At 45.7% G+C, this 61,445-nt stretch overlaps 3 protein-coding genes across 8 annotated transcripts; 1 reads left to right on the plus strand and 2 right to left on the minus strand.

Annotated features, from left to right (window-relative positions):
* Positions 1-6,595: 6,595 nt before the first annotated feature.
* Positions 6,596-11,106, minus strand: LOC118223926 (aquaporin-8-like). 2 transcript variants are annotated; one of them, XM_035411010.1, is made up of 6 exons: positions 11,062-11,106; positions 10,435-10,736; positions 8,450-8,576; positions 7,611-7,825; positions 7,099-7,233; positions 6,596-6,856 (listed from the first exon to the last, which is right to left on the minus strand). In XM_035411010.1, the coding sequence occupies exons 2-6, from the start codon at positions 10,683-10,685 to the stop codon at positions 6,799-6,801; spliced, it is 786 nt and encodes a 261-aa protein (XP_035266901.1). In that variant the 5' UTR covers positions 10,686-10,736; positions 11,062-11,106; the 3' UTR covers positions 6,596-6,798. The 2 variants fall into 2 exon arrangements, with proteins under 2 accessions (XP_035266901.1, XP_035266902.1); XM_035411011.1 differs by having other exon boundaries at positions 11,058-11,106.
* Positions 11,107-18,206: 7,100 nt separating this feature from the next.
* Positions 18,207-24,891, minus strand: cnga4 (cyclic nucleotide gated channel subunit alpha 4). The gene is made up of 6 exons (XM_035408302.1): positions 24,445-24,891; positions 24,147-24,248; positions 23,766-23,872; positions 21,375-22,204; positions 20,420-20,585; positions 18,207-19,754 (listed from the first exon to the last, which is right to left on the minus strand). Exons 1-6 carry the CDS (start codon positions 24,567-24,569, stop codon positions 19,321-19,323), a joined length of 1,764 nt encoding a protein of 587 aa, XP_035264193.1. The 5' UTR covers positions 24,570-24,891; the 3' UTR covers positions 18,207-19,320.
* A 602-nt stretch (positions 24,892-25,493) lies between these two features.
* Positions 25,494-59,912, plus strand: LOC118223717 (FTS and Hook-interacting protein homolog). 5 transcript variants are annotated; one of them, XM_035410636.1, is made up of 12 exons: positions 25,495-25,837; positions 41,618-42,140; positions 42,625-43,302; positions 45,429-45,674; positions 45,812-45,979; positions 47,326-47,405; positions 48,674-48,843; positions 49,125-49,397; positions 49,590-50,432; positions 50,581-50,759; positions 52,292-52,454; positions 54,671-59,912. In XM_035410636.1, the coding sequence occupies exons 2-12, from the start codon at positions 42,012-42,014 to the stop codon at positions 54,979-54,981; spliced, it is 3,240 nt and encodes a 1,079-aa protein (XP_035266527.1). In that variant the 5' UTR covers positions 25,495-25,837; positions 41,618-42,011; the 3' UTR covers positions 54,982-59,912. The 5 variants fall into 5 exon arrangements, with proteins under 5 accessions (XP_035266523.1, XP_035266524.1, XP_035266527.1 ...); XM_035410632.1 differs by having other exon boundaries at positions 25,494-25,837; positions 49,125-50,432; XM_035410633.1 differs by having other exon boundaries at positions 25,494-25,656; positions 49,125-50,432.
* The last annotated feature ends 1,533 nt before the right edge of the window (positions 59,913-61,445 follow it).

A 61,445-nucleotide genomic window follows, 5' to 3' on the forward strand; every position in this document is an offset into this window, starting at 1 on the left:
ACTCAGTATTGTCTATTGTAGTGCTGATCATTGTTTCATACAAAGTGATACTGAAAGCTAGATGCTACAAATCCTGTATGGATGTTTGGTCACTTCTGTTGTGTTGATGAAATTTTTGTGTATTACCAATGGATCATAATCATCATTAAATAAATTAAAGAAATCCACAAACCACTTTACTCCTTGAATATCACCTTCAGACTGAGATTGACATTTTTTGAAAAATGCTTGTGGGTGTTTCGGATCCCTTTCATTTGAAACAGTGGAAACTGCCACAGTTCACCTCCAGGTGGCGCTTCACCTTGAAGCAGGACAAAGACTCCAAACATTCTGCTAAAGCAACCAAGGAGTTTTTCAGGTCCGAAAAATGGATTGATCTTGACTGGCCAAGTCAATCACCTAAGCTAAACCCAACTGGACATGTGATTCACTTCCTGAAGACAAGACTGAAGGGAAACAGACCCTAAAACAAAGAGAAACTGAAGATGGCTGCAGTATACGCCTGGCAGAGCATCACCAGTGAGGATGCCCAGCATCTCGTCAAGGGTCATCAAATGAATGCATCAAATGACAGCTTTATTTAATATTATGTTAATTTGTCCAATTACATTTGGCCCCCTAAATTGGGAGAACTGTGTTTAAAAATGGCAGTAATTCCTACATAGATCACCTGACATGGATGCAAATATACCCTCAAACTAAAGCTGGCAGTCTGCACTTTAACCAAGTATTCATTGTTTTTTTTTTCAATTCAAATTTGCTTGAGTACAGAGCCAAAACAACAAAAATTGTGTCACTATCCAAATACTTAGTGCACTGTAGTTGCAAAAATACAAACAACCATTACCAATGACATAACAGGAAAAACAATTGTTTGAGTTCATGCTCACATTGCAACTCAATTCGCCATACTGCATGCCCCAGCATTTTCCTCTGAACCATGTCTTTTCAAAAACTACAAAATCAGAAAAATGGGTGCTTTTTTGTCAAGAATAATTATCTCCCCTTGTCTCCTTAGCTGGGGACATGTTCCTTAAGTCAAACAGGGTAAACACCCTTTTCAGGAGTCTGGTTTGCATGCAGGGAGATTATAGAATGATGATGCTGGATATCACCTGTCACGCACAGGAATTGAAAGTACATCATTTTGGAACAGACCTGGGTCAAATACATATTTGTTTTGGATTCAAATACTTTTCAATACTTTACTGATCTTGTCTGTTGTATTGGGACCAATTAAATGCTCTCAAAAAGTGCAAACCCTGCTTTCTGGTCATATTGGCAGACAAAATTACACCAGGCAAGATCAACACAGCTCAGAAAAGTATTTGAGTCCAAAACAAATACGTATTTGACCCAGGTCTGTTTTGGAATTAAACCATCGTAATTGACAGTTAAGAAGGCCTTTTTTAGATCGAAAAGAAAGGTGCTCCTTCAAGACTCGATTTAAGGACATATGATGAGAACAGACCATTCAGGCTGTCCAGGCTCGTCATTTACCTACAGGCTATGAGTATCCAGCACTGCATCAAGCCTGTACTTCCACACCGTGAGGGTTTCTGTTTCTACTGCATGGCCCATGGCCCGGTGACCTCTCCCACACATTGACAACATACTGGTGAATGTTAATTGTAAATTTCCACTTTTATTTGAATTTATTCAATTAACTGCCTTTCAACTGCCATTTTAAGGGGACCGGAAACCTGGTGGTAATGCAGTTCTTCCTTTACAAGGGTAGGCCTATCTTTGGGTTAAAAGAGACAAATTGTTTGTCATTACAAGTTGAGTCATGCAACACTAGAATTGCTTATTGACAAAGAATGGCATTGAGCCTGCCCCCTGTAATTTATTTTCCATAACAAATTAAGTAGGCTATTTCACTGTACAAAATGAAATATTTACTCACTTCCAATACTTATTATTATTTTCGTAAAAATCATTCATTGTTGATGGTCCAATTATATGAATTGAGAAAATATTGACAAAGTCCATTTGCTGGTTATTCAACCAGTCACATCTGTGGTCCAATGGTTTATTTATTATTTATTTTTTAAATTTTATACTTAAATATTATACTTTTTTCTTGGGAGGGACAATGATTAACACCCCAGTCCAGCATTTGCTCAATGTATTGTAAGATGTTAACTTTCACATTTATTTTCTTGTCCATCCAAACCGCCTCTGGCCGGCCCTTTGCAGTAATAGTCTTTGACGTGTCCAATCATATGTTGCTGCTAATGTAATATTATGTTACTGTCAGAATTATGTGCATAATTTTAGGCTTTTAACGTTGTAATGTGACGTATCTTTAAACATCATATCAAGTATTAGAAATAACACAGAGAAAGCCGTTTCTTGTTCACATGCAACTGTCTAAAACGCAGTGTATCGTTAGCGCCACTTCGTGGTGAAATTAAACCGCAACAAAATTTAAAGAATTGGAGGATGCATATTTTGGTCTGCGTCTGAGGGTGTTTAGTAAAATAAAACAACGGATTGCGTAAGAGAAAGGAAGGTTTAAATATATTTAATTCATTACGTTGTCAATCATATTGCCAGATTAACGTGCAGTTGAAGGTTTTTTCCACTTTTTGTCAAAATTACATAAGGGTGGTTTTCTGTGGTTTCCTTGTTACATTCTGAAATCACAGGAGTGTGAAGTCTGTTTATATCGTTATTTTTTCAGAATGTATTTCTTGGGATCTGATACTTTGCCACTATAATTAATTTCGCCACGCTTGCAACAGAAAGGATATTGCATTTGGACCGTACACTGTGCTGGCCCCGTTTGCTTACAGATGAGACAGATATTTGAATATGTTAGCCTTCACTCATGCCCAATCCAGTACCTCATCTATCGACAATCACTTTCATGCCCTCGCTGTGGGTCTGCCGTTCGCCTTGTTTATTTCATTTGGCGTAATGAAACTGTACAAGTGCATCCAGGTCTCGCTAATAAAGTAATCGTGCTTTTGTGAAATTCTTCTCTAATGTGCGCGTGACGAGCTCCTTCTTCTTCTTCTTCATACGGTTCCTTCAGGCTTTTCCCGATCAAAACAAATGCACCTGCACTTTTTGAAATAGTCTTTCCCTCGAGAGCAGTAAAAATTGACTCCCTGGCTTCCTCCACGAGGCAATTATGTGCCATCTGTTCTCGTCTTGGTGTTCCAACTCATTTTGTTTCTGCTATTGTTTCTATAATATTATACGGCGTAAATTGATGTTATTGGCTATATCGAATGATGAGTGACGGCAGAGGAATTAATCGAATCTAGTGGCAGAACCGGGCCGTTCCCACTGTGAAATGGATCCAAACGGCAACACTATTTAGGAGTTTAGCTCTGATGTAAATAAACATCATTGCCCATTTGTAATAATGTTCTTCAGCAATATCTGTGTTTTTGCAGTCATTTTAATTAGAAACAGATGAAAAGGTCCGATGTCATTGCCAGCTCATTAAAGATCAACAAAATAAGCAAAGACCCCCACATACCTAAGTGTCCAGACATGCACTGATCAGAACCTACACCCACACACGTGCATGCGCACACACAAGCGCAGGCATGCACAAACAAGCACAGTGCAAATCGGCACTGTACTAATGAATGATTTGAGCCTTTCAGATTTATAGTTTCAAAAAAGTTTCATGATGAAGTCCTCTTTGTCTTTCGTGTAGTCAAAAAGGACAGAGCAGATGGCCTCATTCTGTGATACAAACCTGATACTGATAGGATCTAAAGAAACGCTGTTGCCTGTTTGTGATGACATTGGGTAAATATATTACATACAGGCTTGTGTGGCGGTGAAATATGCAACATCCCCTTTGCACAGATCACATTATTGGTTTTTACAGTAGCTATTGGTGTCATTACTCTCTGTCAGGTGGAACAGGGTAGCTGCACATTTATCTAATTTTGGGTCTGTTCGAGGCGGCCGGACAGTTGGATGGCGAAGCGAACAGCAGCGGCGGTAAACAGGATGTGTCTTACGGATGTGTGTCATTTACAACGAGGCCACACTACATTTGGAATGATCTGTCAAAATGTAGTGTGTGTGTTTGGGAGGGGGGCAGATATAGGTTATCTGTGTGATCTAAAGTTCCCAATGAATACTTTTAACAGGATACAAAAATTATGCACAGAGGGGAGAAAGTAAGAGAGAAGGAATGGGTGGAAGATAGAGGTTTGAATTTGAACTTGGGAGACACTGTCAAATTATTTATTAAGTAATGTTATTACTGTTTATTATTAGGAATAGGCCGACTGGATGTGTTTAAGATGGAAATATATTGTTTACTATACCACAGCTTAACTAACAGCGCTGTAAAGGTTATTATTGCTGTAGTCAAGATTGACTTAGGCAGTGTTTATTTCTGTACTCTTTTTCATTGATTTTTCTTGACATACATTGCTAGGAATATGTCCCTACTGTATATCAGCCTATATATATATATATATATATATATATATAGAGAGAGAGAGAGAGAGAGAGAGAGTGAATGAGTGAGTGAGTGAGAGAGAATTTCCATCGTTGTTTCTATCACCGATTTTCACTGGCCCCCCGCACACTGGCAACTAAATGATCCTATTGGGTAAAGGGAGAATTGAGAAGTCAATTGATATTAGAAATGGGGGGGAAGGGGACAGCACTGTGATAACAAGGAATTAAAATTCCTGTATTAGGAATTAAAATACATTCTGAAGAGGAAAGTCATACTGTGCATACTGTGACCCATAAGCCAGTCTTATAAAGGTACTATTGAAGAAGCTTGTTGATTTTATTGTATTGACTGATTAAAAAGGTTATGACAGCAGCAAACAGTGTTTGTTGGCAGGTAAAGGCTTGTCCTTTATAATATGGATCACAAACTGCACATACATATTATGTTACTATAATTTACACAGTACACACAATTCCAGTTTTGCATAAAGGTTCAGCTGGAGCTGCAGTTCTGCCTTGAACAGGGTTTATAACCAAGGATAACAAAGTAATGTAAAAAAAATGTGATTGTCGAATATTAGTAATGGAAGACCTGTGTTTGTGAATGGCATGCAAATACCTGGATGCTGTGGCAGGTGATGACTTGTGTACATCACACATGAGCATGCAAGCATATGTACACCACAAAGAAACATGCAGATGATAAAGATCAACACTTAGCTATCTGCTCCATTGTGCCGGTCATTTAAATAACTCAGTCCCACTAACAAACAATAGAGGTTTGTCCCCATGATATATTTGTGAATTAATAGATGTATTTGAACTTCACAAATAATTTTCCATATACGTCTTGCAGTGTGTAACAAACCATTTATTAAGTGTTAATTGCAGTCTGAATTGGTACTTCTGTCTCAAATTCATGTAGGACTATTAAAATAAAATTATTAAAACACAGTAATTAATAATGATAACCAAAAACAATTATATGTTCCAGAAACAAATGCTAACAAACAGCCATCATATGTACATGTATCCCTTTAGACAGGTCCCCAGAAATAATCCAAGTTGTGATCCTCTCACATAGTTATTTACAATTTTTAATCAGATACCAAAATATATCCATACATTTATTCATACCAATATCCAGCTCTCTTTGTATCTCAGCATACCTCTGTAAATACGAAAAATAGCATTAATATTATACAATATCTATTTGTGAAAATGAAATCCCACAGTGAAATTTAGATTGAGGCTGATACAGGCAGGTGAGTTTTATCTGAAGAGGTTGAAAGCAAGGTTTTTTAGGCAGGTTCTGCCTCTGTGTTGTTGGTCTGGCACTGAGTTGATTGAATTAATATCATACCATTGGTTCCTCCCCCCAAACATTTTTCTCTCTAGCCTTCTTACATAATGGTTTACATGTTCCTCAGTTTGTTCACAGACAATTGTCCACAAAAAAAAACAAAAAACAAAAAAAAAAACGCACATAGCAGCTGGAACAGATATGGTGGCAAAGCCAGTGTCATCCCTTCAATAGCCTGGCATGCAAGCAAACACTGTTTACATATTTTGTATGATTTTCTAAATCTACTCAATATGATGAATAATATGGTGCAATTTAATTGTTAAATAACATACACAATTCATCCATTATTAAATGCAAATGAACATTTCTATTGCTTAGTGCTACGAGATGATGTGCCATCCACTGTATGTCAGGGCTCACAAAAAGTATTCGGACCCAAGCATAGAAATCAATGCGGAGGCAGACTAATAAGCCTACTGAAGTCTTTAAACAGCAAAGAAACACAAAACAGAAATAAGGCTAAAGGAGGTAGAATACCAGTAGAATACCAGTAAAACATGAACTGAAGAAAACCAGGAACTTAAATACACAGTGAGACACATGCAGACAATCACTGGAAACGAGCAGACCAGCGAAATGTGAAGAATCAATTATCCAATAACAACAAATGATTAACAGACACGAGACACCAAACACAGAGAAATGAAAGGAACAAGGTAAGAACTAAAACACGGCATTTAGTGGTCAGGAGCCCGAGCCGTGACACTGTAAGGCCCTGTGTGTTTCCTTTAGAGTAGAGCCCAGTCAGACTGGCCCTTCGTCAGACTGCGTACTGCAGCAATACTTTCAAACTGCCTGGGTCTGCCACAGCTCACACAGTCATGCTTGCTGGCAGATAAAACATCTCAGCAGTGCACATGTGATGTCTCCCTCACATCTCGGTGGTGTGACTTGGCTTGTGTGTGTGTGTGCGCGTGTGCATGTGCGTGTGTGTTTGTGTGTGTGTATGTGGCAGTGGGAATGAAAAAAAAGAAGTTGAAAAGTTGAAGATTTCATGCAAAAGTTTCCGTCTTCATGACAAGTCGTATCCCTGGGTCACCGAGAAGAAGCCTTTGAAGAAGATAAAAGAGAGGTTGACGATGAGGAAAACACTGTCATTCTCTATTGTGTGTTTTTCTAATACACACAACTAATAACATATAAATAATATTTAATTATAATACTCATAATTGTAATATTGCATTATTATATATATATTAAAAATAAAAGAAACAGTATGATAAATGAAAACAACATCATTCATTTCTTGATAACATGACACTATGATGTTGATTTTATTAGTATAATAGTACCTGAGGACCACTCCTACGATCACTGCAGCAATGAGAGGCCCAACCCAGTACACCCAGTGATAGGGCCAGTAGTTAGCCACCACCGCCGGGCCCAAGGCTCTGGCTGGGTTCAGACAGGCACCCGACACCCCACCCCTGACACCAACGAGAAAAGACTGAAGTCAGAGACACAAATACGCTGCAGTCCTGGTACTACTACTGATTTAGCCTCCGGTTTTCTCATGAATATTACATTACACTATACGGACAAAGGCTGTCTCAACACATTTTAAACATCTGTTTCTTCTTGGTGGATGTGTATGGATGTATGTGGGCAAAATGCTCGAAATGGGATTATGCAGCATGAGTTTGTTTAATCTTTCATTAAAATGTTGATATATCTGATTATGCCACTCGTCGTAACCCCACGATTTACTATTTAACACTGTTTGATGTAGCTTCATAAGCACATTTCTGAAAGGATCAAGAATGTGCGATACAGACAGACAAACTCATAGAACATGCGTAGTTACCCTCCCAGAATGGCGACGGTGAGCGTGAGCCCGATGCAGAAGGGGGCGAGGGGCGTCTTGCTCTGCTTGTTGATGGCGCTCATGCACACGGTGAGCACCAGGTAGAACGTCATGACGATCTCGGCCACCAGGGCGCCGGCCACCTGCTCGTCGGTCTTGATGGAGGTGAAGGCTCCGCCCGACGCGTTGATGAAGCGTGCGTCCGATGACACCGCCTGCATGTGGACAGAGTGAGAGAATGTCATTTTTGTTATGGAGAAGAAGAACGCCTTTTAGTCTGAGGTTTTTTTTAAAACCATTGCTCGTTTCTCCAAACTTGCATACTGCACCGTTAAGATTAATGTAAAACTTGCAGAAATAGCCATTCTAAGTGCTTGGGGCTTAACGGTTGATCCTTCATAAAAACTTTGTATCACACATTTATTCCTACAGCTGGTAGTGAATAAACTTTCCCTATCTGCTGTTATGAACATGCCTGTCTCTTCATCAAAACAGGGCTTTTTGCACTGTTCATGTCTGGGATTCGCACATACTGTAAGTGTAATGGGAAACAGAGGAGAGAAAGAGAGGGTGGGAGAGACAGGGTCTGTAAGAGAGTGAGAGAGCCAAAATGGATTTGAGAAGTACAATCAGCCGTGACTGTCTGTGAAGCACATTATGGAAAGAGGCACAGGATGAAGATCTCAGATGAAGACCTATGCAGATGGAACGTTCGCATCTCGCATGGAAAAATAAACACCGCTGTTCGTTTTTTGGAGCAATAAGCGAGTGTGTGTCTTTTATTTTTCTATTCTTGAGAGTCACAGCTGCGATCTGGATGAGAACACGGGTCCACTCACCCGTGCTAAGCCAGCCCCGACCAGCCCTCCGCAGAACTGCGCCGCCCAAAAGGGAATAAGCAGGAAGACATTCAGACCTCCACACAAGGCTGCTCCCAGCGACACCGCAGGGTTCATGTGTCCACCACTAGACCAAACAGAACCAATATAGCAAACAAGGTGAGGCTGAGATAGAACCAATACAACAAGGACGGCCAGGCGCCCGGTATTTAAGTCACCTGCGTGAATGTGAAAGAGCGTTTCATCAGCTGATTCGGCAAAATTCATTTTGGCCACTGAATCATCTGTGCTGCTTACATAGGTATTTACAGCAAAAAAACAAAAAAACAAAATAACAAAAACAAAAACAAAACAAACGGTGACAGCGGTGATGGAAATTATGGCATGAGCTCTTGTCCTTCATTTAATTGTTCTTTGTGTGTCACAGCACTTCCCAAGCTGAATGCTATCACACCTTCTACTTAACCTTGAGTCCTGAATTTAAGCATGTGTGATGTTTTATATCCATGTACATCATCACTAGAAGTCTCGGTAACACTTATGTTTAATTAGAACAAAATATGTAGCTATATTGGTCCACAGCATTGTTTATTGTATATTATTACTGTTTTATGGACATAATGCTCAGTGTCAGTTATCTGATGCCACAAACAAAATGTATTTAATGAAGTCAGTGAAGTACAAATTGTAATGTGAAATGGGTTTTCGTCAAACTACTAAAGTTAAATTTCAAATTTTAAAGTTTTGGCTTACATACTTCCTCAAACATTTGTAGGCTATTTCAGTGTTTTCCTGAATTTGATCCAGGACCACACCATCTGTATATATATTCTTCTCAACTTAACTCTTCATTCAGAAGATGTTTTGTTAAATAAAGATAAATACATAATTCATCGTTCATGTCTGTATCTTTATCAAGCTTGGGCAATCTGTCTCCGCTGAGAGTGGCCTAATCAACAATTAATAGGCAGTTCAGAAAAGCTTTCTGTCCAACTAATAGAATAATTACCTGCTTAACTGAGCGATCCGTGTAGGCTACTTTTGGCCAATCTTTTTCTGTTTCATGAACAGAAATAAGAAAACAAGAAATGAATGGTTATTTGATATTCGTTTTAAAAACAGATATTGCAAAATTTGAATCAAATGGTTATTCATGTTGGTGACCAATTTTAAACATAAAATTACAGAAACTGAAATTTTAAGTTCATGGTGTCATGTTCTTATTTCCATTTTCTCACGGGAGAAAGGAGCATCCCAGGGGTCAAATTGATGTGGAAATCTGTGGGCATGGATTAGTGGCCTAAACGGTACCAGAGATGGTTAGTTCATCATCTCTGACTGTGCCCATGTCAGCTGTAGCAGTTAGGACAAATGTTTACAGTCCATTGCTGTAGTTGCAATGCACAGACACTGACGTTGCATGCAAATAATGAATTAAATATTTTTTAGGAATGAAAGTACACCATTACATAATTATAAAAGTGCACTGTAACGTAATTCCTGTCACTGAAAAAGAAAACGAGTGGCCAAAAAGTACACGGATCCTGAGCACACAGCTTTGGCCAGGTGGTAACCAACCCTGTTCCTGGAGATCAACCATCCCTGTTGGTTTTCACTCTAACCCTAACTAAGCCACACCATCATTCAACAGTTAGAGATCTCATTGAGCTGCTAATTAGCAGAGTCAAGTGCGCAAACATAGACTATTGATAAAAATCTACGGGAAGGCAGACCTCCAGTAACGGGGTTGCATACCACGGGCTTAGACACGGTGTTGCACCTAGGCCTGAGAAACACTGGCGTAACTCACTGTAGCGACCACAGAAATCCCACTTCAAACAAGAGCTGAGCCAAGATAACTATTAAATTGGTGAGATTTTTTTTGTTGGTTTTCACACGTAAAGCTCTGAACTCACAACGGTCCGTTAACATGAAAGGGCACTACTGTTAGTTACTGTCAAGAACTGCTGCGCCATATACAGTACCTCACTCCTGCCGTAATGGCCACAGAAATAGCAAGCGCAAATCCATGCGCGACGGCCGGTTGAAGCCTGCCAGTTCCCGGAGAGTTTTCGATCAGCGAAGCGCAGCCGGTGAATACGAAGAGGCCAGTCCCGAAAAACTCGGCCACGCACGGCAGCACGTACGTGTCGTACCCGCTACGACCACCGCTGCTTTTCTTCCTCTCTCCCTTTTCACAATCCCCCTTACCGGGCCCGGCTGGCAGGGCAGACATGGTGGCATCAGGAGAGATGGAGAAATGTTAGGTAGCAACTTCTTTTGGCGACTGTGGGGAAATGGAAAACAAACATTGTGTACTAATCAGCACACGGAAAAATAGACTTCAGCACAACATTTCAGTTTTTTTTCTTCAATCTTAATAATGTATGTAGGAAACGAAATATCATATTCGTAAATATTAATTGAACTAATCCTAATATCAGGTTTGCTCTGTGAGAATTTACGAATAATAATGACAATCACATTCAAATGGTGTTTGATTATATATAAGAGTTCTCTTCTAAATATTTATGGTCGTCCAGTGTGATAATACATAGTTGGCTTGACCATGAAAACATTTTGTAATAGAAATATACATCTGACTCACTCACAACTATATCCCAGTAACTTCTCGTCCTTTCTTGAAAAACAGGGAGATCACGGATGCATCTGTCTTGGAAGAAGGCAGCTTTTATAGGGCTTGCCTAACATATAGCCACTTCCTAACAGCGTTAGTGTTACGCATATTCAAAAATTAATGTTCTGGAAGATATTATCCTTGACCACTGATCCTTGATATAGTGCCACAGGCATGCTTGGGTCACCTTGTGGTCAGACTCAGTAACCTCCTTGAACATGAAGTGGTTTGGATGGAGCTGGACTTGCTTTTTGGATTTTTCCAAACGTCTCCCCCCTAAAGCAAGATTTTTGTATAGTCTACGCAAAGTAAGCTAAAGTTTTGGTCATTTGACGTCAAACCACATATTTGCATTTAGAGGGATTAACTTTGTGACTGGTAAACAAGCTCAGATTACAAATGCAATGCTATTACAAGCATTTTCTATTATATCAATGGTTTGTGTTTTTTTGTTTCTAGGCCATTATAAAATAAAATCATGGTGTTTTTCAGTAAAATAGAAAATGCTTGTTAATGGCATTGCGTTTGCATTTTGAGCTTTGATATTCCAAGCTGTGAGAAGCCTTTTAAAATGTACATTTAATAAGCACACTTTAAACGTGTTGAAAACAAATAACGTTGTGTTATTTTGTCCCTGATTATACACCAGGCAATATGTTTTAACGTGTTTTGAAAGTGAACAGATAAGGCTTCTATTTCAGGAATAAATGTTGTTTTAGTTATAAAAATCAAGAAAAAACTGATAAACTGATTTTAGCTACTTTTTTAACCTGTTCTTGACTATGGAGGCATACTTTACCTGCATGCTTCCTCCTGTACTTTACATGCCTTGTACACAGTTTACCATAGTGCTTTGCGGTTGATTTCAGGTGTTCATTTCAGGTGCTATATCATTAACCCGTCATTGTCTGCTATATAAATCGTCTGGGTTGACTTCATTACATCTGAGTAGATTGATCCACTGGTACTGTATATATTCATTTATAAAACAAATAAATTTCCTTCATACCTCAGCTGTCTGCTTATTAAAAATACACATAGTTATCACCTCCACTCTACTGATGTGATACTCTTCAAAGTCTCTCATCCCTTTACTGAATGTGACAAGTTGGGTTTCAGATGTTTTGCACATTACAGTTGGAGCAACCTTCAAAAAAAATCAAAAACTTGACCAATTACTTTCAACTGCTGACTTTAAGCATGGAATTCATATAATTTGTGACTGAAATACTCTCCTGCGTTTAAACTCTGCATTGCTTTTTAATTACTGTTGTCTCATTCCCCAATTGATGTTTGTAACTCGATGGTTGACTGTCTTGTGTAACTTTGTGTTTGGTCCCCCTCACAAAAGAGATTTCAATCTCAACGGTGGTTTTCCTCAGAGGCGTCACTATGGGGGTGCGGGGGGTGCAGACCGCATGGGGTGGCGGTTTTTTGTGCAGTGCTTTGTGAAAAAGCTTATTTCTCTGATGCAGTTCACTGCCAGTTTATTTAATTAGTAGTATTAATGTGACGAGAAGCGCTTTATCGTTTGAATGCATAACACGCAAATCCTTGTGCACATACCTGCCAGCTCAAGTCAACTCAACTTTCCTGACCTCTGTTTCCTGCACCTTATTGCCTGTGAGCCTCCACTGGGCCACCACCAGATGTAACCTGTAAGCTTTCTTTGACTCTGGTTCTTTGGGAAATTTTAGACTACTCACTGGCCCTTAGGTGGAAAGTGCTACTGATTTAACTTGCCTCAACCCCTGTCTGTAGTAGGTCTCTGAGACCCCTAGGCTTGGGCCAGGTAAAGTGGCTCCCCTCTCCCCTCCTGCTCAGGATTTGCGATTCCCATACAGAGACAATTCACTTACACCTGGTGGACTCGCCTGAGGTTCCCCTGCTCAGACATCCATGGGTTTCCTTGCAACTGAGGGTTTCCCTCAGTTCTACAAGTTCTGGAGTGCTTTATGCTCTTGTAGGTGCCTCCACCACACTGTTCTCTGGGTTCCATCCTCAGTCCAGTGTGCATCAGCTAGGACGTGGAGACCATCCTGAGGTGTCACGTCAGTGCAACCCATCATTGTGGAGTAAGCTAGCCGCCTTGGCCAAATATACTAATTATACCCTTCAGTGCTCATCCACAAGGCTTTTGCAGTTTGGGTTCCCCCCTATTTCCTGAGCTGGAGGAAGAAGTTGGGGTGTCCTCTGCCTGAACCTTCATCCGCCACTGTCACCAGACTTGGAGACATGTCTGAGTGGCTCTCCAGCGGGGCTTTAGCCAGACACCAGCACCAGGCCAACCATCAGCGTCACCCTGTTACACTCTACTGTCCGGTGCAGAAGGTACGGCTGTCGGCCTGTGATCTTCCCCTCAAGGTGGAGTCCTGGAAGTTGGCCTACAGGTTCGTCGATCCCTTCAAAATCCTGCAGCATATCAATCCGGTCTGGTCACCTACAAACCCCCCCCGCCGCGGTCCATGCGGGTCCACCCTGCTTTCCACGTGTCCTGCCTCAAGCCGGTGGTGTCCAGCCACTTAGCTGACCCATACAACAGCCCCCACCTGCTCAGATTACTTGGTCCACCGCATCCTCATCATTGTGAGACGGACCATTTAGTACCTGGTCAAATGGGAAGGTTACGGGCCAGATGAACGGTCCTGGGTTCCTGCCCGGGATATCCTGGACCCCCACCTCATCTGCAACTTTCACCAACAGTGTCCCAGTTGAGGACCAGTCCTTGGAGGGGGGTTCCTGTCACTTCTCCAGCCACTAGTTGCCGCCTGCTTCCCAGTTTTAGTTTACCTGTTTTTGTGTATTCCATGTTTAGTGTCTCCTGCCTGTTAATTTTCTTGGTAATAGGATTATTGGTTTTCCCCAGTCTGCACTTGTCTGCTTGTTTTCAATGATTGTCTGCATGTGTCTCATGGTGTATGTAAGTTCCTGGTTTTCAGCCTTGCGAAGGCAAAAGACAGTAACTTCCGAAGTGTAAAACTGAGAAAAATAGCTTTACAATTTTCTTCTTGTCCAGCCAAATGAGTTGTAGGCAGGTCTATGGAGAGGGGCCAGTTTGTTGGCTTTCCATAAGCTTAATTTTCTACATATTTATTTTTACGTCTGAGTTGACCTTTGACCCTTATTTGAAAGTTATTGTATTTTGCCATTGCATGGTACACAAAAAATATTAGGTCATACCAAAGCAAAAAGCAGTAACTGCCCTTTTATATTTTACTTAAGTCACTGATCACAATTCAAAGCGATATAATGATAATTATGATTTTAAAAATCCATATTCTGATAATGATATAAGATGAAACTGCACATTTTTATTATTCTATGGTATTCTTGTGATATTCCTAGTATCTTTTTAAATCAAATTATTTCTGTTGTTTTTTGATATCACTGTGCATTATCAACCTTCATAAGAACCTAGTGATGTTTATATTCTAACAAAATAAAACGGTAATTATTTTTCTATCCCCTAACTTGTAAAGGTTTCTCGCTCTAATGATATAATGCCAATACAAGGAAATATACTATAACACAAAAACACCAGCAAATGTTTTCTTGTAAAATCACATGATTGCTTTGAGTTTTTTTTTTTTTTTTACTTTATTTATTAGCTAGAGATGGTTTTGAGTCAGACTGTGCTTCACCATTAACAGTAGATACCAATGCAACATACAGTAACTTTGAAGTGCAACAAAACAGTAACTTAACGTGAAAGCACTGTGAAACAAAGGCTGAGTAGGCTAGTTTATGCACTTGAGCACGGTGTTTTGCTTTGGCTTCCCTAAGGCTTTTTGTAGTAACTGTAAATTGAACCTCCATTTTATCCAGAAAACTACAGTGGAGACATATCATACCACATCATAAAGGATGTCTTTAATGTTGCAAAAAATGCTAAGAAACCAAAAATGAAATTACTGCTTTTTGCCCTTGTATGGAATTTTAGTGCATGGTCTTCGTATTCTTTCATGTTAGTCCTAGGTGCTAGTCCCCTGTGTCTGTATTACTGGTATATTACCTCCTGTTGCTGTCTTTTTTTGATGACTTCAGTAAAGACTTAAAAAAAAAAAAATTATTTTTTATTTTTTAACTTGCCTCTGCGTTGATCTCCTGGGTCCTAATTCTTTTTGTGAGCCCCGACGATCTATACTCAAATTTTAAATTTATTTTAACAGAAATATAATGGTGCATGCTGAGTAAAATGCTCAGTGTTTAGACTACTAGATAGTTTAGATAGTTTTATGGTCCAAAATGGGGTCAAAAATACTTATCAGTGATTTTTTATTATGAAAAAAACAAAGAAAAAACAGAACATCTTAATGTGCGGACTGTCGTTAAACATATTTCACCGTTATGAACATATGAAGTGGTACTCAGACCACTGCACACTTAGCTGACAAATGTCATTTCTGTGACCCATTACTTTTTTAGAGGTCACCTTTTTACAAAGGTGTTCAAATGTGGAATTAGAATATTTAAAGAAATAAAAACAACTGCATGTCCACAGTACATGTATTACACTGCATAATATTAAGTGTTAAATTTGACTGGTATTAATGTTAATGCAAAGTTATTATTTACCGGGTGTTTAGTTTGTCATTTTTACCCACCTTAACCTCTCCCACAACTCTGGGGACTGCTGCTTGAATTAACTATTTTTCAAAAATCTTTTCCTGCTAAAAGTCCCTACATTCCATGTAACATGGTGTTAACCGTTGCTTGTTATTCTCCCTGCCAGAGTTGTGAAATTAAATAGCTAAATTTGCATTTACCCATCAAACCGGATGTACAAGATCACAATGTACAAGCCAAGAAAAACAAAAGCCGGCTATGTATGTGTTTTCACACATCAACGTCATAGTCCCACTGTGGAACAGTGTTATGGCAGTTAGTTCCAGGCAAGTGGAGATTGGAAGTTCATGTGCTCCATGCTCCCCCTCCTCTCACAGGTTACTGTGTGACTAGAGCTACTGATCAGCAGTGGGGAGTGGGGACCACGGTTTTCATGAATTTTTTAAAGCTTCCTCAATAGGCTAAACCAAGAATTTTTGCAGAATGGATGGATCAAACAAACACCACAGTGAAATCTCTGGTGTTAAATCTGGTTGTCAGTAGATTGGAGACTCTGAATATGTGTTGTCTCATTTTAACTTTATAGATTTAAATTTAACACTTTTCATTGTATGGTGGCATTTCTTAAAGTATGCATAAATTTAATTCATGATTGAATTACATTGAAGCATATTATTGTTTTGTGTGTGTGTGTATCACAATGTTCAAAATAAAGGTATCTAAACTGAGACTACACACAAAGAATACTGCCAGGCCAGTTCTTATGCCAATTGCCTGTCATTTGGTTGAATTCATTTTGCAAAAGAATTTTACAAAAAAGGTTCTTACTCTTAATTATCTCTCAGGGCCAACATGAAGTGCATCAGGGCCAGTGAAATAACAGTTCTCGTTTCCACTGTCTTCATAGAACGAGAACCAGGGTGGCTAGTGTAGTGTTTCCATGGGAACAAAACAAACCAGACTATTCCAGGACAGCACAGTGAAGAAGATTCTGTTAGCTGTTGGGTGGCGTGGTCAGACTTATGTTGAATTGACCTGTTCAGTTCTGCTGCACGTTCCTTGTGGTGTTCAGCACGTAAGGGCATCCAGCACAGGTGTAGATGTGCCTCTAGCCTGGAGGAGCATTATCTACCATCAAAGCACATTTTGTGTTGGGTGCGCAGGGGAGTTCAGGTTTGCAATATTGCTTAGGCCATGCTTTCCACATCGATATTTAACATAGATAAGTGTGTTACCGCTTCGTTTTTGTTTCAACACAGTGGTCATTGGTGCAGTAACACTGACATTAAGGACAGGAAGTACTTCATATAACATTACGATAATGGTCATTAATGGTTCCTTTTTGCATGCCTAACCCTGGTTGCGGGAGGCATTCATTAACAAAGTTTGGCTCCACTGAGCAATCACTAACTTTATTGCTCTTTTATTTCCCAGGAAACATAACTGTTTGCAAAAAAATTACTGGGGTAATAAGTGGTTTGCAAACAACAATGAGGCCTTGATCCTTAAGGGTTGATCTCATAGAACATAGCTGTAGACTAAAGCGATACCATTTGTATATCAGTTTTCCAAAGAAATGTGCACCGTTTTTAGGTTTAAATGAATCCAAATGATATATTTTTGTATTATTATATATTACAAGCATACACGTATGACCTTTAAATGCTAAAATTTCCAACATCTTTCCTGATACGTTGTAGACTTGTCAGCACATTTCTAATGATAATATCGGTAATGAAAATAGACTTGTATAATAAATCGCTATAATATTACCAATATTTTTTACCATGCATTTTAGGAGGTTTTTCACTTAAGTTGGAATGGCCAGTTGCGCCTTTGCTGTGTCATTGTTGTAATAATTGTAGTGCATTTTGCGAAGATCCAGTGACTATTTCTCCCTTACCAGACCACAGGAATACAGAGTTTGACAGGGCAGTTAGTGTAGATGAGAATTCAGGCATATCACTCACTGAATTTAACTGGACCTGTGTGACTAAATACAACTGGTAACCTTCAAGCACCTTCCATTCTGTAAGAAGGCGCTAAATGTAGGGGTAGACCAACAGGAACAAACCTGAGCACTGAAAGGACCTTTTTCCTTCTTTCATTCTTAAAAGGTAAATTCTGTAATAGGCAGCCGAGCATTCTTACATATATCAGTTTTTTTTCCACTCTCACCTGCGGTGAAATGAGCATTTTTAGTTGTTCATTTTTGTTTCCATTTGAAGTAAACTGGCATAAACCCACATTGTGGTTGATTTCTCATCAACAATCTAGGTCACCACTACAACAAGACTAGCTCAGCATGTTCACTCTAATTAAACCTTATTGTTTATTACAACTAGACAACTGATATCTAACTGAGGATGTTTTTTGTAATATTAATCACGACACAGTTTGTTCTGTGTTTTAATCTGACGTGTCACGGAAGATAACATCCCTGTCAAACACTGTACACCATGCGCAAACCCGTGATGTTGGAGTAAAAGCTTACTCAACCCCCAATCCCCTGCTTGTCTTTACACCTTTTACATAAAGAGGCACACAAATATGAAACTGTGTTCGTTGTTTACTTCCACCCATAACCAATATGATTTACAATTTGCAAAAATATTACAGAGAGTATTCTTGTCAGTGTGAAAATGTAGCCACCATAATCTCAGAAGCAATCAACCTGCTAGATTGGAACAGTCATTAAGTTGATGCAAACCACAAAGTTCAGCTGGAATATCTTTTGTTTTTCCAAATGTATTAACTTCAGTCAAGTGTCCAGATCATCCAAATAGTGTCCTGTGTACATAACCAGCCATCTGTTATGGCCTTCATTACACTGGCCTGATTACATTCGGCCTGCATAACTCATATTAATGACATCATCATTAATGGACACATCATAAATATCTGACAAGCAAAACACATTTTAGCCCGTGAAATTATTTCACAGCTTATGTTCGTATCTGCTGCCATCTAATGGTAAACTATGAGAATAGACAGTGAAGTTCATCCTCACGAGATTTACTGCTTGTCAAAATGTAATCTAAATGTAATCAACATTAACCACTTGACCTCTTATTTTTGTACTTTATTAATATGTTTCATATGTAAAATGACACAAAACTATTAAATCCACCTTTAATCCTTTTCTTATCCTATTTGGTGTTCAGCACTTGGCCTCTCTCTGTTTCTCCTGTTCTTTATATTTTTCTTTCTCTTTGCTCCAGTTTCTCTAAATATGCCTGTCTTGTCCCCATGTCTCCATCATCTCCCTTTTTTCTTGCATTTCATCCCACATTCTTGCTATGCAGTTTGCCCACCTGTGGACATTTTCCTTCTCTATTCTCTATCATTTTTGCTTTCCCTTGTCCCGTGTATGTTTGTTTTTTGGGTCTTCCTCTTTCTTGCTAGTCTTCTCTTCCTTTCTCATTGCATCCCCTCTTTCTTCCTCTCCTTTCTGCCCATTGCTCCCCCCAGCCTCTCCTTTGCTTTCCTCATCCCTTCCTGGTTCCCTGCTCGGCCCCTCCCGAGAAGCCCCACCCTGCCGAGACGAACTTCCATCTAACCCTCTGCCTCCCTTCTCACCCTTTCCTACTCCTTTCTCCTCTCCTTCGTTCCCACTCTGCTCCCTTTCTCTTCCCTCCGGCACCTCCATCCCTACCCCCTTTCCTCCTCAATTCCTGTCCTCTGCCGTTCCCGCCTCGTTCTGCCCGTCAGCTCCCGCCGCCCCTCCCTCCCCCCCGTCCTCTGGGGACTCCCACACCTCCGCCTCCTTCTCCAGCAGATCCACCCTCCTCTGCATCTTATGGGCGCTGGACTCCAGCTCGGCCATCAGCCGGGCCAGCTTGGTGTGCAGGGCGTTGAGGTTGTTCTCCAACACGTCCACCTTCCTCTTCATCTTCTTCTCTTCCTCGGGCCCGTCCACCACGGCCGTCTCCTCCAGCATGCCCATCTTGGTGAGGATCTGCCGGCCCTTCTCCTCCAGGAGCCGCTTGGCCGCCGGGAACTCGGACAGCACGTCCGTCAGGTCCTCCTTGGACAGGCTGAAGAGGTCAGAGTGCCCGATGCTGCGGATGTTGGCCGTGCGCCGGTTGCCCGACTTGTTCCCTGCGTTTCGTTCAAAAAGAGGAGCAAACAGGTGCCATTTAATAGGATGTATAACCATGAAATCCTAAAGGCTCCCAGCTGCACATAGTAAAGTGGAATAAACCCACAGGAATAAACCCTGCATTATTATCCTAAGGGAGATTTTAGAAGAGGTGTTTCATCTAGAAAATACCAAAAAGGCCTGAAATCTATTACTTTTTGTCTTTGAATTTTACTTTCAAATAAATGCAAGTATTTGCTTTTTTTTCCCACACACAGTGAGGAAAGTTCAGTTCTGGTGAATGCTTTACTGCTCAAACCTGTTTAAAAATACATTTTAAATGAACACTTGCATTTATTTGTGAGTCACAGTGAAGAACAAAATTGAATCTGGGCCAAATAAGCAACTTCCACCACTGCGACTAATTAAATGCAAGGTAAATGGACAAACTCTCTAATCTTTTAAAGTGTGTGTACAAAGCACCAATTATTACACACTCAGAATGATTCCTTGTTGCAGTTTACAAAGCTGATATTTAAAGCCTTCCCCAAGCTCCTCTTTCACAAAAAAATGAAGGGTTGTTTTTTAAAATGTAGCTTTTTGTGAAGGGTTATTGTTTTTGAACGATGCACTCTGAAAAACTGTCAATAAATAAATAAATAAATAATAGTGATTTTCTTTTTACCTTTGATGTTGAGAATGCTTATCTCACCAAAGAAGGTTCCCTCCCCAAGGACAGCAAACTGAGTGACTCCATCATCAGCTACCACAGCCAGTTTTCCTTCTCTGATGATGTACATCTCATGCCCCACGTCCCCCTTCCTGCATACGTACTCCCCTGGGCTGTACACCTGTATACAGGAAGCTGTTACTTCCTGTTTATCATCTGCAGTACAGAGACCTGTTTCTTGCTGAGCGTATACTACTTAGGACTGTATACATGCAGCACTTCTTGTGTACAAGCTATGCTACCAGAAATAAACACTTGCCTTAGATGAAGAAATAGAGCAGAGGCAGTAATGTTACTTCTTACACTATATGTACTAGGACAGTACCCCTACAGTACAGAGAGCTGAAATCTGTGGTAGTTATGTTACTGCCTGTACACACTTAACTTTTTTACAATGAAGGGATCAGGACCACACATTTGTTGACATCAGATTTGCAGTAAAGATGATGACTCCAGCCACTGAGTCTGGGCCATTGGTCCTGCCCACTGGCCCTGCCCCCATTGATCCTGCCCACTGGCCCTGCTGCCATTGGCCCTGCCCACTGGCCCTGCCCCCACTGGCCCTCCCCCCATTGATCCTGCTCACTGGCCCTGTCCTCACTGGTCCTGCCCACTGGCCCTGCCCGCATTGGTCCTACCCACTGGCCCACTCCCCACTGGCCCTGCTTCCATTGGTCCTGCTAACTGACTCTGTCTCCATTGGTCCTGCCCACTCGCCCTGACCCCATTGATCCAGCTCACTGGCCCTGTCCCCACTGGGCCTGCCCACTGGCCCTGCCCCCATTGGTTCTACCCACTGGCCCAGTCCCCACTGGCCCTGCCTCCATTGGTCCTGCCCACTGGCCTTGCCCCCATTGGTCCTGCTCACTGGCCCTGCCGCAAAAACCCCACCCACGGCCCCGCCCCTCACCTGCGGCGTGAGCTTCAGCACCAGCTCCTCCAGCAGGCTGGTCTCACAGTTCTGGAAAATGGTGACCTTGGAGAGGGTGGGCAGGTGCACGCTGACGGCGATCTCGGTGCGCAGCGTGTCGGGCAGCTGCAGCAGGATCTCATTCTCCCGGGTGATCTTCTTGTTGATGTGCAGGTGCTGGTACCAGCTGTTGACGCGGCCCCGCAGCTCCTTGCTGATGCGGTGGCTGCGCAGGTAGTCCTTGACCAGCTCGTGGTTGGGGAAGAAGAACTTGTCGCGGTCGCTCAGGTTGGTGATCACGTTGCCCACGTTGCCCACGATGGAGGCGAACGCCAGCACGGCGATCAGCAGGTCCGCGATCATGAAGAGGAACTCCTCCTTCCGGTCGGGCAGAGGCGTGTCCCCGACCGTGGTGAAGATCTGCGCCGAGAACCAGAAGCAGTAGAAGTACTGGCGCCGCACGGAGGCGAAGACCGGGTCGGAGATGTTGGGGTACACCCAGAGGTCCGCCCCGAAGCCGATGTACTTGGAGAGCGCGAAGTACAGGCAGGCGTTCCAGTGGATGAGCACGAAGATGTACAGCATGAGCTTGGAGATGCGGAAGGTGTTGGGGTAGGACGTGCGCGTCTCCATGCGGTCGAAGGCCTCGGAGAGCCGCATCGTGCGCAGGAAGCGGTTGATGCGCACCAGGGGGCAGTGGATGCCAAAGTGCAGGTACAGCAGGTCCGTCGGCAGGAGGGAGGCCAGGTCCCAGCGGAACCGCGAGGAGCGCAGGTAACTTTTCTTCAGGCGGGCCAGGTCTTTCACCAAGATGCCCTGCTCCAGGAACCCTGCAAGGCAGCGGAGTCAAGTCTCCAGCCCCGGAGAGCCGCAGTGGCTGCGGGTTCTTGTTTTGTCTCAGCACTTAAGTGCTTCATTTATGGTATTGATCGGCTAAAGAACCCATAAAGCTTTTATCCAAGGCCTAAATTGGCTGTTGACTAAAAGGAAACCACAAATACCAGCTGACATTGCAGAAGACTCGGGACTGATAGGACCAAGGCTGATTTTGCAATCTAACCACGCCTGAATTTTCATAGCATATGGCAAGTAAAATTATGCAAGGCCCTCCAAAAATATTCACACCCTTGATTAACATGAGCGAATAAGGCTGTATGAAGTTATATAACACAGGGAATTAGCTGTATTGTAAGCTTGAAAAATTGGAAAATTATACTGTCTTGTACTAATAGAATTGCTCAGTTTAGCAAGTATTTTTTCCAGAATGATGTGTCACAATTATTCAGACCGATAATTATGTTTTTATATAAAATATCCAACAAAAGCAAATCTGAATTAGCATGCTTCTTTTTAAATTAATCTCAGTCTTGGGGATTGCAATTGTGATGTTGTATGGCTTCCTACTGTGCTGCGAAATTTAAACACACGTAAAATCCACATCTGTGTTGGAATAATATGTTTCCTTGTTTCTTTACCTGGCTTCCTTTCCTTGATTCCTTCAAAGTACATCACAAGGAAACATGAAAGGGAAGTATGACAAGAGGCGGGGGCAGATTAGGGATTTTTCTCCTTTCTTCCAGTGGCATTTTGGGGCCTTGTTATTCAGGAGTGACACTGGAAATCCCTCGCACACGTGCTCTAATCCCTATATATTTAAATAAAACTCAATTTTTTTAAGAAGTGGTATTACAAAGAAATTAGGCTTATTTTAGGGAAGATGCCATACCTAAGGGGAAATATGGCGGATCTTTGACGCTGTTCGTGGTTTTGCATCTGCTCATTGTGAAATCATGAACTCCAACATGCACCAACAAATTTTTGCCAAAAACCTGATTCCCCCTGCCAGGAAGCTCAAACCTGACTGAAACAGGATCTTTCAGCTATTCAGTGATCCCAATCATATTTCAAAATAAACCAAGAAATTGTTAACTGGCCACAATATTACTGAAATTTGTGGTCTGAATTGAAGAGGGCAGTCCACTCTAGAAGACAAGTCAGTGGTGTTATTCTTGCAAATGTAGGGTTCACAAAGTAGCCTACTGCTTCTTGACACTGTATTTTTTATAAACATAATTTTGCTATTTGAAAGTATTATCTAGGCACATTACATTAATGAGGATTAAAGTGGAATATTTTACCCATGTTAAATTTAAATACAGCTCTTCCATTAATTTGTCAGTCTTTTTGCTTAAAAAACAAAAGTGTGAATAATTTTTGCCTGTATTATACACACACTACATATCAACACCTGTACATATTTCCCAAATTACTGAATTACCTATCACTTGTACAGATCAATGGTTTTATATTGTTTTGTATAAAGGACTAGAGGGAAGGTAGCTAAATTCTGAAGCAACAATGACATATGAAACACGGCATAATTGTTCTTACCCGTACGAAACCTGATCACAGTATCTGCCACATAGAGAAGGTCTGATATGTAATCAATGGTGAGCCAAAGTGCCAGATAACTCTCCTCGATAGCATCGAAGCAAGTCCTGAACAGCAAGGTCAAGGCAAACAATTAGATGATTCCTTGCCACTTTATCATATTTATAACCATGGCAAGCAATTTCAAACCATGACAGAATCTTTGACATCACGCCTGGTACAAAACCTTGTTTGACAACCAGATAATTAATCCTGCATTGGAGCAGGTCTCGACCCACGTTTCCATAGCGGACTGTGTTAGCACAGCCCACTGACATTTTTACCACCCATGTTTCAGAATATTTCTGTGACCCTGTAATCCCTATTTAAGAATCGTCTCACCGGCATATGATGATCACCCAGTTGTAAAGGACAGGAAAGACCATGACCTGTAGCCATGTGAAATAAACTTCACTTGATGGGTCAATAACCCAATCCTTCCAGCTGTGAGAGAGAGAGAGAGATGGGGGGGGGGGGGGCAGAATGAGCAGAACGAGCAGATTCATAGACTGATAGACCAACAGATCTATAATATCGTTGAATGTGTTCATGCTGGGAAATAGGCATGTTAAGAACCCCCATGAAAACATTTATGATTAAGATCAAAAAGGTTAGCCGTCCTGGCCTCATTTCCACTCACTTTATTTTGGGTTTGGCCTCTGTTGGTTTTTTCCCGTCATTTCCTCCCTCTGTCTTCTCATTCTTATCCTCTTCCTTCTCCTTCTGCATGCGATGCCAGCGTAAAAGCCCCACCCAGCGACTCATCCTGAATAGTCCTTTTAATGAGATGTCTTTACTGCTAGCATTGATGCCTGGAGGAGCAGGTCCACAAAGCTCCTCATGTAGAAATCAAACTTTACACCTGTAGCACCCAACACAGTCCCCAGCACAGTGCTTAGTGTGAAGCAGCACCGGATTATTGGTCACATAACGCTGTCCGCATGGAAACGACACCTGAGCACCCGATGCTGCCTGTCGCCTTGGCAGCGGTTCTCCTACCCATCCAGTTAAGGGGGTGGGGGTAACCTCCAAGGATTTGAGCCATTTGCCTCCCCTGTGGATTTCATAAGCATCTCTCTGATTATGTAACACAGTGGTTCTCAACTCGAGGCCAGAAAGGGCCAGTGTGGGTGCAGGCTTTTGTTCCAACCAAGCAGTTACACACCTGATTCTACTAATCAAGGTCCTTAGTAAAGACTCCAAAGGTTGATTAGTAGAATCAGGTGTGTAACTGCTTGGTTGGAACAAAACCCTGCACCCACACCGGCCCTTTCTGGCCTGAGTTGAGAACCACTGATGTAACATAAAGTTTGAATAACCACATTCTTTTTGGATGGTAATATGGAAAAATACAATGCCAAGTTACCTGAAATTATTTAGGAAGCACAGGGTAGCATTGCTTTGGAATATAGCTAGTTTAATTTGTGTGAGCTGAGATAGCCAATATGTTTGTTGTAACTTGGCCTCATTTTGGTATCCATGCCTTTAACGGCAGGCCTTGATTTTGTAAGTTTTAAATAATGACTTATAGACAGTGCTTTGCTTGCGTGAGTAACTTGGTATTCAAAACGTTTAAGTTGAGACAATAAATACTCCAGTGCTGAGGGATGGGCCTTCCAAAAAGGTAAACAAGGTCATCGTTTGCTTTTCTGCGCTGTTCGCATCTAGAGGGGGCGCAGACGGGCTGCGTAGTGCTGCGGTTCCTAGAAGACGTCACAGCGTAACTTGCGTGAGGGTGTATGTGAGGAATTTGGTTAAGATGGCTGCGAAAAGAGACAGTGATTGAATTCAGAAAAACGTTATTCCAGATTTGGATTAATCATAGGAAAGAGGACAGAGGGGACACGAAACAGTAGGCTATTGTTTAATTGACTGGCTTTTTTTTTTTTTTTTTAGATCCGCCAGAAAACAAATTTGGAATTGTACTGATGTTTGCTTGCGAAAAACCCTGTCCTCGACCAAGTGGGATAAGAAATTAAAAATAACGTTAGCTGTCCAGTTAACGTTAGCTAACATCACTGCAAATCTGCCAGGTGAGTAGCTAGCTTAGCAGCAGTTAGCTGTTAGCAATCATGCGGACGATTCTCATTAGAATTTGGGCTGTTGGCAAATGTTAACGTTAGCTAGCTGAATGTTAACGTTACATAAATTGTGAGTATGGCTGTATGGCCAGCTAACGACCTGCCTGGCGTTAACATAGACACTGTCTGAGTGTATTTTTTAATGTATAGTTAAATCATGTATTGGAATGCAGTGATGTATGTATCAAATGCACATAACGTTAGCGCTAGAGTAGATTATATGGCCTCTTGATAATTTAATTAACAGTAAAAGCGACCGAAATTGCATGAGGACAGCTGCCTATGTGGCTCTATAGTCATATATAATACTAGCCGAATCATTATGCTAGCTAGCAAACAATATGTGTCTAGTATGAAACCTATTGGCTTACTCGCGGTTTTCGTGATAGTAGCGAACTGTTAGCATGCTACCTAAATGGTTAGCAAGCTAACTAGAAAACGTTTTATGGGGGCATGTTTATAGATAGGCATTCATTAATAAGCGATGTCCCACGTCGTAAGCCTACACAGCATTGAACTTGGCTAATGTGGAATATAACGTTAGCGTTGACCGTCATGTAACGTTAAATCTAGCATTTTTATGCTATGCTTATTGCACTTGCAACGTAGCTAGCTAGATGGAGAGTTGAAGATTGTTAAATCGCCGATGTTCTTCAGATTTGAAATTGATAACGACTTGGGTAACATGTCTGTGTTGCAACATCACGAGAAATAACCGTAGTAGTGTAACATTAGTTGTAAGACGGACGCGTATCGTTAGCTACTTATAAAAAAAATTATAAAATAAGTTTATATCCTAGATTGATTGTAGTCTCAATCATTGTGGCATATCATCGGCACACCGCTGGCGCTACGGCGTTGTACAGTGGTGGTTTTCATTTGTTTTCAAACCTCATTCGTGGAAGTGTTTGTGCCCCACACACGGTCATAAATCGTTACTTGTCCCAGTCATTCCTACTCTTCATTGCCATATTAATAGATTGCTCCTTTATTAAAACTAGGTGAATCAGACTTGGTTGGTTGGTTAGCTGTTGGTCGGGATCTCGTAACGTTTAACGTTAGGTACCTGTTATTTGCTCCATGTACACGCCAAATTTAGATAGCCTTGTAGCTAGCTTGCGGTATATTAGTTTGACTGTCGCTAGCTAGTACTTGGCTAGGCAAGTTACCTCTCAACTCTTTGTTTCACGACTCTTGAAAGGGTTGACATGTTCGTGTGAACGGGACTTACAGTGCCTGTTTTGGCAACAGAAAAGGTCATGGTCACAATATATAGTGTATTTTAACATAGTTCCCTGTGGGAACATTCATCTCGTTATCGGCCAACAGTGGACTTCAATATTAAATGGTACAATAGCTTCTTTTGTGATAATCGAATAATTAACTTAAGTGCTTTCCGTGTTTGAATTGCTTGTACTGGCGTAATGGGAGGGGAAGGGAAGACAACCGTGGAAGACAACCGTGACCTCTCCTTTTTGTGTGTGTGAGACTCCGACTGTCCAACGGTCTAAGAGCTCATACATTCTTCTTCAGATGGACTCAAATCAATTAGATGCTGTCCAGTAAACAGCAAGCCCTTGCTCCATCAAGGCTGTTTGTCCTGCATCACAGTATGCGGGTTGAAGATATTCTTTCTGTGCCCTATGAGTGTGTTCTTAGCGCTGGAGTTGCACATTTAAATTAAAGGAGAGGCAGCACTGCTGTTATACTTTTGACCAAGGTACTTGACCTTAATTGTTCCAGTAAGTATAAAGCTATAAAACTGGATATTGCCGAACAGTATATGCTGTGCTAGTTTCTTTAAGGATGTCTGATAAATCAATGAAATGATTGTTACTGTTTTTAGAGTAATAATAATAATAATTATTATTATTATTATTATGATACACCACTGAGTGGATTGAATGATATGTCCCCTATTCCCCCCTTTGTGCTCTTCAGTGTGTGAATTGATGGAAGACATGTCCCTCTTTGTTTTCTGTAGCAATAAGTGCATTAAAAAGACTTGCTCCCTTGCTTTCTCTCTGTCCAGTAGCAGTGTGTGGTAACCATGGGAACGGGATACTTCATCGACCTCTTCAGCTTCTGTGTGCTGTCAGTCATTGACTTGAGTCAGAGTATGCTAGCCTTCAGGTTTATCTGCTGAGGAAGCCACATGGCCGGATGTCTCTTTAATAATAATGGTGGATGGTTTCTTAGCCACCTTGTCACTAAGGTGAGAGATGGAACACTGTGTCCCATTTGGAATGTTTATGGCAGACCTGTAGTAAAACTGATCGACCACTTTTGACATGTTACAGTGACACCTGTTTTGGGTTCTTGAAGTCCCAGTCTCCTGACATGATTGTGTGAATTGATGCAGGTTCCCCCCCTTTCTGTTCACTGGTGCTTCAGTGCTGTGAGGCAGTCAACTGTCTTCATGCCAGGGAAGCTAGATGCATCATCGTTGAAAGGACATTAACAGCCCTGGAAGTGTGTTTTATCAGCAATACTACAAGTCAAAGCAGACCTAGGGCCAAGGAGAGCTGCCCATCTATATCCCAAAAACAAGTTACTCTGCAATATTCATGATTAAAACCACTCGGACTACAACAACTTTGTCTTGGAGGTTAGCCTCTGAATTGCTGCCGTGATCCCCACTACAGAATCTCAGAGGGTGAACTTTGAGCCCTGCTTGATGGTTCTTAAGACTGTGAAGAATGCGTCTGAATGAAAACCGGGTGTTGCCGCGGTGGTTTCCCACTTCTCTGATTGACGAGGTCGCAGTGTGGAATCTCCACGGGGTGATTTTGCTGTATGGTTCTGATTGTAACTTTGTTTCATCTTTTTGTTGTAGGTTTTAAAAGCTGAAAAAGGCTGGAGACATTTTTGGGCACAGGTAAATGTGCCTTACACTTTATATGCAAGCTCTCAGGGCCTTGTAAGCGGAGCATATTCTATTACTGTAAAACATTACTTTGATTTTCCTCCTTTTTTGAGAGAACTGATAGGCTATATGATAAAATATCCTACATCATCTATCACTTATCGCTAATCTTGAATCACTGCAGGAAGCAAGTTTTGAATTCATTAACTGTGTCTGGTGGCAGCAAAGTGTCTAATTTGTCTTTGCATTCATGGCATATTATAATTATCTGGGTGTACTAGTGCAGGATATTCATAATTATCTGGGTGTACTAGTGCAGGCTATTCATAATTATCTGGGTGTAGTAGTGCAGTACTTATAGCTCAACTGCTGATTGGTCCACAATTAGGCCCACATCTTTATGGTGTGTTTGTGGTGATTAAGAATGAAGGGTCATTGTGATGCCATTTGCTCTGGCTTATGGGCTTGAGAATGTATTACTGATGTTCTGTGTGGAAGGTTGTTAGTCTAATTATAATGGTACGTTTCTTTTTACTGTCCACGCGGGATAGTCCTGGCTACTGACTGCGGTGGCTCAGAGAGGGTTATGTCTTTGTTGTAGGATACCTGCAATAACCTTGTGAATGTTTATCAATTGCATTCTATGTTAGGGTTATTTGAAAACCATATCTTTGTCACATAGGCTATATAATACCCATTGGTAGATTCAGTCATACCCTAGTGAATCTAGATAAATGCACTTGACCCCTTATATGAAATCTGCTGCCATAGTCTATGCACTATGGTCGGTTGGTTTCTTGGCCCGTGCGGTATCCACTTTGGCTCTTCGTCTGTCTTGTTGTGCTGTTATGTGCCGTTCCTCAGCAGCATGTAGGTGGAACAGGGCGTGTGCCTCTTGGCCTGTCATTACACAGCCGGGTGAGCAGCTACCAGGTGCGCCTTTAACCTGGGGCTGCTTAATGAGCACATAAGGACAGTCCTTCCCTGCCACATCACGCCACATCACGCTGCTACAGCCTACAGTCCGCCATTTTGAACCACACTGTCTGCAGCGTACCCTGTTCTAATCCACCGAGAAGCCGTGGAGGTGCCGTAACGTCTGCGGCTGCAGCACGCCGGTCGATGGCTGTCCCGCGGTCTGTCCGGTCAAGCACAAACTCGACGCAAGGAGCTCTGTGTCTTCTTCCGTTGAGCCCGCGCGTGCGTTTTCTTGTACCGTGAGCGAGCGAAAGATCGCGCGCGGTCGCGTTAATTACGGCGGCGGTTAAGGTGGAGGCCGGTTTTCCGCCCCCGCGGACGGGTCGCGTCACGGCTGGCCCTTCAGCCGCTAAGCCCGGGGAGAGTGACTCACCGCCTGCCTGTACGGGCCTGCCAGCCCGCCCGTCGGGGTGAACGAGGCTGTGTCGCTGTCCCGTTCCAGGAGCGGCGGCGGGGCTGGGAGGGGTCAGCGTGCACCCTGTGAGGGTGGTCCCGTGGTGCGTAGGCCCCCCCTGAGAGGCCGGCTGGCTGGCCGGCTATGGAGGCTTAGCCCCGAAACCTGGGGGGGCGCGATCGGGTGAGATGCACGTCTTAATTGCGTCCTGAAATCCCAGTTTTATTTGTCCAATAACTGATTTGCCTCCCTGCTCCCTCTGACATCCCTTTGATGACATCATCACCAGTGCCTGCTGACTGATCAGCCTGTCCGCCTGTCTGTATGTCTGTCGGCTTGCTGCTGGTTCTGCTGCTCTTGAATGCGTTTAATTTTTAGATTTTGGCCTGTTTTGTATCATAGTACCGTATAGTTATGACAATGGTTATTGTTATTATTATTGTTTTTATTGTTAGAAGTGAGAAGTCTGAGGTAGGGCTGAGCAGCATACCACAGTGATAATTATCGAATACAGTAATGGTCTTTGCCACTATTTTGCGCATGGTGTAATTATACCTATTATTCCTGATGCTATAGTAAACAACCACGCTTCAGAGGCCTCGTGAAATGCTTCCGGAGAAAAAGAAACCTTACCAACCGTTATATTGGGTATATTAACCGTCTATTGGTTGTTGATAAGACAGCCAATCAGCAGCGAGGTTGTACAGCTTCCATATGTGTTTTTATCACTCACATGGTAGCTGCAGGGCCTTGCAGCTGATTGGCTCTCTTATGGTCCCCTAATAGATAACATTGGTGACGTGTTGTTTTCTAGAAATGCGTTGTTTACCATCGCATCAGGTATAATTGAAGGGCAAAAGACGAAAAGAAAGGCAACGCACCACATTGTGGCGACGACTGTCACTGCTTTCTACCATTATCGTTGCAGCATATCGCCCAACCCTACCCTGACGTTCAACACAAATGGAAGAAATTTGCCAAGACCAATGATAATTAGCTGTGGTTTCTTTTCATCCGGTGTCATTTTGATCTGCCTTCGCTGTTGCACTCGGGGTTGCCCTGAATAATCCGGCTTGTTTATCGACTGTCACGCTTGGATGTTGTTCATCCCAGCGCCCGGTGTGGCATTCACACAGACCCAGCCTCGCAGGCCGCGAGCGCTCCAGTTACCCGCCGTGCACGGAGACGGGGAGGACCGTGCCAGAGAGAGCCGGAGAGTTCTAGATCGCTCCGCTCTGAGCAGAGGAGAGCGCTGTGATGTCATGCAGCGAGACCGAGCGCTTGGCACCCAGGGGGCATCGCCACAGAGCGTACACAGGAACCGGAGAGGGTAGGAGGGGCCAGGCGGCGAAGCCTGGGAAGTAACGGGAAAGGGCTTCTGCTGCGCATGTTGAGGGGAAAAGCACTTTGCTGCCCATTGAATTGAATGTAGAAATGTAGAAATCCAGGTGATTTAACAACCAAAGAAAACCTCATCGGTCCATTTTATTTTGTGTGATAAATTTCATTGTTTGTCAAACAATGGCTGTTTTGATCAGGTAGTCTTAAAAAAAATATTTGTACATTTTTATTACATATTTGCATTTTTTTCATTCTGCTTTTTATAGGAAACATAACAATTGTTAACCGAGTTTCGGAGTACTATCAGGGAAGTTTATTTTGCCTTAAAAAGTCTGATATTCCCCATTGATTTTAATGGGATCTCCAATGTTTTGTCCTCAGCATGCGCAGTACAGGCTTACTTCTGGGACTTCACAAGCTTAGGTTAGCTGAATCTGTGCTGGCCTGTCTAGTTAAATATGCGTGTCTGTGGACATTGCGGGTGAGGAGTGGAAGAGCTGCTTTCTCCTGGAGAGGAGCTGAAGATTCTGTGTAGATGTCGGTCTGGCAGCTGCCCCAACCCCCCTTCTCACCCCTCAGAGCCCAGGGTTGACTCTGTGCATCCCAGCTGGGAACGGCAAGTGCAGCGGGAACCGAACCCTCGCCCACGTTAATGCTCTAACGTGGACAGGATAACGTACACCAGATCGTAGACGGACAAGTCTAAAGCACTACTTGCCGCTTCTTGCCACACCGCGGCTCACAATTCGGGCTCGCACCGAGATGAGTCAGAGGAAGTCGCTTCACGAGCCCGATCGACTTGCAGGAGCCCGGTGAACCAGCGGGGGTCACCGGAGAACGATGAAACGTGGATGCCTGCCGACTTAACCCTCCCTAACTCTGGGGCCACCGGCCACAGCCGACACTGACAGGGGTCTGGATTTGAATGTGGACCAGGGTGCCTATGTATTCACTACAAATAGAACAATGCCTTAACCGGATGAGTCACCCAGCATCCCATGCTTTGCTTTTAATCCCTGAAGTGAATAGATGCTCTGACACACACAGGCACACACACAAATAAGCCGCGTTTCCACCAAAAGTACCCGGAACTTTTAGTCCCAGGAACTACTTTTCAAGGAACTAGAAGGTTCCTTCAGCCCATTGTTGTCTGCGTTTCCACCGTGGTCTAAAGTCCCGCGATGATTAGGCAAATTAGCCCACTGACGTATGAAAAAGCGACGTTGTCGTCGGTCCATCTGTCCTATGATTTCTTCTGTAACCCCATACTACCACCGAAGTAGCCTACATTATTTTCTAATAACCGGGACAGCCCGGAGGGGTTTATTCCACTTAGCCTATATACAACGGATTACCAACAATGACTATATATGGTTACTTTTGTATTTATTGATTTTTATCGATTTAATCACCTGAAATTGAAATATTATTCCGCAGCCGTTTGGGCATATTTTACCGTTGTCAAGCAAAACTGTCGTTGGTAGTTGAACTTGGACCGTTGTTATGCAACAAATAGGATATAACAGGCCAATAGTCAGATTGTAACTGTTTTATATATCCTCTCAAACACATTCATTATGTTTTTATGCGAACATTCACTTTCATGTCTTGACATCCGAGGCGACAGAATGCATTCACATTCCACAAATAACTGGCAACAACAGCAGAAAACATGCACATGTCGTAAACAATTTGCTGTTGAATTGATTACTTTCTCATTGTCAATTCCATATAGGCTAATCGCAAAATGACAAGAATAGAACGAAAACTCGGACTTGCGTGAAAATTTAAATTAGCAGTGGTACAGCCACCGTTTGCTTTCCTTCAAAGTTTCTGCTAGCTGAGCAGCGAAGTGTGCCCTCCAGATGCGAACCATGCACCATAAATTAGTCCATAGTCTTCCTGGTCTTTTTGTGGAATTGAAGAATGGCAGAGTAAAATTACAGCAGTCTGAAAAAGCAAAAGGGACGATTACTAGAATTAACCTGTTATTTTACCCTGACAAAAAGTGCGGAAGGTGATTTCCAGTTTGCTTTTTACTGTATCACCAATGTAAATTACGCATAACTACCGCATACCTCACATAACTGTATCAAACGTTTTGATTGAATTACAACGGGCTAACAAGGAAAATCCGGAAGAAAATATTCAGCAACCGAATTAAACCTTTTGAATGTTTTGGTACGTAATATGCTGTCCCAGCACGAATGCTTAGCATTTTATAAAAACGAATACTAAAGCAAGAAAAGAACAGAAGAGCACACGTTATAATTCTAAGACGTTGGCAGGCTATAACCAAAAGTAGGCTACTGCGCCGCATAACATACAAGTTTGATTTCAAGTTATTATGAAAATAAATCCGTTTGCGGCTGCAGATTTTTAAAAATGGCGGTTGAAATAAAACACTGCAAGTTGTCGACCAATCAGAAATTTTCAGCGCTTGCGCCCCACCCCAAAGGTTCCAGTACTTTTGGAAAGTACAACCCCCCGAGCAGGAGGGGGTAAAATAAAGCCCCCGGAACTTAATTTAGACCCTAGTTCCTGCTGTCGAAACGCACTGAGTTCCTCAAAAGGTTCCTAGTTCCAGGGTAAAGTTCCTGCGGTGGAAACGCAGCTATACACACACACACACCCACCCAGAACACGCACGCACAGAAACCCAACCTAACCCACTGTCGTGGTAAATTCATAGCATCTGTCCGCAGAAGCAGCACTCTCCCCTGCTGTAGAGTCGGCTGGAGAGACGAGGGGATTTCAGAGCTCTGTGTGACTGCGGTTGTTTGGGGAGGCGTAGGGGGGCCGGGTCATTTATGGGGGAGAAATACCCAATGGTCCAATCGGCCCTCGCTACATACTGTACTAGAGTAAAGTTCCAGTAAACATCAGCTCTGCAAACGTGGTGCGTGGTGCGCGCTTGGAAAGGCCATCCCGTGAGCAATTGCCATTTTCCCCTTTCCCTTTCCCTCTCGACTGGGGGGTGGGGGGGGATCTCAGGCCGTACCCAGACCACCGGGGGTGAAGGTCACGCTCGTGTGCCAAGCTCTTTCTGCTTGCCTGCTTGTGCTGGGGATAAGATCAACTGCCCCGGGAATCACGTTTCTCTGAGCTGGAGGGAAATCTGCAGTTGAGCAAGAGAGGAGTCGGAGAGAAGGAGCAGAGGGTCACTGAGACCGCAGAGGCAATGGAAGGAGTGACAGAATTTGGAGAGGAGTTCAGTAGGTGGTAGAGGTACCGTGTTGACTGAAGTGTCACAGTGTTGGTGGAAAAACAATGAAGGTGTCTTTGTGTGGCTCTGTGTCAGAGGTCAGAGAGAGAGAGGGATGATGGAACATGAAAGACAGAAGGTCTCTGAGCAGGCTGCCTGCTGTGATGTTTTGGGTGGTAGAGAGAGAGAGGCTTGACCTTTCATGTTCCTTTACCGAATGCAAATAAAACTTCATCGTTATGTAAAAATAAAGACTTTCTAATAGACCATCTTAACTGAGAGTGAGAGGGAGAGACTTTCACTTTTAAGACCCCGTTTTATTAATCAATTCAAAACAAAATTGCTTAGCCCCAACTCGAAAAAAACAACAGAATGTAAACGGAAAATACGTTAATAAAACAGAAAATGCACATGAAAAAAAGCCAAACTCGAATATTAATAACCAATTTTCCTCCTCCTACTGAGCACAAGCAATGCTGCAAGCACCAGCTAGAGAGGGGAGAGAGAGAGAAAGAACGTACTCAAGTACAGCTGGAAGACAACCCTGACCTCTCCCCTTTTTTCTTTGTGCGTGTTTGTGGGATAGTGCAGTCTCTGGCCAGTTTTAATGAAGAGTAACGCACACGTGATTGAATCCTTAGCACAGAACGTGCCGAGTTCGGCTCAGAAATCTTCCCTGCTCTGGCCAAGCAGGTCCGAGTCCGTTTCCAAGCTTTATTCAACTGTACGCGGGCCAAGATTCAGTCCGCATTCCTCAATCTTGACAAATATAAACGAGCGTCACGTTTTCTGACGCTTGTGACGAACTCAGTCCGGTGAATTACTGACCTCACCCAGACCGTTTGCGAAGGAAAAAAAAACTAAATTGCTGGCCTAACGCTGGCATTGAATTATGAGTCAGAGTTAAGCATGAACGCTGACACGGTCCTGAGCTCACAGAGTGGACGTGCAGGGAGAACGTGATTGGTGGGTGTGGGCGCGTACGAACGCAGTGCTGTACTTTGGGCCTGTCAGTCACGCGCCTGCGGCGTTGGCAGCGCTCCTCCCTCTTACAGCCCTGCTTCACTCTGTCTGTCCCAGGGCGTGGCTCCCCACCGCAGGACCGCTTCCCTTCTCTCCTGTGTTCCAGGAGAGAGAGGGATAATAACCAGACATCTCCCAGGCCGCTGTAGTGCGGGTCGGCCATTTTATTTGGCGGAGTAGTAGTCGCGGGTGCAGCGTGTTTAAGGTTAGGAATTTCTGTGCTCGCATGAATTGTATTCACTCAGTGTAAGCCGTGTATATGGGAGAGGCATTGTTGTGCAGCCTCCCTTAGGCGGGGGGGTGGCTGATATCATTGGCTAATTGGGTGGGGCACGGCTCTCTGAAGAAGGAGTGGGTCACGAGCCTGGAGTGTGCGTGGTTTCCACAGGATGCGGCCCTCTCTCGCGGTTTTGTTCTCGGGTCCGCGCGTCCGCCGGGCTTTCCGAGGCCTCTCCCCAGGCGTGTAAACGTGGCCTTCCTCCGTCCGGCGCGTTCGCGACTCGTTCCGTCACCGTTCGCCTTCCCCGGGCGGCCGAGACCGCGCTGTTATTCTGAATTTTTTCCTAGAGCGCGAACACGCGTATCCGGGCCAGGGGTGAGAAAGCCGGTGGCTCCGTTTCCAGTGATTCATGTCTGCCTTGGCTAGAAGGAGGAGGAGGAGGAGGAGGAGGAGGGTGCTTTAGCTGCCTCCGCTCCTGTGGGAACCTGCCAGCTGAAAATCGCGCTCTTATTTTGTCTCGATGTCCCCGCGCATTCGAACTTCGTGTGCCGCGCAGCTTGTTTTGTAATAGCGCGCGTAGGTGTTGGTGAGAAGATTAGCATACTGAAGTGTCTTAGCTGGACAAAGCCGCAGGCTTCAGTTATTTTACTCGAAGAGCAGTGGGTTCGGGCAAAGACAGGAAGCCTAGGTCACGCCCCCACTTTTCTCCCACCAATCCGGGCGCGCCACGCTGGGCGGGTCAAGGTTTCAGGTTGAATCCTTGTTACGGCAGCTGTGTGGATGGGTTTTGAAATATAGCGTGTGTTGGTCACACAGGTAAACGCAGGTAACAAACGAGGTTAAAGAGGAATGCTGTTATGATGCTGACGTCCGGTTCCTTTGCAGACAGTTGCATTAGAAAGAGCCCGGCAGGATTATTCCAGCGTCATAACGATAGATTTCATCATCTGAGCCTCGCAGGGCAATTGCTAATATATATGCAAATTAATCAATAAGCAGTGGAGAAGCTTTGATTTGTAAATAAGTAATGAGACTTTCTGATGGTACTCTGAGGCCCTAATAATTTCTCCAGGGCAAGATAACTCCTTTCTTTCTTTCCTTCTTTGTTTCCTCTTTCTTTCTCTGACTCTTCCACGATTTCCCTCTTGCTCACGCTTGATCCCTCTGCCTCTTTCATGCCTGCTCTTTTCCTTTTCTTTCTTCCCTCCCATTTTCCCTCCTTTTCCATCTCTGTTTCCCTCTTGTCTTGATTACTCTGTACCCCTCTCTTTCTTGGTTTCCTCTCCCTTCCCTTTCTCCTTTCTCTTTTTTCATTTCACCCTTTCCTGTCAGTCCGCTCACCCTCTTTTTCCATTTTTAGCCCCGTTCTCTCTCACGTCGTCTCCTCTGTTCTACCCTTTTCCGTATTCGCCCCCTCTCTCTCTCCCCCCTCCCTTCTCCTCCCTCTCTCTCGCTCTCTCTCTCTCCCCCCCTCCCTTCTCTCTCTCTCTCTCTCTCTCCCCCTCCCTTCTCTCTCCCCCCCTCCCTTCTCCTCTCTCTCTCTCTCTCTCTCTCCCCCCCTCCCTTCTCTCTCTCTCTCTCTCTCCCCCCCTCCCTTCTCTCTCTCTCTCCCCCCTCCCTTCTCTCTCTCTCTCTCTCTCTCTCTCTCTCTCTCTCTCTCTCTCTCCCCCCCCCCCTCTCTCTCCCCCCCTCCCTTCTCCTCTCTCTCTCTCTCTCTCTCTCTCTCCCCCCTCCCTTCTCCTCTCTCTCTCTCTCTCTCTCTCTCTCTCTTTCTCTCTCTCTCTCCCCCTCCCTTCTCCTCTCTCTCTCTCTCTCTCTCTCTCTCTCTCTCTCTCTCTCTCTCTCTCTCTCTCTCTCTCTCTCTCTCTCTCTCTCTCTGTCTCTGTCTCTCTCTCTCTCTCTCTCTCTCTCTCTCTCTCTCTCTCTCCCCCCCTCCCTTCGCTCTCTCTCTCTCTCTCTGTGTCTCTCTCTCTCTCTCTCTCTCTCTCTCTCTCTCTGTGTTGTAGCGGCGCTGTGGGCTGACTGTGTAAGATGGAGCCGTAACGAGGAGCTGCTTAATTAGCCGCCGCGCTCGTTGCGGGGGAACATTAGCCCGCTCCCTCCCGCGCTTTTACCAGGGGACTAATCTCATCATTACAGAGGAGAGACGCCAGCGCCGGGTGGGGGGGGGGGGTCACGGACCCACCGCACGCTCTGTTGCCGGAGAACAGCAGAACGCAATCCGACACGCTTGCGACGCGGTCCCGAGATTTGTTCCCGGCGCCTGAACGCGGCGTTTTATTAAGAAGCGTAAAATCTCTCCGCGCCGCCTCGCGGTCGGACGTTTCACGGTTCGAGCGCGCGGCTCATCGAACGCCGATGCAGAAGCAGGCTGGAGACTGCAGGGTGTTATGACCGTGTGTTCATGTAGAGAGGACCGCTCATGGTACGAGCTGTACACAGTGCTCGCAAACAGTGTGTCCCCACGGCTCATTGTAGAACGGCGCACTTGTACGCTCGCGGGAAATTTATTGCCGTGTTTCTGAAGAGGTCGCTCAGAGGGCTTTGGTTCGTGAAACAATCAGGGTCGTTATTCGCTTGTTCAATCCTGCGAAAAGCCGTTTCTCCGAGGCAGTTTTTGTATCGGGTCACGTTCAGGAGTTCTTGGAGGACGTGCTTTTAAAGGTGGCTGGTGGTACGGAACGCCTCGGGGCCGTTGCCGGGAGACGGGAGTGTGGGAGGAGCCCGCGGGCACCCACGTGACTCACCTGTCTCCTGCGGCTTTGCGCAGGAGGGCGAGGCTGACCTCGGTCTCCCCTGCTCTGCTGTTTCTGTCAGTCTGCCTCTGTCTTCATCTGTCCGTGTCCCGCAATACGTCTTCATTATTTTGCCGTGTCTGTCAGCTGCCTGCCCCGCAATCTGTTAGGATTTTGCTGCAAGTCTCAGTGATGTGTCGGAGCAAAACACAAGCACCCTGTCTCCCATGCAGGGTCCAAAATGTACTTTTTGTCCATACCTGCCTGCCAAAGTGATGGGTAGATGTGGGGGGGAGAAAATAAAATAAAATGATTGGCCTGGTGAATTTTTGTTCCGAACACACAAAAATTGTCAGATAAGATACAATTTTAGATTCAGAGTGGGTCCAACTTGCTCTTAACTGTATCCATCAGTAAAGGTACTTAGTTTATCACTAATGTAATGTCAGGCTTACAGTTACAGCTAATTTAGCTGACTAATATCATGTAAGGTAACGTTAGACAGAATTATGTCTTAATGTTGTTCTGTCCACGTTCATTATTCAGTAGTGGTCTCTTCTTTGTGTCTCCACATTGGAATGAGGTCACCAAGTCAAAATCTATAGCTGGCAGGTTTTAGCTGCTAATGAGGTGTTCTTCAGTATTTTCTTTATGTAGTTCAGTCTGAAAGCCAAATATTTGCACACACAAAGTATATGAATATGAACTAGCCTAAGTGATGAACAAGCTCCGGTGATTGGGTCCCTCAGAGATTTAGTTTTCCTCAACACAAAATTAGTGCGATTTTACCTGGAAAAACAAGACCAGGTTAAAACCTAGTATATGGCTGGACCTAACACACGTGATCTGGCCGACCAGTGGTGTGACTTCATAACTCGGCCGACCAATAACTTGGTCTAACACCCACTCAGTCAATCACAGACATCCATGTTTGTAGGGCTGGCCCCGCTGTTGCGGCCCAGCCAAAAAATGGAAATTTGGGTTCCATTTGTTTTTTACATGCCAGTGTGGTGGGTTGGCCTGTGTGATTTACCCAACAAAGAGAATGGGGTTGTAACGACCGTTAGATTGGAAATGCAATTACTGTGAGAACTGACATAATCAATAGCCTGTTTGTTTTTTTCTGCTGGGTGTTGAAATAGCAAATTCAGTTCTGTAGCTAGATAGCAAGCTTACTAATAACTTGGCTGTCAGCTTGCTTCACCTTGCTGTGGGTTAATGAAAAACAATCAAAATAAACCTCAGTTAGGCTATCAGTAACTTTTGTTGTACATTAATTGTGCTTTTTATATGGTCTACCTATTGTTGGTTAATGCTAGATAACATTTCAATGTCCTTGTGCAACCTTACCTGTGGTTACGTGCAGAATTTGTGACATCCAACAGTACTTGTGTCCCAAAGTACTACTGGATGTCGAGTGATTGTTTAAAGTGATTATTTATTTATTCGGTATTAACTATTTTTAACATGTCTTAATCACTTTACTAGGTTTGTAATTGTATCCGTCTAGCTAGTTATAGATATCTAGTATAATTCACAACTGCTAGGTTGTAAGGTTGGGTGGGTTTCCGGTTTTGCCGGTCCAATCCGGTTTGATTTTATGCAAACCGACTGAACCGGCATTTGTCATTATGAGACGTAGCCTACTGGCAAATTAAACTTGTATTGCATTAGTAATAAACAATATGACACCGTGATTAACATAATATTATGTTTGTTTATAAACGGAGCCACTAGTGTCTGAGTGCAAAAAAACAAAAGATTGACAGGCCGTGCTCAATTTAGTACCGAGGCCGGCAACAAGGAGGTCCAATTTCATTATGCAACGACTTGGCTGAATACTCGATTCTGATTGGTCCAAGGCCAGGGTGGGCATTATTTCTCAGTAAAGGGACACCTTGGCCTTTTAACAGTTCTAAAATCAATGTGCTACAAAATCCAGCATTCTAAAGCAGTTTAAACAGCAACTTTCGCAATTGAACTGTTGTTACATCCCCTCCCGTTTTCAATGTCCAATTTCACAATTGATGGCAACGTTGAATCACATTTCTGGTTGCTGTTGCTAGCTTTACAAATCGGAATCGTCCCTTATTTGGACAGTAGAATAGGCGTTACGCATTTAACTCATGGCTATGGACGCATTTTCAACTGTATGTTTGTGAACGATTACGTTTATAGTAACCGCTGTTTTGAATACAATTCAATAATTAGCTAGCTAGCTACCCGGGATAACAAGCATGCCGTGAGACCATTCTGACCTAAAACCAAGAATTTTAATATTGGCTAGGTGACAAGTGACGGTGAACCTATCATAAAGCTAGCTGGCATTCAAAACCCGTTTCAGAGGGTCTTAGAAAGATGGTTATGTAGCCTATACACTGCGCGACCACACCATTTAAAAAACAAGACAGTGCTAGGGAGATTAATTTGATTGACTTATGGTTTCATGCAGTTTTATTAAATAATGTAATGACGAAAATGACGAAAATTGGTGCTAATTGTATGGTATAAAACGAGAAGGAACAATTTTTTCTTGATAGCATCATTATTTTCATAGAATTAACGACCAGAGTTTTTGCGTAACAACGGTCCAAATAGAACTACCACCCGGGAGCTAGTGGTAAAATTCGGTATTACCGGTCCGGTCCGTTATTTGGCTTAATATCAAACCGGTTTGAAAATTTTTACACCGGCCGAACCCTACTAGGTAGCCAGTTTGGTAGACTTCTTAGTTACTTTCATAGTTCACAGGCTACTAATTTAGCTAACGTGCCAGTAGCTACATATATGCAAGCGCAAACCTCTGTGTCCGAGTGCACAACAATGTGATAGCGTTGTATCCAATAAGGAGTCAATGTATCATTATGGCGACGGAACCGGAAACGGATGGGAGCGGACAGTGCAGGCGGAGCGAACTGCACAGTTACACCCGTCTCTCTGTGTGTAACGCTGGCTCTGGTCTCTCTGCAGGCTGGTGCAGCGGCATGCTGGCTATGGAGTGGTGTCGGCTGCAGACTGGATGACAGGCTGCACTGGGAGAGCTGAGGCACACGCGGGCGGGACACGGGCACTGTGCTGAGCCAGCGGGCAGTGCCGGTGTGGTGACAGACAGACAGGACGACCTATTGGACGCCTCTCTTTTACCTCTCCATACCCAGTCCCGCCCTCTCTTGGTTTCCTCTACGATCCCAAACCCCCCTCCCCTCCCCTCCTTTCCCTCACCTTCCCCTCCTTCCCCCAACCCCACCCCCTCCCTGCCTTCCCTCCCTGTCCTCTTCCTCCTCCTCCTCCTCTCCTCCCTCTCTACTTCTACTGTCCCCTTCTCCCCTCTGACCCCTGACCCCTGACCCCTGGGGAGGACAGGATGAGCTGGCTGAGCCGGCTGACCCCGCGGGGTCCCGGGAGCCGGACGGGCCGAAACGGCGCCCCCTCCTGTCCGGTCACGGCGGACCCCGAGACCTGCCTCATGGTGTTTGAGAACCACTGGAGACAGGTGCGTCTGAGACCTGCCGCCGGCCGTGCTAGCCATGCAGGGCGAAACCGGGCTAATGTTGCTTTCAGCGCTCGCCGTTCGCTGCCTCTTTGTTTCTCATGAAAGGGGGCGATTCAGTGCATCAGTGTGGGCTTCCTTAAGACTGTTCTCTGCTCTTAAAAGCTAAGTGCGGCTTTCTTTCCCCCTCCTCCCCGCAACATGTCCTCACTCCTCTTTCTTCCTTACTCTTTGCTTTCTGTCTCTTTTGTCCTCTTTCCTCTACATCATTTCTTCTTTCCCCTCTTGGTCATTTTCCTTTCCTCTGTTCTGTTGTCTCCCTCCCTCCTCCTCCTTTACTCTTCATATTCCATCTTTGCCATCTTGTCCTCTCTTGCACTCTCTCTCTCCCCTTCTCTCACTCCCTCTCTCTCTCTCTCTCTCTCTCTCTCCCCCTCCCCTTCCCTCTCTCTCTCTCTCCCTCTCCCTCCCCCTCTCCCTCTCGTAGGTGTCGTGGGTGCTGGAGCAGAGGGACCCTCCCGGCTCGGGGGCGGGCGATGACCTGACGGCCGTGCGGAACCACACGGACCAGATGATGTGCCTGCTGGCGGAGGAGCGCCCGGGGGGCGGGGCCGGGGCCGGCGACGCCGCCGCCATGGGCCCCATCCTGGAGCTGGCGGTGACGGAGAACATCCTGGACCGGCTGCTGCAGTGGCACCTGCGCCGCGGCCTGGACCCCGACAGCCAGGGGGCGCTGCTCAAGCTGTTTGAGATGCTGATCGGCCGCTCCCAGCAGCCCCTGCTCCGGCACAAGCCCGTGCTGCAGCCCCTGCTGAGGCTGCTGGCGGCCTGCGCGGACCCCCAGCTGGGCTGCCCCCCGCCGCTGGAGAGCAGCCTGGTGCTGCTGCTCAACCAGGTGTGCGCGTGCGTGGCCCGCCAGCCCGCCGTGCTGGAGCTGCTGCTCCGCGCCGGCCCCGCCCCCAGCCCCGCCCCTGGACCCCAGGGCCCCGCCCCCATCCCCCAGGGCCCCACCAACCTGCTCATCTTCTCCCTGCTGGTGCCCTTCATTCACCGCGACGGGGCCATTGGCCAGCAGGCCCGTGACGCCCTGCTGCTCGTCATGGCAACCTCCGCCGACAACCAGGCCATGGCGCGCTACATCGCCGAGAACTCCTACTTCTGCCCGGTAAACATTACATGACATTACATTACATTACAGGCATTTAGCAGACGCTCTTATCCTGAGCGACTTACACAACGTTTTACATAGCATTTACATTGCGTCCATTTATACATCTGGATACATACTGAAGCAATGCAGGTTAAGTACCTTGCTCAAGGGTACAATGGCAGTGTCCTACCCGGGAACCGAACCTGTGACCTTGATGTTGCTAGACCCAGTTCCATACCCATTATAGTACACTGCCGCCCCTAAATGAGGCTACGTCGGGGCGGGGCGGGCAGGCCCGGCACTACAGCAAACATACAGTACTGTTTATTGTATCGGTTCTGCCATTGGCCGGTTAGTGCAGGAGCTGGGCGGTACTTTATCATGGCTTATGGGACTGGACACACGTACAGGAGGCAGCAGTATCCAGCCTTAGGGTGCAGAAAGAAAGCCTCAGTATCCAGACTTGGGGTGTGGGGGTGGGGGGATGGTTGCTGTTCTTGTACCCTTTAGCCAGACACGTAGGCTGAAAAAATTCTGTTATCCTGCAGTGTCAGTGGATCTAAAATAAGCTGTGAGATTGCCCTCCAGAAGGGCGTCTGCTCTGAGCTCTGCCAAGATATTAGTGGTCCTGTTCCTGTTCACATTGCTAATGCATTGCTAATGTAACTGCTATTTCTACCTCTACTGTTTCTGCTGCTTCTACTGCTTTTGCCAATGTTATTGCTACTACTGCTACTGCGACTGCTGCTCCTGCTGTAGCCAATACTGCCTCTGCTCCTGCTGTAGCCGCTGTTGTCATTGCTGCTATTGCTAGTGCTTGTCTTACTGGTTCTTCTTTTATAGTAGTAGTATCAATGTGTCGATTTGTTCTGTAGATAACATAAAACAAACATCTGGAATTCTGTGAATGTAAGCCTCCAGTGACGTCAGTGTGCACCAGGCACGTGTGTCCATGTCAGCGCTCTCTCCCCGCGTTTGGTGTGGCTCCGCCCCTCGCCGGCACGGCCCCGCCCTCGCCGGCATAATTGATGAGCGTGCGCCTGACCTACTTAGCAGCCCGACGCCTCTGCGGCTCCGCAGTTTCCCGCTTTGAGTTTCTCCTCCTCCCTCGTCCCTTCGTTTTCTCTTCCCTTCATTTTCCTCTCGCGACAGAGCCGCTGTATCTTCGCTTCCAGCGCGCACATATTTTCACTCCCTTCTGTTGCTTCAGAGTCTGGTGACTCACTTCATCTCCCAGTCATTTTTGTGGTCATCCTGAAAAAATCCACAGGGGTGTGGCCGCCTTTCCCCCAGTCGCACTCGCACGCGGGCCCCGGAGCGCTCGCGCTACTCGCTCCTGATTGGTTGGGCCCGCGAGCGCGGGGTGTGATAGCATTAGCAGAGAGAGAGTCGCATTTTCCAATGAAAACAGAGAGAGTGACGGTGCGAGTAGCAGCCTCCTGACCTGCTGCTCCACACTGCCCCCTCTGTCAGGGCTCGGGTATAGCAGCCTGTCTGTGTGTGCTTTGGCTGAAGTCTAAACGGACACGGATGCGTGGTAGAAGCAATCGGCCCAGACGCTTATCCCGTTGACGCTTACACAGTGCTTATCAGGCTCATTTCAAAACGGATAATTTGGCTGAAAAAACAGGGTTTGGAATGCTGCAGAGGGGTGTAGTGCTGCAGGAACTCAGCGGGCTGGATTTTTCTGCTCTCTAAAGACCCTGCGCTGTCTCTTTTTTTTTTCCTCTTGCATTTGAATTGTTCAGTAAGCCACAACATTAAGATGTATTCATACTTCTTCAAGTTTGCCACCGGGGAAATGCTCAGATTTCCTTTTGACGTAAAACGGATCGCCATGTTTGTTCCACATGCGTATTCACTTCAGGTTGACTTCTGATTGGCAGCCCACTAAGCATTGGCATGTCTTGATTGGTTAAAATGTAAACGGCTTGATAATTACTTGACAAACGTGATCTCCAAATGGCCAGCACCACTTATACTCAGCTGAATAAAATAGACTTAATATGATCTATATTTATGATAATCATATGCCAGATGACAGAGGGTACTTTAAATGACTGGTCCACAGTGAGGCGCTCGGGTAGAAATGGATGCTGGGAGCGCTGTGATTCCGCTGACCTCTGACCTTTGCCCCCCAGGTGCTGGCGACGGGCCTGAGCGCGCTCTACTCGTCTCTGCCGCGGAAGATCGAGGTGCGCGGGGACGACTGGCACGCGCTGCGGCGGGAGGACTGGGTGGGCGTGTCCTCGCTGGTGCTCTTCATGAACTCGCTGGAGTTCTGCAACGCGGTGGTGCAGGTGTCCCACCCGCTGGTGCGCGGCCAGCTGCTGGACTACGTGCACAACGGCTTCCTGGTGCCCGTGATGGGCCCCGCCTTGCACAAGGTGCCGCTCCCACCGCCCGTCTGCCTGCTGCTGCCGCCTGAGGCACGGCTGACACCTGCTGTGTGGGACGTGCCTCTCATCCCCTCCGCTCTTTTTCTCTCATCCCCCCTCTCTTTTTCTCTCTCCCCCCTCTCCAGTCCTCGGTGGAGGAGATGATAGCCAGCACAGCGTACCTGGACCTGTTCCTGCGCAGCGTCACGGAAACCGCCCTGCTCAAGACCTTCCTGCGCTTCATCCTCCTGCATCGCCACGACAACGACACCATCCTCAACACGCTGCTCACCCGCATCAGCAGCAACTCCCGGGTGAGCGAGGGGCGGGGTGTGGGGCGGGGCAGTGAGTGGGGAGGGGCAGGGTGCGAGGAGGAGCAGGGTGTGTGGAGGAGCAGGGTGTGGGGAGGAACAGGTAGTGGGGAGGGGCAGGGTGTGGGGAGGGCAAGGGAATTGTCTAGGCAGTGGCTATATTGGAAACACCGAAGGCCTGAATGTGTAAAGAAATGACATCATGCCCTTTAGAATGGACGGAGGGGGGAGGGGCCTGTGTGATAAATGAGGGAAGCAGCGGTCGAGAGATGCATCGAGGTAAAGCCTGACTGGAACACTGAGAGAGAAAAGAGGAAGAGGGGAATGCCTGAGGGAGAGACGGTCTGATAAAGTCGAAAAGAGATAAAGCGCTACAGAAGAGAGAAGTAATGAAGAGAGAAAATGAGGAAGGGAGGCTGAGAATTGAGAATCCTCCCCCCGTTCTCCAGAGGAGTGCTGTGTTTCTCTTTGCCTTACATTAGGCCTTTTACTGGCTCATTATCCAAAGACGTGTTACTGATGCCAGATTGGTCTTCCCGTTGACCTTAAACTCCAAGATTATAGTTTTTATTGTGGTAAAGCTTTTTATTTTTATTTTTAATATTTTCTTTGAATGCACTTTTTGTATGTCGCTTTGGATAAAAGCGTCTGCCAAATGAATGTAATGTAATGTAATGTTGAAAACCCCAATGAACAGTTTCTACAGCTACGTCCAGTGCCGTACATTTAGGCATTTTAGCTGTGACTTAAACTGCAGCTTAATTTCACGTAAAACCCATTTCTACAGTGAAGTGTTAAGCAGAACACTTCAGGTTGGGTAACTTGCTCAAGGGCACAGCAGCAGTGCCCCACCTGGGTTTTGAACCTCCAACTCCAGAGTTACAAATCCAGTTGTACTACTTCATATCAACTACGTTGATGTTTTAAAAACAGTGCAGCACTTACTGTATAGGAAGTGAAAGTTGTGTGAGAAAACAGTGCCAGTGCCAACCATTTGCAGGTGGAAACTTGAAATATTCAGTGTTGGTTACTCATTGGGTGTAACCAAATGATGTTGAGCTGTCAGTGATTGCCTCTGGAATTATGCAAGAGCATGCAGAAGTTTTGGACACCGTTTTGTCAGAGTACTGCAGAGTTACTGCTGACGCAGTATTCCTGGTGCCTGGCAATGCTGCCAATGGGAGGGGCCTAGCTCCAAAGGGGTGTGGCCTAGCTCCCAAAGGGCATGAGTTTTGGGTTAGTTTTTACGGCTAGGCCACTCCCCTTTGGAGCTGCTCCAGGCACCAGAAAAACCGTCCTCGTGCCCAGGGCTGGTTACATGACCGGCTGCTCCTCTGTGCCTCCCACAGCTGTGCATGGTGTCCCTCAGCCTGTTCCGCACGCTGCTGGCCCTCAACTGCGAAGACCTCATGCTGCAGCTCGTCCTCCGGTGAGTGCCCGGGCTCCGCCCACACCCAGAGCGGAGCGGGTCTGCCGGTCACGCTCCGCTCAGGGCTCCGCCCACACCCAGAGCGGAGCGGGTCTGCCAGTCACGCCCCGCTCAGGGCTCCGCCCACACCCAGAGCGGAGCGGGTCTGCCAGTCACGCCCCGCTCAGGGCTCCGCCCACACCCAGAGCGGAGCGGGTCTGCCAGTCACACTCCGCCCACACCCAGAGCGGAGCTGGTCTGCTGGTCACGCTCCGCTCAGGGCTCCACCCACACCCAGAGCGGAGCGGGTCTGCCAGTCACACTCCGCTCAGGGCTCCGCCCACACCCAGAGCAGAGCTGGTCTGCCAGTCACGCTCCGCTCAGGGCTCCGCCCACACCCACACCCAGAGCAGAGCTGGTCTGCCAGTCACGTTCGGCTTCTTCATTTCCTGTATTTCCGCGTTTATTTAGTCTCAGGACTTCCCCAAATGTGTTTGTGTTTCATGAGTGCCATTCAAAAATCTGTTATTTTCATTTTGTGTCATTTGTGATTATTTTATTTTTGTTTTTTGGGCACAGTACAAGGTCATTGGGTGGTAATGACATGTATGTGTTTTCGTGTGTGCGTTTGCGTGTGCATGCGTGATTACATGGGTGAAGCACATTGTAGTGCCCGTGAGTGCATTTAAAAGCCAACAGTTGTGCTGAAGCCCAGCGTTAAGACAGCTACAGTCTGATGTTTGATATTATGGGAAAGCTAGTTTGTTGATTCTCAGTGCTGAGGCAGCATTAGTGTGTTGATGCTCAGTGTTGAGGCAGCACTACAGTGTGTTTATGCTCAGTGTTGAGGCAGCACTACAGTGTGCTAATGCTCAGTGTTGAGGCAGCAGTACAGTGTGTTAATGCTCAGTGTTGAGGCAGCACTACAGTGTGTTAATGCTCAGTGTTGAGGCAGCACTACAGTGTGTTAATGCTCAGTGTTGAGGCAGCACTACAGTGTGTTGATGCTCAGTGTTGAGGCAGCAGTACAGTGTGTTGATGCTCAGTGTTCAGGCAGCACTACAGTGTGTTAATGCTCAGTGTTGAGGCAGCAGTACAGTGTGTTGATGCTCAGTGTTCAGGCAGCACTACAGTGTGTTAATGCTCAGTGTTGAGGCAGCACTACAGTGTGTTAATGTTCAGTGTTGAGGCAGCACTACAGTGTGTTAATGCTCAGTGTTGAGGCAGCACTACAGTGTGTTGATGCTCAGTGTTCAGGCAGCACTACAGTGTGTTGATACCCTGTTCAGGTACCTGATCCCCTGCACGCACGTCATGCTGAGCCAGAGGCGTGCTGTGAAGGAGACGGACATCTATGGCAAGTCCGCCGATCGGTTCCTCTCCCTTATCCCTGAGTGCTGCCGCCTGGACACAGCGCCCTCTAGTGACCGGGAGGACGACCCTGCCTTCTGGGATAAAGGTGAGGACTCTGAGAACATGCTGAATGATTGAGCTCAGTGAGTCAAGTTATTTAATTGTTCTTTTTTTCTTGCTGACATTGTCTTCAGGTGCAGAAGACAATATGGACAGTGATATGCGATGCAGTCTTTGTGTGTATGTGGAGTAACTGCATGCGTTTCTTTTGTAATTTGTAACACTGTAAGATTGATGGTGACACCTTTGGTAAATTTTCCACTTCTGGGTAGATGGTAGCTAAATACTCTGTGCTATTATGTATTCTCATCCTGTCTCATCCTGCAGTTCCGGGGAGCCCCACCGCGGAGTCGCCCGTCCACCCCAAGCCCAGCACCCCGTCCCGCCTGGTCCTCTTCATCCGGCAGCAGAGCAGCGGAGGGGGGGTGTCCCCCCCGTCGGGCTCGGAGACGACCCCGGCGTCCCCCCGGGGGGGCCCCAGCCCGCTGTCCCTGGACAGCCCCGTGCACGCGGCCCCTGAGGCCGGGGAGCTGGAGACGGGGTACCTGGCCTACCTGCGGGACGCGCGCCGGGGCATCGAGCTCTGCTCCTGGGGCTGCCGCGACTGGTCCGCCCCCTACGACGGGGAAGACCCCTCCCCCGGCTCCGTCCCGCCCCCGGCGCCTCCTCCCCCGCCCGTCGCCGCGGAGACCCTCGGGGCTAACGGAGAGGCGGGCGCGGACTCCGGCCAGCAGAGGGCGGCGGTGGTGGCGGCGGCGCGCTCGGAGTGGGGCAGCTCGGACCGGGACAGCGGCGAGTGGGACATCACCATCAGCAAGAACTGCATCAGCCTCACGCCCCGCACCAAGAAGCGCAGCCTGCAGCGGGAGGCGCCCCTCCTCAAACACGCGCCCCAGCCCCGCCCCTGCCCCCTCCCGCCCTCCTCGCAGCTGCCCCACCCCGCAGCGGGGCCCCAGGGACCGCAGGCGGCGCTTTACAACGGGGCGGGGCAGGGAGGGCCGTGTGCGGACGTGCAGGAGGCGGAGTCGGAGGTGAAGAAGGTGAAGAGGGACTCTGGAGGCGATCCGCCCCCTGGGGAGGCGGGGCTGAACGGAGGGGTCGTGGGGCGGCCCCCGGGCGGCCCGCCCACGTCTGGGGCGAAGCAGCAGGGCTGGGCGGTTCAGGGGGGTCAGGGCCAGCCCGCCACGCCCTTACCAAACGCCAGCGAGGCCCCGGAGCCCGCCCCGAAACCAAATTCGGCTCCGAACGCGCGGGTGGGGCCTGCGGAGCCGCCAGCGCCGAGCCTGGGGCTGGAGTCGGTGGAGAGCCTGATCGAGGAGCTCCTGGAGCGGGCGCCCGCGGGCCCGCTGGCCGGTGACCCGGGCGTCCAGGGCATCAGCATCGAGGCCTTCCACCAGGAGCTGCGCGAGCTGGAGGACCGCGTGCGGGAGAGGAGGGGGGCGGAGGACGCCGCCGCCAGGGACCCCCCTGTCCCCACCCCCGGCCCCGGCCCCGACCCCACCCCCGCGGACGACCGCCCCCCGTCGCCGCCGGACTCTGACCTCAGCGCGGCCGAACCCAAAGCGGAGAGCTCGGCGCCGGGCGTGTTGAGCCCCGCCCATCCCCTGACACAGCCCGCCTCTCAGCCTTACACAGGTGAGCTCGCTAGGGCCCGGGCTGCAGGGTGGGTTTGAAGCAATGTGGTGCCAGTGCTGAGCCTCTCTCTCTCTCTCTCTCTCTCTCTCTCTTTTTGTCACTCTCTGTCTGTATCTCTCTCTCTCTCTCCCCCTCCCTCTTCCTGCAGGACCCTTCGTGGCTGTGCTGTTTGCCAAGCTGGAGTGCATGCTGCAGAACTCTCTGTACGTCAACATCCTGCTGACCGGCATCCTGGCCCAGCTGGCCTGCTACCCCCAGCCCCTGCTCCGCTCCTTCCTCCTCAACACCAACATGGTCTTCCAGCCCAGCGTCAAATCGCTCATCCAGGTACAGAACCTGCGCGTGCTGTCCTCTCTGCTCCCTTTCTCTTCTGTCCTTCCTCTCTGCTCCCTTTCTCTTCTGTCCTTCCTCTCTGCTCCCTTTCTCTTCTGTCCTTCCTCTCTGCTCCCTTTCTCTTCTGTCATTCCTCTCTGCTCCCTTTCTCTTCTGTCCTTCCTCTCTGCTCCCTTTCTCTTCTGTCCTTCCTCTCTGCTCCCTTTCTCTTCTGTCCTTCCTCTCTGCTCCCTTTCTCTTCTGTCCTTCCTCTCTGCTGCCTTTCTCTTCTCTCCTTCCTCTCTGCTGCCTTTCTCTTCTGTCCTCCCTCACTGCTCCCTTTCTCTTCTGTCCTTCCTCTCTGCTGCCTTTCTCTTCTGTCCTTCCTCTCTGCTGCCTTTCTCTTCTCTCTTTCCTCTCTGCACTGTTTCTTATCTCTTGTTCCCATCTCTTTCTCATCATCCACTCCTCTTCCTATACCTTTTACTCTTCTTTTGATTCACTTTCTGTTTTGTCACTGTTGCAACTGTGTACCAATCAAAAGCTTTACTTGCCATTTCAAAACTCTGTGATTGGTCACTCGCTCACCTTTTACTAAAGGCTAAAATGGGCCCTCCCAATGGCCCTCTTTTCTGGATCACTCTCTCTCCCCCAGAATAGGAACTAGGCATTTGAGCTGAATCTCTGTCACGTATAAGCTGAAGTTCTGAGATCACTGAAGAACCGCATCGAGGCGTTTGTACTTAACCTCTCTCTCGCGTTCAGGTTCTGGGGTCGGTGAAGAAGCGCATCGAGGCGTTTACTGAATCTCTCTCTCGCATTCAGGTTCTGGGGTCGGTGAAGAACCGCATCGAGGCGTTTGTACTGAATCTCTCTCTCTCTCTCTCTCTCTCTCGCGTTCAGGTTCTGGGGTCGGTGAAGAACCGCATCGAGGCGTTTGTACTGAATCTCTCTCTCTCTCTCTCGCGTTCAGGTTCTGGGGTCGGTGAAGAACCGCATCGAGGTGTTTGTACTGAATCTCTCTCTCGCGTTCAGGTTCTGGGGTCGGTGAAGAACCGCATCGAGGCGTTTGTACTGAATCTCTCTCTCTCGCGCGTTCAGGTTCTGGGGTCGGTGAAGAAGCGCATCGAGGCGTTTGTACTGAATCTCTCTCTCTCGCGCGTTCAGGTTCTGGGGTCGGTGAAGAAGCGCATCAAGGCGTTTGTACTGAATCTCTCTCTCGCGTTCAGGTTCTGGGGTCGGTGAAGAACCGCATCGAGGCGTTTGTACTGAATCTCTCTCTCGCGTTCAGGTTCTGGGGTCGGTGAAGAACCGCATCGAGGTGTTTGTACTGAATCTCTCTCTCTCGCGTTCAGGTTCTGGGGTCGGTGAAGAACCGCATCGAGGTGTTTGTACTGAATCTCTCTCTCTCGCGCGTTCAGGTTCTGGGGTCGGTGAAGAACCGCATCGAGGTGTTTGTACTGAATCTCTCTCTCTCGCGTTCAGGTTCTGGTGTCGGTGAAGAACCGCATCGAAGCATTTGTACTGAATCTCTCTCTCGCGTTCAGGTTCTGGGGTCGGTGAAGAACCGCATCGAGGCGTTTGCCGCCACGCAGGAGGATTTCCCGGCCATGCTGCGGAAGGCCCGGCGGTACCTGACGGCTCGCGGGAAGCTGGACTGGGGCGACTCGCCAGTGGGCGTGCCCAACCTCCGCCGCTCCGACTCGCTGGGTGAGAGCATGCGGGCTGGGCGGGGCTGGGGGGCGGGGCTGGGTCGGGTGGGGCAGGAGCAGAGCAGGTCATATTCTCAGGACAACTGATTCTCTCTGTGCTGCAGTTGCCAGGGTGATGGGTTAGTGGCAGTCAGGTAAGAGGTGGATTCTGATTTCAGCTGTTCTCTAGATGAGTCCCTGCTTTCTTCCAGGAAGAGCCCAACTAAGAGTTTCTAACTCTTGAGAATAGGCTGTTAAGGGCCTGCAGCGCTTGCGCTGTGTTCTCACGGCTTGTTAAGACCCGGGAGCCTGCAGCGATCAGTGAACAGTGAAGAGCCTGTTAGCAGAAATTGCACTCCTGTGCTGGTCATTTCTCAGGCTTTGACAGATAGGACTGGTGGAGCCAGTCCCCTGACTGCCGTCATTTCATTTGTCATCCGTTTATCATGATGCATATGTAGAGTTCATTTGGGAGCTTTGTGTTATTGTGTGTGTGGTTGTGTGTTCATTTGTATGTAAGTTTGTGTGTGTCTGCACATGGCTCAGTTAGTCTCTGTTAAACCTATGATAAGACACAGCAGTATGTTTTTGTTTTTTTTACCTGTTTCCATGTTGCACTTGTAACATTTTCTTTTTTCAGTGTTTTTTTTTTTATCTCTGTATGAGATGAGTAATGGCGCTTGTCATTTCCTGTTGCATAATCACCATGAACGCATCAGTGTGCTAATCCAAAGAATATGACCTCGCTTTACAGCTAAGCAGATGACGTTTGAAACTGAATAGCTTGTGTTGTAGTAACCATGTAAGCAGCATAACCAATTTAAGATTAAGTACGTCGTTAAGTATGTAGGGCAGATGTTTCCTAAATCTGAAGGACCCTCGCCGCAGTGCTGTAATACACTTGCTATTTAACGCTCTAGCCTATGGAACACGTGTAAAGCAACGTGATAATATGTCACTCTATATTAAAGAAGCATTTAGCATGATTGATACATGAGAAATTACAGTACTCATGCTACTCAGTTTAAACCAAACTTATTTTATTTTTTTTATCTGAAGCAAATTCATAGAATGCACATGCATCTTTTAATGGGATGTAATGATCTTTTGTTTTTTCCAGCATACTGTAATAAGTGAGGCAATAAAAGGCATTCTGGTTTGTCATCTGTATTATTAGAAAAAGTGATACAAGTCAATATAATTACTGCATGTAGTGAAAATATGTTAGAAATGAGCATTTATTTCAGTGATATTATGGTTTTAACATGCGCCTGTAATTTACGTACACCCTTGCACATATTTGTTAATTCATTTCATTGTAGCGTGCTGCTTCTAGTAACATATTTCCCTTAAGAATTAAAACGTCCAGTACATGTGCTGTTCTTACAAGTAGCTTAAACACTGAACAATGAACTAAATATAGAAATATTAACCGAAGCGTTTCATTAGAGATTAGAACGTGCTATTCTCTTTTTTGGAAAGTCAAGGATCCGTGCCAGTGTTCTTATTTTTGAATTTGCATCCTCACACATTTGCGGAATGGAAAAATTGGCATCACCCAAACTCAGCGTTAACAAATGCGCTCATACTTTCAGAAATACAGCTCTTGTCATTCTCAGAGCTGTATAAGCACCTCGTTCATCCTACCTGTGTGATTAAGCCCCTTGAGATTCCAGCTCAAAGGTGATGGTTATCTCTGCTATGTGGCATGATGACTGTAAATATATTCTCGTAAAGTAATGAAATTTGCAACCAGCTGCATGACTGGTCTGATGAAGACACCTTACAGAGAACAGAGAAAAGCAGCCATAGACCCTGTCCTGCAATGCAGGATAGATAGTGAACAAAAATGTGAAAGAGAAAAAGGAGAAACCCAAGTGAAGTGATGGTTTTGGTTATGTGGTGGTTCAGCAAATATTAAATAAAAGGTGTGCATTTCCCATCCCTGCATAAATCGAAAGACATAAAATGGAATAACTTCTTTTGGCCTCTAACCAAGTTGACATACAGGAAATTATCTGTGTAAATGCATAGACTGGCAGTGACAGCTCTACGTAATAATAATGAATCATTCTTATCAGCATCTCAAAGTGATTTTTTGATGGTGGTGAACTCACCTCAGCCTCTGACATTGTGTGGCAGTCTCCTGGTTGATGCGGCCATCTTGTTTCAGAACACTCAAAAATGTGACTTGTTCAGTGAATTTGACATTCGTTTTGTGTGCGTATGTTACAGTGAAGAGCCGGAAGCCATCGTTGGGGGACCTGCTCCTCCGCCACACCCAGAGCCCCACGCGGGCGCGGCAGGCAGCGCAGCTGGCCCTGGCTCACGTGCGGGACGGCAGCCAATCCCTGCACAGCGCGCTGTTCCGGGGCGAAGCCGGGGGCGGGGCCTCGGGAGTGGAGAAGCAGGCGGAGGCCCTGCGGGTGAAGAACGCGGTGTATAGCGCCGTGGTCTTCTCAGAGTTCCTGAAGGAGCTGGCCGCCCTGGCACAGGAACACGCCGTCGCAATGCCTTTCCCCCGCAGCCAGGGGGCAGAAGAGTGACTGCCAGGGAGCACCGCAGAGCCGTCCAAATCCTCCTTTGTAAAAACTCTGTAATAAGTGCGTGTTAGGGAGCACTGTACAGCTTTAGGAAATTGTGCATATATATAAATATATATATATATATACATATGTATATAATATTTATGTGTACATACATTTACAAGAGGCTCAGTGACATCCAGGTTTGGAAGAGGGGCCTGTGGCTCCATGTTGGGTTATGACCTAACGAGTCCACACAGTACAGTACTGGCTATTTGCGTAGTTGTATATGCAGGCACAAACTGACCTGAGGTTATGAGGTGAATGGGGTGAGCTTATCCCAGCAGGCACGCTCGGACAGTGCTAAGTGAGAGTTTATGGGAGATGGAGTCCAGCCAACACTCTCAGAAATTGCATGGGTGTGTGAGTGTTTATGGGAGATGGAGTCCAGCAGACCATCTCAGAAATTGCATGGGTGTGTGAGTGTTTATGGGAGATGGAGTCCAGCAGACACTCTCAGAAATTGCGTGGGTGTGTGAGTGTTTATGGGAGATGGAGTCCAGCAGACACTCTCAGAAATTGCATAGGTGTGTGAGTGTTTATGGGAGATGGAGTTCAGCAGACACTCTCAGAAATTAGTAGCAGGTCCTCCATGACGAGACACCTGGGTGACCACTCGGTTTTATTTCAGTATGTCACTTTTTAAATCACTTTTTAAATTGCTCTTATGATTTCAAATGTGAAATTTTAACTTGTATCAATATCAAGAGGAGGCACAGTCTGACTGCTGGTGATCTGTTTGTAGTCTTTAAACAGTCCGGTGCCCAGTGCCAGAATGCAGGTTTGCCTGATGGTTTATGGTGTGAAGCAGTACAGGGTGCCTGGACTTGTGAGGAAGGCGGATTCCCAGCTGGTGTTTGAGAAGAGAAGCTGGGGGAGGGCACTGCTATGGCATCAGTTAAAACTGCTCCAGGTCCAGTGTTTAGCCTTTTCCTTCTCTTTGAGCGCAAGCCAAAATCTGCCTGACGGTAATTTCGAGGGTACAGGCACGACACCTTAAATAATTTAATTCACATTTTAATTGGATAATTAAATAGTGCCAGTGCCACAGGCACTAAAAAGCCAAATCTGAAAATGGGTCTCGGTCGAAAATGTATCTCAATGTAGTCTCATGAAGACTGACAGAATTTAGAACTGAAGAGACATTTCAGCTCTGATAATTCTAGGAATACAAGACTGCTGCTTATAAGGTGGGGCTAGTTCACTGCAAGTCATATTGTAAGGCATGAATAGATTGTTAAAAACTGCTTGCACTCCAACCATCAGAGAATACGAGGAAACCAAGAGAGTTTATTTGGATATGTCTGATAAATATGTCTGAGCAGCCTCCGCTCGTACAAAAAAAATTCCAAGTTGCAAAATGGCTTTTTGAACTTTGCACTTTGACTTTTTTTGTCTGCCGTTAAGCTCAGACATATTTTCATTTCTGTGTGTCCTCGTAGTTCTTTTTTCATGGTTTGAATGTGAGCAGTTATTTAAAAAAATTTTAAAAAATGAAATAATTTTAAACCTATTTATTTTTGGCACACGCACCAACCAGATACTGTCTACTAGTTGCCTAGTTACAGACCCTTTTCTTAATCTTATGACAGCGCACAGCGAGGGGGGGTAAACTAATCCACCACCCCCTTTATAAATCTGGACCGGTATCGCCTGTTAACTGGTATCAACTACTAGGTGATACCAGTTGGTAAAATCCTCAAAATCCTGCCCCAGACTTCTGTAACACTTCTGTAGCACTTTAGGGCTGATAGTGTTGCAAATTTACACAAGTGCTGGGAGCACCAGCAGTTTCCTGACAGTGTAGTGGAAAAATGTAGATTTTTGATGGAGTGAAGTGCACAAAGATTGCTGCTTGTGTCGTGCCAACCTCAGGCTTGCGTGTTTTCGGACATGTAAAGTCTGTCTGTTCAGCAGTTTCCAGTAGAGAACACAAAATTGGTTCGCAGCAGTTTCCCATGCAGACTTTCGTTTCAGTCCGTTCCCCTAAATTTCGCTCTGCCGTATCCAGTCTCGACTTCGTAGCATCACGTTTTTAAGTTCGGCTTTGGTTTTCTCCACCGCTCCCAGCTTCCCTGTCTGTGAGATACTGAGCTGCAGTTTGATTCTCCTCCTGTCCCTTTGAAAGCAGCCTCTGCCGGTCCCTCCCACGTACTCCAAAAATGAGTCAGGCATCCGTTAGCGCGGATGGGCGCTCCAGCTGTCACCCCGACTGCGTCGCCGTCGGCTGCATTCCCATTAGCACAAGCGTGTGCGTTTCCTGTGTGCAGCAGCCTGGGGTTCGGGTTGTGTAGATCCCACTCTCAATGGCGCTGTCACTCCGCTGCCACTGGAACTCCAACTCCCATGAGCCCCCACTGGTGCTGAATAAAGCGGATTGTGACGTTGGAGCGTGCGGTCCAGACAAGGTGGCGCCATCTCTTCCTCACTCAAATATGCCCAGGTCTGTCTGCTGTCCCTCATAGAGTCACTGAAAGAGAAAAGTGTCACTGTCCTTAATGCACTGGTGCAGTGTTACTGTGTCAGATTTAGTCTTTGTCTTCATTGAGAATTACTTTGTGCCAGGACCCTCTGTAAATCAGCCAATCAGAATATGGATATATTGGAAAATACCCATGTAACTGCAATCAGAGTTTTGCAGAGTTTTTTTTACATTTTTTTATTTGAGGGAGAAACGTTTTTGTACCATAGCCGTTCAGTGTTTTCATTGATTTATTCTTTTTTTTTTTTTTTTTACTTTTGAAAAGCCATATAAGTGTCAGTTTTATTTTTTGTGTCTTAAACAAAGTTGAATTAATTTTTAGTTTCCTTTTACTGCATTTTGCCTGAGTGTTTTCTAATGCAAAACATTTTAACCAAAAAAACCTGCCTAAGCAACAGTGGTGTGTTAGTGGGGATTTACTTACAATTTTTATTTTTTGCCGAGTCATCTTTTGAGAGAAAGGGAAAGAGATGAGCCTCCAGAACAACCTGCCTCTACAGGATGGAGGGAGAGAGAAACGGGGAAGGAGGAGTGTGCCTTCATAAGCTCCCTCTCGCCGTCACTCCGTCCCACCCCCAGAGGGTAATCCCCCTTGTTTTTAGCTTTGGGGGGGCTGGTTCGAGCACAGTGAGCAGTTCAGTTATACAACTCATCGCGGTCCGATCCGGCTCCGATTTATGAGGATGATTTCCTTTGTGTTTCGTTAAAGTTTGTACATTGCTTTTGAATGTCCCCTCAGTGCCAGACGTTGTTTTTAATTGGTTTTCGTGTATCGCATGTTATTTAACTAGCAGTGTTGTACTGAAAGGAAAGAGGTTGTTAGCATGGCAATCGGTACCATCCGGTCCGGAAACAGTGTTCTCGCTATTACACAGGTACACCGCGGGCCTCCCCTTAGCCTGTAGTCCACGTCCAGCCCTGACCGGTCGGTCACCTTCAGCTGCAGTTTGTCAAACAGTGCGGGTGCTAGCAAACAGAATAAGAGCTCTTTTATCCGTCACTTAAATTGACGGCAAGAGGTGACGATTGTTTGTGAGAACGTGGGGTGAACATCACGGTTAAAGAGGGCTGCTGGGCTTCTGGACTACTGTGTTATTTTGGTCCCGTACCAGAGAAGACCCACAGTCAATACTGTTCCTTTATAAATGGTAATAATTATAATTCTTGTGTACATAGAATTGTATTGTATTAAAAAAAAGACCGAAGTCCTGATTTTCACATTGTGTGAATGGTGCCATCAAACAGGCTTCTCTCAGGGTGTCTCTGTCTACCTGGCCACATTACCTGGATACCCTTTCACCTGGCCAGCTTACCTGGATACCCTTTCACCTGGCCAGCTTACCTGGATACTCTCTCAGCTGGCTATCTTACCTGGATACTCTCTCAGCTGGCTATCTTACCTGGCCACTTCATCTGGATACTGTTTTAGCTGACCATCTTACCTGAGTACCCCTTTAGCTGGCCACCGTATGTGGATACCAATTTATCTGTAACAGCCTATTACCCCCAACCCCCCCCCCCCCCCCCCCCCCCCGCCCCATTCACTGTAATATCGTGGTGCCCTGTCACGCCCTTCCCTGTTTTGTAGTTATGCTCTACCCCTACTACCCCTAACTGTCTTACTGTGCCGCCCCTGTGGACAGTGGGCAGGTCAGAGCAGCTCTGTATGCTCCCTCTTTGGCCCCCGCCGCGCTCACCGGGCTCCTTCCTGATCCGCTCCGGGGTCTGTCGGCACTGCCATACTGTAAATACCCTCATGGTCAGTCGCATTTTTCCCAGCATCCCTCGCTGGGCCCATCATAGGAAAACTCAAGTCCGAAGCATCAGGTAGACTATCTGTGTTTGTATCTTGTGTGGGGGGAAAATGAAAATGGTATGTAAAATAGTATCTGTTAAGCCACTATGTACTGTACATTTTACTGCACAGAAATGCAACAAACACAGACGTTACAACGAGCATTTATAACCAGGGGATGTCTGCAGCTCCACGGTTAAATCTTTGAATATCTTTAAGTGGGGGTGGCAGAGAAACCTTGAAAAAGCTGAAGCATGCCTCACTCAGGCAAATTGTCTGATTGGCTGGCTGAATACTGATTCTGTTTTGTTTTTTTGTTTTTTTTTTCTTTAACAAGAAAATGTCTCCTCTGGAATCTATGCAACAGCTTTTGTTCTCCACCTGTGTTGATATGTGGATAGACAGACTGGAACCTGTAAATAATGTACAAGCAGAACTGATTAAAAAAAGACCATGGGAGATGTAGTCTACAGAACTAAATGGAACCCACAAAATATTATGAATGTTAGAAATATTTTTATATATTTAAAACAACAAAAATAATGTGGGGACAAAGCTGTGAGAAGCATTAAAGGGAATGTTTTTATTAATTTATAAATGTTTGAATTAGCAATACTTCTTGTGTCCTGGGGTCTGTTCATTTTTTGTTTCTCTTTTGTTTGCTGTTTTTGCATCTACTGGTCGTTCTTGATTATGCTGCTATCTTTGTTGCTGCTTAACAATTAAATCTGGGCACACAGTTAGCATAGCTAATGAATGGTCTTTTGCAGATACTGAACATTGCTGTTACCCACAGTTACTACAACAGCCCTGCATATCCACTGAACACGACTGAGTAAACTATTTTTTTCCTGATAATACTTCTGACCGTCAGGCTGACATAGCTGCTGAATTGGTAATGCCCTTAAATTCAACGTGACTGTTTTACACAGAATGGCAGGCGTGACATCACTTTTACTGGGATTGGATTTAGTCAGTTGCTCTTAGCATCAATCATATCCCCTGTGGTTGAGGCCAAGAATATATAAGAGCATGTTCTGTGGCCAGAGCAGCCCATCTAGCTCATTGATTTTGCCTGCAGTGTATGTGCAATCTAAGAAGCGTCATGTAATTAGATGTTTAACTATTGTATAGCAAAAATGCTTTACAGAAATAATGGAATATTGTGATACTGATAGAAGCACATAATATAAACTCTTTTAGGGCCCAGCACTGTATCAGGTCTTGTTTTGAACACCTCAAATATCTTGGCAATCCGTTTTGGGGACTAAACAGTTATTAATGCTTGGAACTGATTGCCAGGCCTCGTATCAGTGCAAGTTCTTCTCTACTTTACATTTTTACATAAATGTATAAAAATAATATTTTTAGAAACTTAGAAGGTATAAACTAGATGGTAAGTTATAGATTGCATCAACAATGCCAGTTTTTCAGTGGCAGTTCTAAATGTCAAATTAAGATTCACTGATTGACACCGATTTCACTCTTCGTTGTACACACCAGTTTCATAGTTAAACACGGTAGGCTTTCATAGGCTTGCCCCAAAACTCCCAACAGGTGGTGCCACTCGCGTTCATATACATATGTGTTGTAAAAAAAGGAAACCAGCATACACTGTGGCTCTCCAGGACCTGGGTTTAAGGACCGCTGATAGAAGTGCACAGGTGATTTTGGATAATTCCTTTTTCACATATTATATGTCATTATACAGTAAGTGCCCCCAGAGAAGACAGGACCATGGATAATTGTAGAATCATTTTAAATGTAATCAGATGGAGGTAAGAGGTTCCGATTATTGTGTTAAAATGCGTTTGTGCAGTAAACTCTGGATTCACATTCTCTGGATGTAGAGGAAATGGCTCTGGTCATATAAATATTTCAGAGTAGTGATTGTGGCAGTGTCCTCTTACTGATGAATCTTCAAATAGTCTTTTGGGATATGTCACAGGCACCAAGTCGCACTTAGATGTATGAAGCTTGCATCCATGGTTAATGGTTAGGTTAACGTTCATCTGGTTATGGGCCAAAAGATTTTTTATTTTAGATTTTTTATTTTTTATTAAAATCCCCTCTTCCCATTTTGGAATGCCCAAAAATCCTCTTGCAGCAGCCCTTATCGCAAACTCCGCCATTGATTCAAGTGTGTCC

The sequence above is a fragment of the Anguilla anguilla genome, chromosome 3 (assembly GCF_013347855.1).
Source record: "Anguilla anguilla isolate fAngAng1 chromosome 3, fAngAng1.pri, whole genome shotgun sequence".
Lineage (NCBI taxonomy): Eukaryota > Metazoa > Chordata > Actinopteri > Anguilliformes > Anguillidae > Anguilla > Anguilla anguilla.

Bases quoted from the DNA above. Each gene is read 5' to 3' on its own strand.
- LOC118223926 (XM_035411010.1), bottom strand. From the start codon at position 10,685: ATGTCTGCCCTGCCAGCCGGGCCCGGTAAGGGGGATTGTGAAAAGGGA. The intron at 7,826-8,449 runs GTGAGTGGACCC...GTCCACATGCAG, and splicing joins TCGGGGCTGGCTTAGCACGG to GCGGTGTCATCGGACGCACG. The intron at 7,234-7,610 runs GTAACTACGCAT...CGTTGGTGTCAG, and splicing joins ACCGTCGCCATTCTGGGAGG to GGGTGGGGTGTCGGGTGCCT.
- cnga4 (XM_035408302.1), bottom strand. From the start codon at position 24,569: ATGAGTCGCTGGGTGGGGCTTTTACGCTGGCATCGCATGCAGAAGGAG. The intron at 24,249-24,444 runs GTGAGTGGAAAT...TCTCTCTCACAG, and splicing joins GAGGCCAAACCCAAAATAAA to CTGGAAGGATTGGGTTATTG. The intron at 19,755-20,419 runs GTAAAAAGAAAA...AACGAAACGCAG, and splicing joins AAGCATTCTCAACATCAAAG to GGAACAAGTCGGGCAACCGG.
- LOC118223717 (XM_035410632.1), top strand. From the start codon at position 42,012: ATGAGCTGGCTGAGCCGGCTGACCCCGCGGGGTCCCGGGAGCCGGACG. The intron at 45,980-47,325 runs GTGAGCGAGGGG...TGCCTCCCACAG, and splicing joins GCATCAGCAGCAACTCCCGG to CTGTGCATGGTGTCCCTCAG. The intron at 47,406-48,673 runs GTGAGTGCCCGG...TACCCTGTTCAG, and splicing joins ATGCTGCAGCTCGTCCTCCG to GTACCTGATCCCCTGCACGC.